The 72,089-nt window shown below is 43.7% G+C and overlaps 1 protein-coding gene across 1 annotated transcript; it reads left to right on the plus strand.

The window, feature by feature from the left end:
* Positions 1–70,431: 70,431 nt before the first annotated feature.
* LOC123127672 (zinc finger protein CONSTANS-LIKE 3) lies at positions 70,432–71,959 on the plus strand. The gene is made up of 2 exons (XM_044547453.1): positions 70,432–71,326; positions 71,414–71,959. Exons 1-2 carry the CDS (start codon positions 70,694–70,696, stop codon positions 71,744–71,746), a joined length of 966 nt encoding a protein of 321 aa, XP_044403388.1. The 5' UTR covers positions 70,432–70,693; the 3' UTR covers positions 71,747–71,959.
* The last annotated feature ends 130 nt before the right edge of the window (positions 71,960–72,089 follow it).

Here is a 72,089-nt window from a genome sequence, read left to right on the forward strand (position 1 = left end):
ACCACGTTAGCCCTCTGATGGTGTGCTGTGTTCTGTTCAATACGCTCCAACAAACGGTTTGTCTCCCGCTTGTTTCTCTCAGCTTCCATCATAACCTCGGCTAGTGAAGGAGGTTGAGGCAGATGTTCATTTCTGGCTTCACTGCCTACGGCCTGCTCTTGGGAAGCAGGGTTAGCGCGCGTGTTGACCATCCTAGGTAAACAAGACAATGATTTAGTCAGAATGATAAAATTCCGACATAGGATACATAATGTAAGGAATAATTCGGAATGCAAGATGATCATCCGTATGACATGGTAGATACAGAAACTGCTTCTTTATTCCATCGTCATACACACCATACAGGTTTAGTACAAGACCAAGCAAGTACTAATACGGTGAAAAGAGGATTACATCTCATCGGAGGCATCCCAAGCTCCTATACATTATTTTTCTACATCTCCGGAAAGAGTACAAACTAGGTCATATCCCACGAGACACGCAGGACAACAGACGACACAGCTAGTGCGAACTAGTGATACTACTACTAACTCAGACCGATCCGTAGTAGTCCTCGTAGAAGTCACCTCCATAGCCTGGAAGCTCAACATGTTCATCCGGAAACAGACGATCTCGCGGAGCTTGTGGACCATAGGGGCTAGGATGAGGCCTTGGACCAACAAACGGTGGCCTACGGGGACCGCGAGGTGGGGTGATGCCTCCTACATCACGCCAAACCATCACGTCCGGCAGAGCAGATCTCACTGGATAGAGATCGCGCATATCTGAATATCCAGCTTGCACCGCCGGTGCAAACCGAGTCAAAGTGGCCCAGTGGTCGGCACGGGTATTGAAGAGCTCTAACCTTAAGGCCCGATTTTCACGGTCCTTATCCTCGAGCATCTCAGCAGTGGTGCGAGTCCGTGAATCCTCCTGAGTGGAGTCAGCATAGATAGCCTGGAGATACCCTTGTGCTCCCGGAAGTGATCCTGGCATATACCGGAAGTCAGAGTCCCGAAATAACCCAGATCTGACTCGCATAATGGTCATCATAGAGTAGGCGGCATCCTGCACAGCCATCTCGATAGTAACCCCGAGTCCATAGGAGCAGTGAAGAGGTTCAGTGGATCCAGGATAAGATGGAAATATCCTGACAGTGCAGAGATACTGGCTTTGATTAAAGTCTCGGAATTGCTCTTCGACCGTGTACTCAGGATACCAGCGGTATCCAGCCTCAGTCATTACCCTGACCAACTTAGCAGTATGGCCGGGTACATCTAGGCATCGAGTCAGGCGAACCACTTGATTGAGGTCGCGAGTGGCCATCTGAAAGCATAATCATAATGCAAAGGCATTAGAATTTCTAGCAAAATTTCGGCAGCATAACAGCTGTAAATGCTCAAAAAGGATATTGAGACATTTGACAAAGGATTTCGTACACACTCAACATCATCATATCAAGTCTTGAAACCATTCCTACAACATAATGTGGTAGTAGAACTGAACTAGGCTGATAACCATCAAACTTATAAGGTACTACTGATTAGTAACACGTGATCCTGATAGAGAGAACAGATCCTAATTCCTTAACCCCCAGTGGAAGAATGGACTGACTCAGATCAGAAAGTCATAAGGTATAAGGAGTAAAAAGAGCCTTACGTTCCAACCCACAAACAATTCCCCTACATATAACTAAAGAATTTCTAGACTCAACATCGACCAGTTTGGCTTGGAGAACCTACAGGCAGTCCGGCTCTGATGCCAACGCTGTCAGAACCCCGACTCGATGTCACATCGATCTAGCTGGTAACACCTCATATCACTTTGCGGCCTCACGCACGGTATCCCCACGGGTGTCGTCTTACCTTTTTCCCGGGACCGTTTGCGCCTTTTGGCTCACGTATATGATAGTGTCGCTAGCATCCATATGATAAAGAGCCCGGGCTGACATGACTAGTCGTAAACCCAAAGTGGCACAGACTTACAGGGACAGGCATCCATGACCCAACTTCGAACGTGTCGGTCATCAGCAAGTGGGTCCGGGCTGTAGCACTGGGCTAGCAGGACTCCGGTAAACCGGGCTGTAGCGGGCTAACAGGACTCCGGTACTCAAAGCGTGACATTTCCCCGAAGGGACAGACACAGGAACGAAGAAGGACACATGCCGGCCAGCCTAAGTGTTCCAGAGCAGTAGCAAGCTACCATGGCTCAGCGGTAACACTAGGAGACATTTCCCGGTAAGAGAGGCTGCTAAAGATAAACAACTAGATGGTCAGATCCCACACATACCAAGCATTTCAATCATACACACAATATGCTCGATATGTGCAAATACAACGAAGCATCACAACATGACTCTATGACACAAGTACTTTATTTAAGGCTCAGGGAGCCATACATATCATACACACAGGTACGGGTCTCACGACCCAACATACAAGTCATACAGTCATACAAGCCAACAGCGGAAGTACTTTGTCTGGGTACAGACAACTAGTAAAATAAAAGAGGCTTGGAAGCCTAACTATACTATGTGGTCCATCACAAGCTCAGGGTCACCACCTGGGTCTTTAGCCTACTCGTTGATGTCAACGTCTACATAGAACCCATCAGAAGGGGTTGCAGCGTCTTCTGTAAAAATGTAGATTATAGCAACATGAGTACAAAGGTACTCAGCAAGACTTACATCAGACCCTACATACATGCATAGTATCAAGAAGGGTTGGTGGAGTTATTGCAGCAAGCCAGCTTTGACTCCTGGCTAGACTATCCTACGATACTCCATTTGAAATAGTTTTGCGCACTCGAGTCCACTATTCACCACTTCAATACACTACCGAGGATCCACCTCCGTCTTCCTACGGAAGAGCCATCCTCGGCACTCACACTTATCTTGAGGCTTTTAATAGTTTCCATTTACTTGTCTATGAACTGTATAGGCAACCAAGTAGTCCTTTACCGCGGACGCGGCTATTCGAATAGATCATGATAACCCTGCAGGGGTGTACTTCTTCATACACGCTCTCACCACTTATCGTCGTTTACACGACATGTACTCGGCAACCTTCAAGCGGAAGCCCAACGTGGGTGTCGGCCACGACCTACCTAATCACCTAAGCCTCCAGTCCAGGTTTATCGCCTATTCAGGTTCATTGAAGAATTATTTTAGTAACCCTAATTGGTTTCAGAGGGAACTGGGGGTTCTGTCATCCCCATTTCAAGTTTCTGATGAAAGAATAAACATGATGCAACACTCTAATGCATGACTAGCTAGGGTGTGACAACTCACCCCCACTCAAAAGAATCTCGTCCCGAGATTTGGGTTCCTCCGAGAAGAAGGCGGGGTACTCGAGTCGAAGACGATCCTCCCTTTCCCAAGTTGCTTCATCTTCAGAATGGTGCGACCATTGAACCTTGAGAAACTTGATATTATGACGTCGCGTGGTACGCTCGGCTTGATCGAGGATACGAATGGGGTACTCTCGATATGTAAGATTATCTTGGAGATCAAGCGTTTCGTGGTCCACTTCACGGATAGGATCCGAGAAGCAACGCCTGAGTTGAGAAACGTGGAAGACATCGTGAACTCTGGAGAGGTGCGGAGGTAGTTCCAATTGGTAGGCAACTTCTCCTCGTTTGGCAAGAATGCGAAAAGGTCCAATGTAACGAGGAGCCAATTTGCCTTTGATACCGAAGCGATGGGTTCCCTTCAGAGGGGTGACCTGAAGATAAGCCTTCTCGTCAACCTCGAAAGTCATAGCCTTATGTTTTCGGTCATATTGACTCTTTTGACGAGATTGGGCTGTTTTCAACTTTTCACGAACGATACGAACTTGTTCTTCTGCTTCCTGAATCATATCCGGGCCAAAGAATTGTCTTTCCCCGGTCTCTGACCAGTTAAGGGGTGTTCGACATTGTCGTCCATAGAGAACTTCAAAAGGGGCTTTACCCAAGCTAGATTGATAGCTGTTGTTGTAAGCGAATTCGGCAAATGGAAGGCACTTCTCCCAGTCCATTCCGAAAGAGATAACAAAGGCTCGAAGCATGTCTTCTAGAATTTGGTTGACGCGTTCCACTTGACCACTTGACTGAGGGTGGAAAGCGGTGCTAAAGGAGAGACGGGTTCCCATAGCATTTTGGAAACTTTCCCAAAATCGAGAGGTGAAAAGACTTCCTCGATCCGAATTGATTTCCAAAGGAACACCATGGAGGGACACTATTCGGGAGATGTATAAGTCTGCTAGCTGACTAGCGGTTATACTCTCACGAACAGGTAGGAAATGAGCTACTTTGGAAAGACGATCGACCACGACGAAGATAGCATTATTCCCTCTCTTGGTCCTGGGAAAACCGGTAATGAAATCCATACCAATTTTATCCCATTTCCATTCAGGAATAGCTAAGGGTTGAAGGGTGCCAGCAGGCCGTTGATGCTCTGCTTTTACACGACGACAGACGTCGCAATTGGCAATATACTGAGCAATTTCTCTCTTCATCCTAGTCCACCAGAACCTCTGGCGTAGGTCCTGATACATTTTTGTGCTACCGGGATGAATGGTGAGAGGAGATTCATGAGCTTCCTTAAGGATCAATCGCCTCAGGTTGCGCACCTTGGGAACCACTAGTCGATCCCCGAAGTATACGACTCCTTGATCATTAACGGAGAAGCAATTCGCAATTCCCTTCTGAATGTTTCTCTTGATGCGGGAGATTCCCGGATCTACCTTCTGTGCTTTGATAATTTGATCCGTAAGGGTAGGTTTTGCCACCAAGGTGGAGAGAAAACCTTGAGGAACAATGTGAAGGTTAAGCTTTCGAAATTCCTCATGGAGAAGCGGTTGACTTCGTTGTAACATCAGGTTGTTACAATAAGATTTACGACTTAGCGCATCAGCCATGACGTTGGCTTTCCCTGGGGTATAGGTTATCCCTAAGTCGAAGTCTGTGATCAATTCAACCCAACGTCTTTGCCTGAGATTAAGATCCGGTTGGGTGAAGATGTACTTCAGACTTTGGTGATCAGTAAATATTTCGCAACGATTACCGAGAAGGTAATGTCGCCAGGTCTTAAGTGCATAGACTACGGCTGCAAGTTCTAAATCATGAGTAGGATAATTCTCCTCATGTGGGTGCAATTGCCGTGAAGCGTAAGCAATTACGTGTCGATCTTGCATAAGAATGCAACCTAGTCCTTGTCGCGAGGCGTCGCAGTAGATAACAAAGTCCTTGGAGAAGTCTGGCGGTACCAGCACGGGAGCAGAGGTCAGGCGTCTTTTCAGTTCCTGAAAACTGTGCTCACATTGTGGAGTCCATTCGAACTTCTTATCTTTCTTGAGGAGTTCAGTTAGAGGTTTGGCAACCTTGGAGAAGTTCTCGACAAAGCGACGACAATAGCTCGCTAAGCCTAGAAAACTCCGAACTTGCTTGACCGATTCGGGTGGAGTCCAATCAAGGACGGCTTGAACTCGCTCAGGGTTAACAGCAATACCTTTACCAGATATTACATGACCCAGATAGGTCACTTCTGATAACCAGAATTCACATTTAGAAAATTTGGCATAAAGGCGATGCTCTCGAAGTTTCTTCAACACTAGCCTTAGATGTTCGGCATGTTCTTCCTCGTTCTTGGAGTAGATGAGTATATCATCGAGATAAACTACGACGAATTTATCCAAATACTCCATGAAGATTGAGTTCATTAACCGAGAAAAAGTGGCTGGAGCGTTGGTTAATCCGAAGGACATGACGGTGTACTCGTATTGGCCATAACGAGTAACAAAGGCCGTTTTAGGAATGTCCCCGTTTCTGATTTTGATTTGATGGTAGCCCAACCTCAAATCCATCTTAGAGAAGACTGAGGATCCAGCGAGCTGATCATACAGGTCGTTGATCCTGGGAAGTGGATATTTGTTTTTGATTGTGACCAAATTGACAGGTCGGTAATCTACAACCATCCGGTCCGTACCATCTTTCTTCTTGACGAATAGGACGGGGCAAGCCCACGGAGATGAGCTAGGTCGGATGAAACCCTTTTTCAAGGATTCATCGAGTTGTTTCTTAAGCTCGGCTAGTTCTAGAGGTGCCATTTTATAAGGTCTTCTAGCAATCGGAACGGTTCCTGGAATGAGGTCTATTACGAACTCAACATCCCTGTCAGGTGGAACACCTGGCAATTCCTCTGGAAAGACATCCGGGAAGTCACAGACTACCGGAACGTCTTCAAGGTCTGGCAAAGGGCTGGCGTTAAGAGAATATAGTTGTCGCTTGGCTATTTACGCTGTCAGGACCCCGACTCGATGTCACATCGATCTAGCTGGTAACACCTCATATCACTTTGCGGCCTCACGCACGGTATCCCCACGGGTGTCGTCTTACCTTTTCCCGGGACCGTTTGCGCCTTTTGGCTCACGTATATGATAGTGTCGCTAGCATCCATATGATAAAGAGCCTGGGCTGACATGACTAGTCGTAAACCCAAAGTGGCACAGACTTACAGGGACAGGCATCCATGACCCAGCTTCGAACGTGTCGGTCATCAGCAAGTGGGTCCGGGCTGTAGCACTGGGCTAGCAGGACTCCGGTAAACCGGGCTGTAGCGGGCTAACAGGACTCCGGTACTCAATGCGTGACATTTCCCCGAAGGGACAGACACAGGAACGAAGAAGGACACATGCCGGCCAGCCTAAGTGTTCCAGAGCAGTAGCAAGCTACCATGGCTCAGCGGTAACACTAGGAGACATTTCCCGGTAAGAGAGGCTACTAAAGATAAACAACTAGATAGTCAGATCCCACACATACCAAGCATTTCAATCATACACACAATATGCTCGATATGTGCAAATACAACGAAGCATCACAACATGACTCTACGACTCCAGTACTTTATTTAAGGCTCAGGGAGCCATACATAACATACACAAAGGTACGGGTCTCACGACCCAACATACAAGTCATACAGTCATACAAACCAGCAGCGGAAGTAACTTGTCTGAGTACAGACAACTAGTAAAATAAAAGAGGCTTGGAAAGCCTAGCTATACTACGTGGTCCTTCACAAGCTCAGGGTCACCACCTGGGCCTTTAGCCTACTCGTTGATGTCAACGTCTACATAGAACCCATCAGAAGGGGTTGCAGCGTCTTCTGTAAAAATGTAAATTATAGCAACATGAGTACAAAGGTACTCAGCAAGACTTACATCAGATCCTACATACATGCATATTATCAAGAAGGGTTGGTGGAGTTATTGCAGCAAGCCAGCTTTGACTCTTGGCTAGACTATCCTACGATACTTCAACTTGAAATGGTTTTTTGCACACGAGTCCACTACTCACCACTTCAATACACTACCGAGGATCCACCTCCGTCTTCCTACGGAAGAGCCATCCTCGGCACTCACACTTATCTTGAGGCTTTTAACAGTTTCCATTTACTTGTCTATGAACTGTATAGGCAACCAAGTAGTCCTTTACCGCGGACGCGGCTATTCGAATAGATCATGTTAACCCTGCAGGGGTGTAGTCCTTCATACACGCTCTCACCACTTACCGTCGTTTACACGACATGTACTCGGCAACCTTCAAGCGGAAGCCCAACGTGGGTGTCGGCCACGACCTACCTAATCACCTAAGCCTCCAGTAGGCTACAAACACCAGAAACTACTTGCAACTCCTGGACGGAGAACTAGGGTGAATAAGAAGCCGAGAGGGTCCATTGGTTTCGGGCCCAATGCATGGTAGTAGCTGATTCTTAAATCACACATACAGATCTCAGTGCTTAAGGTCGGCTTCAATGAAACAACCCACCATGTACTCCTACATGGCCTCTCATCGATACCTTTACCAAATCGTGTTCACCACACCACTCTCATTACCGACATAAACATTTCACTCTAGCCCATCACCCAGATGAACCAGACCTGACACGACTCTAAGCATAGCAGGCATAGCAAGGTAGGAACAACACATACATAGGGCTCAATCAACTCCTACACATGCTAGTGGGTTTCATCTAGTTACTGTGGCAATGACAGGTCATGCAGAGGAAATGGGTTCAACTACCGTAGCACACAGCAGTTTGATTCGCGTTGTCTTAATGCAGTAAAAGAGAGCAGGAGCGAGAACATGGGATTGTATCGATATGATCAAATGGTTGGTTGCTTGCCTGATGGTTCGTTGCACGGATACGGTTCTTCGTTAGGGTAGTCACGGTACTCCTCGGGGACAGATCCTGTCGCAAAGGATAGCGATACACAGGCATCACCAAACAATGTGCAACAATATGATGCATGCATGAAACATGGCAATATGAGTGTGTTGGGCTAATGCAACTAAAGCCAGAAGTGTTTGAGCAAATTTGAATCAAAGATTCAAATTCCAAATTCAAATATGGCCTTTTAAAGTGCCTTTTCTTGTTCTGTTTAAAACATCAATTTAACTTGTTTGATCATGCATGAAAATAGTACAGATGGATAGATTGGATTTTTCTGATCATTTTTCATATATAATTTGTCCAATTTGGAGTTACAGAATAAAAGTTATGAATTTTTGAAGTTTAATTAATATTCTGGAATTTCCTGATTAAATTTAAATCCAGAAATATCATTTACTGCGTCAGCCTGACGTCACAGTGACATCAGCAGGTCAACAGGGCTGGCTCGGGTCAAACCTGACGTGTGGGGTCCACACGTCAGTGACACAGGGGCTAATCCCGTGTTGACCCGGGCTGGTTAGCTTTGACTAAGCCCTGGGGCCCACTTGTCAGCGTCAGTAGGTGGTGGGTTAGTGGCTAATTAACTAGGCCACGTCAGCTCGCCGGAGTTCTGGCCGGCGGCGACCATCAGTGCGGTGGCGATAGTGGTTTTGGTCGTTTCGGCCACCAAATGAACCGCGGAGGCCACCGGAGTGAAGCTGAGGACGACCCGCGGCTCTTGGCGGAGTCCGTTGGGGTCGGGGTGGCCGGAGTCGACGGCGGCGAGCTCGGTTGCGGCCGCCGGGGTTCGGTCGTGCACGGGAAGGGTGTTGCAGGGGGTTTGGGGTAGCGTTGGTGCGTGCTACGTGCTCCTAGTGAGATGTGGAGCACGATGGTGAGCTCAGTTGGGCGCTACGGCGACCGTGGCCACGACGGCGACATCGCCGGCGGCGTGAAGCTTTCGGCCGCGGTGGGGCTAGGGCCTAGGGGTCGGGAGAGAGCAGGGAAGAAGGGGGAAACGGTGGCGTAGCTCACCGCGGTTGCAGTGGGCGTCGAAACGGGCTCGGGGACGCGCTGGAGACGGCGAATTCGTCGGCGACGGTGATCGGAGCCCGAAGAGGGGAACGGCGACGTGGCGGCGATGCAGGGCTTCCGGGGACTCGTGGAGCGGTGGGGAGGAAGAGGGAGTCGAGGCGGAGCTCCTGAGCTGGTCGGGGGAGCGAGGGGTGGTCGGAGACAGTGGCTAAGGCGAACGGCGGCGACGGTCGTGTTCGGCCGAGCGAGAGAGAGAGCGAGAGAGAGGAAGGAGAGAGCCAGGGAGAGTGAGAGAGAGGAGGGGGAATCGGGACGGGCTGCGGGCGTCGTCCACGCGGCCAGGAGGGCGTCGGCAAGCAGGAGGTGGCCGCGCGGCCGCGCGCGCGCGAGCACGCAGCAGCTTCGGGGCGTGGGGAGGAAGACGACGGGGAGCTACAGTGCTGGGCTGGGTCGGTCGCTGGCTGGGCCGGCCGGCTGGCTGGGCCGCACAGGTAAGTCTTTCTCCCTCTCTTTTCTGTTTTCTGTTTTATTTAATACTTCTGCAACTTTGTTGAATTAAATAAAATACCTAGGCAACTCCAAAAATCACCAAACAACTCCTGGCTCATGGTTGGATTATTTCCAACATGAAACATTTTAGTTTGGAGATATTTGAGCATTTAAATATTTTATATAATTTTAAATGCCCAAATTCAAATAGCTATGATTTAATTCAAAACCCTAGGATGGCCTAGGAAAATGTGCACCACTTTTGGCAGAGGTTCTGAACCAAGGCAAAAATGATGGGCATTTTAGAAGGGCATTTCAGGTTCATTGAAAATTATTTTAGTAAACCCTAGTTGGTTTCAGAGGGGACTGGGGGTTCTGTCATCCCCATTTCAAGTTTCTGATGAAAGAGTAAACATGATGCAGCACTCTAATGCATGACTAGCTAGGGTGTGACACTCCGATTGTCGGAGAGGTATCTCTGGGCCCTCTCGGTAATGCACATCACTATAAGCCTTGCAAGCATTGTGACTAATGAGTTAGTTGTGGGATGATGCATTACGGAACGAGTAAAGAGACTTGCCAATAATGAGATTGAACTAGGTATAAGGATACCGACGATCGAATCTCGGGCAAGTAACATACCGATGACAAAGGGAACAACATATGTTGTTATGCGGTTTGGCTGATAAAGATCTTCGTAGAATATGTAGGAACCAATATGAGCATCCAGGTTCCGCTATTGGTTGTTGATCGGAGACGAGTCACGTTCATGTCTACATAGTTCTCGAACCCGTTGGGTCCGCATGCTTAAAGTTCGGTGACGATCGGTAATATAAGTTTATGTGTTTTGATGTACCGAAGGTAGTTCGGAGTCTCGGATATGATCACGGACATGAGGAGGAGTCTCGAAATGGTCGAGACATAAAGATCGATATATTGGAAGCCTATATTTGGACATCGGAATAGTTCCGGGTGAAATCGGGATTTTACGGGAGTACCGGGAGGTTACCGGAACCCCCCGGTAAATGTATGGGCCTTATTAGGCCATAGTGTAGAGAGAGAGGAGACTAGGGCAGGCCGTGCGCCCTCTCCCTCTGGTCTGAATTGGACTAGGAGGGGGGCGGTGCCCCCCTTTCCTTCCTCCCTCTCCCCCTTCCTTCTCTCCTAGTCCAACTAGGAAAAGGGGGGTCCTACTCCCGGTGGGAGTAGGACTCCTCCTGGTGTGCCCTGCTAGGGCCGGCCGGCCTCCCCCTTTGCTCCTTTATATACGGGGGCAGGGGGCACCCCAAGACACACAAGTTGATCAGTTAATATTTTAGCCGTGTGCGGTGCCCCCCTCCACCATAATCCACCTCGGTCATATCGTAGTGGTGCTTAGGCGAAGCCTTGCATCGGTAGCATCATCATCACCGTCATCACACCATCGTGCTGACGGAACTCTCCCTCGAAGCTCTGCTGGATCGAAGTTTGTGGAACGTCACCGAGATGAACGTGTGTTGAACTCAAAGGTGCCGTACGTTCGGTACTTGGATCAGTCGGATCGTGAAGACGTACGACTACATCAACCGCGTTCTCATAACGCTTCCGCTTACGGTCTACGAGGGTATGTGGACGACACTCTCCCCTCTTGTTACTATGCATCACCATGACCTTGCGTGTGTGTAGGAATTTTTTTGAAATTACTGCGTTCACCAACAATTGCTCACTAGTTGATTATGCCATTGATATGAGTAAACATGAGACCTAAATGTTATTGTGAATATGGTTAGTTCACAATCTTTGCTGAAAACTTGAATGTTGGCCTTACATATTTGCAACAACAAGATCAAACAGAGTTTGTAAAAGTTTTTCTTTATCACTTTCAGTTTGTCAACTGAATTGCTTGAGGGCAAGCAAATGTTTAAGCTTGGGGGAGTTGATACGTCTCCAACGTATCTACTTTTCCAAACACTTTTTCCCTTGTTTTGGACTCTAACTTGCATGATTTGAATGGAACTAACCCGGACTGACGCAGTTTTCAGCAGAACTGCCATGGAGTTATTTTTGTGCAAAAATAAAAGTTCTCGGAATGACCTGAAAAATCCACGGAGACACGTTTTGGAATTAATGAAAAATATTGGCGAAAGAATCAACATCAGGGGCCCCACACCCTGTCCACGAGGGTGCAGGGCGTGCCCCTACCTCGTGGGCCCCCTAGGACTCCATCGACCTCAACCCCAACTCCATATATTCACTTTCGGGGAGACAAAAATCAAAGAGAAGGATTCATCGCGTTTTACGATTTGGAGCCGCCGCCAAGCCCTAATCTTCCTCGGGAGGGCTGATGTGGATTCCGTTCGGGGCTCCAGAGAGGGGAATCCGTCTCCATCGTCATCATCAACCATCCTCCATCACCAATTTCATGATGCTCACCGCCGTGCGTGAGTAATCTCATCGTAGGCTTGCTAGACGGTGATGGGTTGGATGAGATTTACCATGTAATCGAGTTAGTTTTGTTAGGGTTTGATCCCTAGTATCCATTATGTTCTAAGATTGATGTTGCTATGACTTTGCTATGATTAATGCTTGTCACTAGGGCCCGAGTGCCATGAGGAATCGCCCTATGTTATAACTGTTGCATGAGGAATCACATCCGACATAATTATCCATCATTGATCCATTGCCTATGAGCTTTTCACATATTGATCTTTGCTTAGTTACTTTTCCATTGCCACTGTTACCATTTCTACAAAAACTACTACTTTTTACTTTTGCCACCATTACCGTTACTTCCATACTACTTTGCTACTAAATACTTTGCTGCAGATATTAAGTCTTTCACGTGTGGTTGAATTGACAACTCGACTGCTAATACTTGAGAATATTCTTTGGCCCCCCTTGTGTCGAATCAATAAATTTGGGTTGAATACTCTACCCTCGAAAACTGTTGTGATCCCCTATACTTGTGGGTTATCAAAAAGCCACAAAGGGCATCAAGCCCTCTGTGATGTGCTCAGGAAGTTGATTCTACATAAAAATCCTAGAAAAGAAGGATTGGGATTCGAAAGAAAACTCAATGCAAATGGAACATATTGGACCTCCGAACAATATCCTCGAACTAGTTGATTTCTTACGAAGAGCAAAACTCTCGAACCTACATTACTATCAGGATATGAGAGTTTTGGGAGACGTAGTAGAAAACAAAAAAATTGCCCTACGATCAACCAGGAAGAATATGAAGATGCATAAATGGTTTGGTTCACGATCGTTACCGACTCTAGAGTGCAATGAAAGTAGAAGAGTCGGTGTATATCATACTTGGAGTCCCTCAAACCATTCATGATGATCCCGTGAACCGCCCTCGAACTATCCTTTGAACGGAAGACCGAAAGCACGACTTGTCTACTTGGTTTGCAAGTGTACAGTCGATCCAACAACACTTCACCCTCCAAAGCTAATCATCGCTAGAAAATTAGAGGGAGGAGATTAGAACCACAATGGGATTCTAATTATGAGGGTTAGAGGAACTAGGTCTAGCTCTAATTGGATCAACTAGGATCAACTAGAACTAATAGACTAGAGGAGGTTCCAAAACTTATGTCTAAAAGTGCCAAAACCCTCTAGTATGTATAGGATGGAGGGGAGAGGAGAGGGGCGCCCAATGGGAAGGAAAGCCTCCACTTCCGCCGGCCAAGGAGGGGGAAATCCCCTCCAATTTGGCCTCCCCTTTCCTTCTACAAGTAGAAAGGGGGAGCCTCCACCTATTGGGCCCAAGTGTCCCAATTCTCCTTCCACCACTTGGCCTTTAAGGCCTGTTGGTATTAAATTAAATATAAAAGCCTCCTAACTATTATTACAGCCTTTTATTATTAATTTAACATCTCCGCAAAAATTTTGCACCTATATATTACTTATCGGTAATACCAGGTATTGCCCGATAAACCCCAAAACTCTTCTGGTGACCCCGGAACGCTTCTAGTTCCTTGTAAAACTATTTCAAATATTAACGAAACTATTTCAAATATAATGAAGCCATTTCACAAATATTAATGAAACTATTTCAAATATTAACGAAACTATTTCACAAATCTTGACGAAACTATTTCACAAATAAGAGTATATGAAAGCTTGAAAAGAAAACTAAGTGGTTGTGCATCCAACTTGCTTGCTCATGAAGAGCTCGGGCATTTGAGGAAGCTGATACGTCTCCAATGTATCTATAATTTATGAAGTATTCATGCCATGTTTACCACAATTTTATATGGTTTTGGTATGATTTGCATGGAACTAACCCGGACTGACACTGTTTTCAGTAGAACTACCATGGTGTTGTTTTTTGTGCAGAAATGAAAGTTCTCCAAATGAGCTGAAACTTTTTGATGATTCTTTTTGGAACAAAAGAGACCCTCGAAGCTTCGTGGGAGGGCTAGAAGAGCCACGAGGAGGGCACAACCCACTAGGGCACGCCTAGTGGGCCTGGCTTGCCCTGGTGGGTTGTGCTCACCCCGAGGCCCATCTTAGCGTGAAACCAAGGCCAAAAATTCCTATAAATAGAGAAACAATCAGGGGTTAACCTAGATCAGAAGTTCCACCGCCGCAAGGCTTTGTAGCCACCAAAAATGAATCTAGACCCTTTCCGGCACCCTGCCGGAGGGGGGAATCATCTCCAGTGGCCATCTTCATCATCCCGGCGGCCACCACGATAAGGAGGGAGTAGTCCACCCTCGGGGCTAAGGGTTTGCACCAGTAGCTATGTGTTTATCTCTCTCTCTCTCTCTCTCTCTCTTTCTCTCGTGTTCGTGAGATGTCATGATCTTGATGTATCGCGGGCTTTGTTAATATAGTCGGATCATATGATGTTTTCCCCTCTCTATCTTGTAGTGATGAATTGAGTTTTTCCCTTTGAGATTACGTTGTTATCGGATTGAATACTTTTATGGATTTGAGAGCACTTGATATATGTCTTGCATATGAATACTCATGGTGACAATGGGGTATCATATTGATTCACTTGGTATGTGTTTTGGCATTCAACTCACGGATTCCCGCGGTGACATTGGGGTAATCTATGCATAGGGGTTGATGCACGTTCTCGTCTTTTGTTTCTCCAGTAGAAATCTTGGGGCACTCTTTGAAGTTCTTTGTGTTGGATTGAATATTATGAATCTGAATTTGCTTTGGTGTTATTTTAGTACGAACTCTTGGTTAGATCGATCGGAAAGAATAACTTCATGTTATTTTAGTATGAAATCTAGGATAGATTGATCGGAAAGAATAACTTTGAGGTGGTTTCGTATCCTGCAAACAATTCCCTCTTATGTTCTCCGCTAGATAGGAACTTTGGAGTGATTCTTCGTTGCACGTTGAGGGACGGTTATATGATCCAATTATATTAGCATTTTTGAGAGATTGCACTAGTGAAAGTACGGACCCTAGGCCTCATTTTCAAGCATTGCAATACCGTTTTTGTGCCTGTTTACTATTTGCTACCTTGCTGTTTTTATTTATTCAGATTATAAAAATATATTTCTACCATCCATATTACACATTTATCACCATCTCTTCGCCGAACTAGTGCACCTATACATTTTTCCATTGCATTGGGTGTGTTGGGGACACAAGAGATATCTTGTATTTGGTTGCAGGGTCTTTTGAGAGAGGCCATCTTCATCCTACGCCTCCCACGGATTGATAAACCTTAGGTCATCCACTTGAGGGAAAATTGCTACTATCCTACAAAACTCTGCGCTTAGAGGCCCAACACGTGTCTACAAGAATAAAGTTGCGTAGTAGACATCAAGCTCTTTTCTGGCGCCGTTGCGGGGAGGTTAGGAAAGCAGCACTCACATCCCGTCAGTGAAGCTCTTGTCTGGCGTCGTTGCCGGGGAGGTTAGGTAAGCGACACTCACATCCCGTCAACGAAGCTCTCTTCTGGCACCGTTGCTGGGGAGGTGAGTGCTTGAAGGTATATCTTTAGATCTTGCAATTGAATCGTTTAGTTTCTTGTTTTATCACTAGTTTGGTTTACAAAAGAAAACTACATAAAAATGGAATTGAGGTTTCATCATATTGTTGATCATCTTTATAATATCTTTCTTGAAAATGATGGTTCGGAAAATTGTGCTCAATTGTTAGAAGAAGAAGTCAATAAAATGTTTGGCACAAAATATTTGAATGATGAGCATGATTTCAATATTGCTAGTATGAATTCTTTGAATATCCATGATGCTAATGATATGCAAAGCCATAAGCTTGGGGATGCTATATTTGATGCAACGTTGGGGATATCGCTTATCAGGAACTTATCGGTCGACCCATGACAAGGGGTAAATCGGCCAGTTTATCGGCATATCGGCTGATTTATCGCCATATCGGTTGATTTATTGGCCGATTTATCTTATCGACCAGACAACGGTAAGCGATAAATCGGCTGATTTATCGGAATATCAGAAGATATCTTGAATAGTGATTTGATGAAGATGATATTTTTACTCCCCCAAGTTTGGATGAGAAAATTTATTATGATGATTACAGACCTCCTATTTATGATGAGTATATTGATGAAAGTGGATTCGGAGAGGTTATGACTTTATTTAATGATGAATTCACTATTTTGGAAGAGGTTGCAATTGATTATGACAACAAAGTTGCTATCTATGATGATTATGGTGATGACATGTATGCTATATTGAATAATGATAACCATGAAACTTTTCATCATGATTTTAATTTTCAATCCCATGATAGTTATTTTGTTGAGTTTGCTCCCACTACTATTCATGAGAATAAATTTGCTTATGTGGAGAGTAATAAAATTTCTATGCTTGTGGACCATGAAAAGAATGCATTATGTGATAGTTATATTGTTTAATTCATTCATGATGATACTGAAAATTATTATGAGGGAGGAACATATGCTTGTTGGTATTGCGATAATATCAAGTTTCCTCTATATGTGTTGAAAGTTTTGAAGTTATTCTTGTTTTGCCTTCCTATGCTAGTTGATTCTTGTTCCCATGAGTTGTTTGCTCACAAAATCCCTATGCATAGGAAGTGGTTTAGACTTAAATGTGCTAGTCATATGCTTCATGATGCTCCCGTTATGTTTCAATTCTTATCTTTTATGTGAGCATCATCGAAATCATCATGCCTAGCTAAAAGGCATTAAAGAAAAGCGCTTGTTGGGAGACAACCCAACACTTTTACCTACTTTTTTTTGTGTGTTCACATGATTAGGCTACTATAGTAATCATGTTTTATTGCCTTTGTTTCAATAAAGTGCCAAGTAAGACCTTTGGGATGGCTTACGGTGATAGTTGATTTGATCTTGCTGAAAAACAAAAACTTTTGCGCTCAGGAAAATAATTCTCATTTTTAACAGAAGCGTGATAAAATTCTGATTATTTTTGAAGAATATTAGTAGACAAAATACCCAGGTTTTCCTATTTTTTCAGAATTTTTGGAGTAGCAGAAGTATGGTTGGAGTACAGATTACTCCAGACTATTCTATTTTTGACAGATTCTGTTTTCAATGCATAGTTTGCCTGTTTTCTAATTTCGATGGCTTATATTGCTCAATATAAATTGTTTAAATGATATGCTACAGTAGGAATTGTGTGAGAACAATTATGAATCTTGTCTTTGACAGTACCAAAAGTGAAATGGTTTGCTCTTTATCATACTAACCTATCACACAAAGTTCCGTTAAGTTTTGTGTGATTGAAGTTTTCAAGTTTTCGGTGAGATGTCGATATGAGGAGAATAAAGAGTGAAAATACCCTAAGATTGGGGATGCTCAAGGCAACCCAAGGTAATATTCAAGGAAGATCTAAGCAACTAAGCTTGGGGATGCCCCGGAAGGCATCCCCTCTTTCGTCTTCAACATTATCGGTAACCTCACTTGGAGATATGTCTTCATTCGTCACATGATATGAGTTTTACTTGGAGCGTCATTTTATTTTGTTAGGATTTTCTTGCTTTTATTTATAATAATGTTTTGCATCTTTTATTTCAATAAAAGTGGCAATGATAGCCTTTGCCATGCTTATTTTGCAGGTATACATGTTGCTGTTTGAAAACAGAAAGTTTACCGCTGTTGAAAAAAATCTCTAGAAAAGTTAGAATGTGATAAAATGTTGACTTTTTTTGAAAAATGAGCTATGATAAATTTTCAACAGTGTGCCAAATTTTCATAACTTGTAGAGTTAGGGAAGTACTGATACTCTTGCATTCTTTACAAACTGTACTATTTTGGCAGATTGCTGTTATGTTTGCGTATGTTTGCTTGTTTAATGATTCTATTTGAGGGTAGGAGTATTAAATATGTAGAGGCATTCAGTATGCAATGTTGAATAATAATTTTAATGATTTTCTACATTAGAGAATGATAAAGGTTTTTGCATTCGTTTATACTAACTTATCTCACGAGTTCTTGTGGAGTTTTGTGTGGATGAAGCTTTTGAGATTTAGGAAAACTCTGATATGAGAAGAATTAAGTAGACACGAAAGCTCAAGCTTGGGGATGCCCAAGGCATCCAAAGACAATATTTCAAGAAGTCTCAAGCATCTAAGCTTGGGGATGCCCCAGTAGGCATCCCACATTTCTTCTTCAACAATTATCGGTTAGTACCAGTTGAGCCTAAGTTTTTGCTTCTTCACATGATGTGTGATATTCTTAGAATGTCATTTTATTTTGTTTTTGCTTGCTGTTTTAATAAAATACTTAGATCTAAAAGTTTTCAAATAAGATAGAGTCCTCACATAGCTACCTATTTACTTAACTACTTGCTTGATCCTCACTTATATCTTTTTGGAGTAGCTTATCATAGGCTCATGATCTTCACTTATATCTGTTTGACCTTATCAAAAGCAACACATGAAAATTAGTCCCAGAGTGATAGATATCCACGAAGGATATAATAAAAACTTTCATGAAGATCATTGGACAAAATAAACTTGATTCCTCATAATAGTTTTGAGATATGATGATGTGATATGTGAGTCATGTTGATGAGTAATTATGCTTTGGTAAGAATATTGGTGTTAAGATTTGTGATTCCCTATGCAAGCACAAAATTAAATAGTTGTGCAATGAAATTACATCCTACTTGTGGTGCATTATTCGATGTTTAATTATGCTCAATGCTCGCTTATGAGATTATTCATTTCTTGGTTGGTCGCTTCTCAATCTTTTGCTAGCCTTCATTTTGCACTAAGTATGATCACTACTTGTGCATCCAAAATCCTTTAAACTAGTTTTGCCACATGAGTCCACTATACCTACCTATATGCGGTATTCTTTTGCCGTTCTAAGAAAATTTATATGTCCCACCTCTAATTTTCAAAATAAATTTCTCTTTTGTGTGCTCGTACCGCTCGCGAGGCGGTGTGTGGTGGCCAATATTTTCCATGCTAGATGTGTTATTCTCATGATGAGTGTTTATTCACTTGTCATTGCACGGGAGTAAGGCAAAAGGTATTAGGGATGCCCAGTCCCGAAATGAAAAATGAATTTACTTTATGTTGTCAAATAATAAATTCCTTGGAAAGTGTTGGTATGGAGGGCACCCGTGGATACGGTTAGCCATGGAAAGTGAAAGTATGGTGGAAAAAGGAATAAACTTTATTTTTTTCTTTGGGAACCGCCTATGATATATCTAGCATGGAAAGTGTTGGGAGCTCTAAGTCGCTTTCGTTGGTGGGAAAAGTATGCCTCTCAAAATGTTTTTATCTCTCAATTTTTGCTTTGAGCTCTGGCACCTCTACAAATCCCTACTTCCCTCCGCGAAGGGCCTTTATTTTACTTTATGCAATTTTTATTTTTAATTTGAGTTTCCATCTTCTCTTATAAAGCACCAACTAGGGGGCACTATGATCGTACTTGAGCATTGGGTGTAGTTAATATGCGAGTGAGTTTCATGAATGGATAAATGATTGAGCATGATGGGCTAGGGATAACTTATTTTAGCGTTGATATTTTGAAAGAAATGGTTTCTTGGTGGTATGATTGAGTATTGATGTCCTCATGTCAAATTATAGACTATTACTTTGAATCATTCAAGTCCAAATGCCCATGCTACAAAAGAAAAGAGTATATGATGAATATGATAGGTAGCATTCCACAACAAAAAATCTGTTTTAAATTGCTACTTTATCATGATAAGTTTTATGAGAAAGAGTTGTTGTTATGATGCTAGGAAAAGTGATTGAAATTATCATCGATCAAACTTATGCACTTTGCTAGCATTCGCACTTCATAAATTATTTCTTTTATCATTCACCTACTCGAGGACGAGTAGGATTTAAGCTTGGGGATGCTGATACGTCTCCAACGTATCTATAATTTATGAAGTATTCATGCCATGTTTACAACAATTTTATATGGTTTTGGTATGATTTGCATGGAACTAACCCGGACTGACGCTGTTTTCAGCAGAACTACCTTGGTGTTGTTTTTTGTGCAGAAATGAAAGTTCTCCAAATGAGTTGAAACTTTTTGATGATTTTTTTGGAACAAAAGAGACCCCCGAAGCTTCGTGGGAGGGCCAGAAGGGCTAAAAGGAGGGCACAACCCACCAGGGCGCGCCTGGTGGGCCTGGCTTGCCCCGGTGGGTTGTGCTCACCTTGAGGCCCATCTTAGCGTGAAACCAAGGCCAAAAATTCCTATAAATAGAGAAACCATCAGGGGTTAAACTAGATCAGAAGTTCCGCCACCACAAGTCTCTGTAGCCACCAAAAACCAATCTAGACCCTTTCCGGCAGCCTGCCGGAGGGGGGAATAATCTCCGGTGGCCATCTTCATCATCCCGGCGGCAAACCACGATGAGGAGGGAGTAGTCCACCCTCGGGGCTGAGGGTTTGTACCAGTAGATATGTTTTTAATCTCTCTCTCTCACGTGTTCTTGAGATGTCATGATCTTGATGTATCACGGGCTTTGTTAATATAGTCGGATCATATGGTGTTTTCCCCTCTCTATCTTGTTGTGATGAATTGAGTTTTTCCCTTTGAGATTTTGTTATTGTCGGATTGAATACTTTTATGGATTTGAGGGCACTTGATATATGTCTTGCATATGAATACTCATGGTGACAATGGGGTACATATTGATTCACTTGATATGTGTTTTGGCATTCAACTCGCGGATTCACGCGGTGACATTGGGGTAATCTATGCATAGGGGTTGATGCACGTTCTCGTATTCTGTTTCTCCGGTAGAAATCTTGGGGCACTCTTTCAAGTTCTTTGTGTTGGATTGAATATTATGAATCTGAATTTGCTTTGGTGTTATTTTAGTATGAACTCTTGGTTAGACCGATCAGAAAGAATAGCTTTGTGTTATTTTAGTATGAACTCTAGGATAGATTGATCGAAAATAATAGCTTTGAGGTGGTTTCGTACCCTACAAACAATTCCATCTTATGTTCTCCACTAGATAGGAACTTTGGAGTGATTCTTCGTTGCATGTTGAGGTACGGTTATATGATCCAATTATATTAACATCGTTGAGAGATTGCACTAGCGAAAGTACGGACCCTAGGCCTCATTTTCAAGCATTGCAATACCGTTTTTGTGCCCGTCTACTATTAGCTACCTTGCTGTTTTTATTTATTCAGATTATAAAAATATATTTCTACCATCCATATTACACATTTATCACCATCTCTTTGCTAAACTAGTGCATCAACACAATTTGCCATTATATTGGGTGTGTTGGGGACACAAGAGATTTCTTGTATTTGGTTGCAGGGTCATTTGATAAAGACCATCTTCATCCTATGCCTCCCATGGATTGATAAACCTTAGGTCATCCACTTGAGGGAAAATTGCTATTGTCCTACAAAACTTTCCGCTTGGAGGCCCAACACGTGTCTACAAGAATAAAGTTGCGTAGTAGACATCGGAAGCCCATCATTGGAATATACAAGACAAGTTATAGAATAAAAATTCCCACTAGTTATATGAAAGTGAAAGCATAGGAGACACTCTATATGAAAAACATGGTGCTACTTTGAAGCACAAGTGTGGAAAGGATAGTAGCATTGCCCCTTCTCTCATTTTTTCATTTTTTCTTTGGCTCTTTTTAAACTTTTTGTGCGGAGTCTCATCCCGACTTGTGGGGGAATCATAGCCTCCATCATCCTTTCCTCACTTGGGGTAATGCTCTAATAATGAATATGATGATCATCACACTTCTATTTACTTACAACTCAAAAAATTTCAACTCGATACGAGAAAAATATTGACTCTATATGATCTCTCTGGCGGTGTACCAACGTATGCAATATTCTGGCCTAACATGTATAAAAAATGATGAACAGTGGCTGATCCACAAATACTATGTTAGCTATATGATAATGATGATGTGTGTCATAAAAACGGAACGGTGGAAGTTGCATGGCAATATATCTCGGAATGGTTATGGAAATACCATAATAGGTAGGTATGGTGGTTGTTTTGAGGAAGATATAAGAAGGCTTATGTGTGATAGAGTGTATCAAATCATGGGGTTTGGATGCACTGGCAAAGTTTGCACCACATCTCAAGGTGAGAAAGGGCAATGTATGGTAACGAAGAGGCTAGCAAATTGCGGAATGGTGAGAGTCGGTATAATCCATGGACTCACATTAGTCACAAAGAACTCACATACTTATTGCAAAAGGTTATTAGCCCTCGAAGCAAAGTACTACTATGCATGCCCCTAGGGGGATAGATTGGTAGGAAAGGACCATCGCTCATCCTGGCCGCCACTCATAAGGAAGACAATTAATAATAAATCATGCTCCAACTTCATAGCATAACGAGAGAGTATACGTGCATGCTTTGGGAATCACAGACCTTAGCACCAATATTCTTACTAAACCGCAATTACTCACTAGCACATCCCACATATTACCATCTTTATATCGCAAAACTATTGCCAGGAATCAAACTTATCATATTCAGTGATCTACATGAAAGTTTTTATTATATTCCTCTTGAATACTTATCATATTACGACCAAATTGATAACTTGTACTGATTGCCATTACTATTATCAACTCTCAAATATATATAAGTGGAGTATGAGAGTGCAACTATTTAATTAAAATATAACCACTGTCGTGCTCTAAAAAATATAAGTGAAGCACTAGAGCAACTGCCTAGCTCAAAAGATATAAGTGAAGCACATAGAGTATTCTAACAAATCACGAATAACGTGTGTCTCTCTCAAAAAGGTTTGTTCAACAAAGAAGATTGTGGCAAAATAAAAATAAAAAAAAGCAAAGACTCATATAATACATGACACTCCAAGAAAAACTCATATCATGTGATGAATACAAATATAGCTCCAATTAATATTACCGATAGTTGGTAGAAGAAAGAGGGGATACCTTCTGGGGCATCCCCAAGCTTAGGTGCTTGGGAGTCCTTGAATATTATCTTGGGTTACCTCGGGCATCCCCAAGCTTAGACTCTTGCCACTCCTTACTCCTTCATCCATCATGATCTCACTCAAGACTTGAAAACTTTAGCACATAAAACTTAACAGAAAACTCATGAGATCCATTAGTATAAAAAGAAAATCACCACTTTAGGTACTTTTGTAAACCCATTCATATTTTATTATTGCATTATACCTAGTGTATTCTAACTTCACCATGTCTTATACCCCCCGATACAATCCATAGATGCATCAAAACAAGCAAACAACGCAACGAAAATAGAATTTGTCAAAAACATAACAGTCTGTAATAATTCGTACAATGATCATGCTTATGTAACTCCAAAAATTCTGAAAAATTAGGAAAATGTGGGATTTTTGTATATCAATCATTTTTTAAAAATTAATAATTTTATCAGGCTCCAGCAAATCTCAACAATTCTGCTACAGGACACAAAAGTTTATTTTTTCTCACAGAATCAAAGAAACTATCATCCAAATCATCCCAAAGGCTTTACTTGGCACAAATACTAATTTGAAAACAAAAACACAACCATAATAGTAGCATAATTGTGTGAACACCAAAAAGAGGAAACGATAACTATTGAGTTGTCTCCCAACAAGCTCTTTCTTTATAGCCATTAAGATAGGCTTGAGATTTTATTGATGCTCACATGAATGATAAAAAATGAAACACAAGGAGAGAATCATGTAGCATATGAAAAACACATTTAAATCTAACATACTTCCTATGCATAGGCATTTCATAAGCAAATAAATTACCAAGACAAGAAATTTCTAGCATATGCAAGGAAGAAGAATAAAACATTGACATTTCAACACAACTAGATGTAATTTAGTAACATGAAAATCTCTACAACCATATTTTCCTCTCTCATAATAATTACATGTAGGATCATAATAAAATTCAACAATATAGCTATCATATAAATTTTTCTCTTCGTGATGCAAATGCATAAAAGTTTTATAATCTTCCAAGATAGTGAGATTAACATCAACTAAAGTCATGACCTCTCCAAACCCACTTTTATCAACAATTTCATAAGATTGAACAATCTCCAAATATGTGGGATTCTTTTTACCAAAAGTTGACACTCTTCCAAACCCACTTTCAATATTATTGCAAACATTATTATCAATAGCATATTCATCATGAGGCATAAATATTTTTTCAAGATCATAAGAAGCATCATCACCCAATCATGATCATTGCAACAAGTAGTGGATATAACAGAATTATCATCCCCAAGCTCATAGTTTTGCATGTAGCATAATTGACATTAATAGAATTTATAATAACATCATTGCAATCATGCTTTTTATTGAATGATCTATCATGAACCAATTTATAAATTTTTTCGTTTAACGCTTCATCGCAATTTTCAGATTCATGATTTTCAAGAAAAACTTCAAAAGTATAATCAAGTGCACTCAATTCAGTAGCAATTGGTTAATCATAATTTCATTTTTTGAAAAGATTAGCAAGTGGATTAGGATCCATATGTCTTTACTTTTCTTGTTCCTTTCCTGTTTTTGAGTATTGACATGAAGGCAATAAAAGCAAGCAAGCAAGCAAAAAGACAAACGAAAAATATTGTTGTGTTTTTGTGAAAACATTTTAGAAGTGGGGGAGATGAAAACAAGAGGTAAATGAAAAATAATGTAAATCCAAGGAGATGTAAGTTTATGCGATGGTACTTGATAACTGTTGATCATGTCTCCCTGGAAACGGTGCCAGAAATTATTCTTGCTACTTGTGAGTTGTGTTGGGATTTCCTCGAAGAGGAGAGGATGATGCAATACAGTAGAGATAAATATTTCCCTCAGTAAAGAATCAAGGTTCACTGGTATGCATCGGTGCTACACAAACGGTTTTTAACCCCTTTCTGCGACGACATTTGGAACCGTCGCCTAGTGAGTGACGGCGATAGGGGGGTCCTTCCCACATGACCCAGAAACCGTCGGGGATATGCCCTCCTGGCACACACGCTTAGCAAAATGAGGTCGTGTGCGACCGGCGAGTGCTCAAATACGGTAATATGTACAGTAGAGCTAAAAAATACAATTATACAGGTGAAATTGTTTCCAGTCGCAAGTACATCCCACACAGTCAGTCCCCGCTAAATGTTTCCGTTCGTATGTACATCCCACACAATCGCTCCAAGGAAAACGTTTCCGTTCACAGGTACATCACACACAATTTTCCCCGTTAAATCGTTTGTGATAGCGTCGCCATTGCACACGATATTAACAATTTTATCATTTGCGTTATTGAATGCATCACACATGATGCTTAGAAGAAACTGTGTGGCAAAGGCTCTCCATTACACATAGTTTTTCTGTGGTAAATGTTTGTGCAAGGTGGCCTAACGCAAAAAGTTTTCAAGAGAAGGTCGTGTGTGATTGTTCATTGATCCAACATGGTTTATTCCTAGAAACTGTGTGCGTTTCCTGAGGTCATCGCCCACGATATTTTCTCAATAATCATTTGCAATAGCAAAACCCAATTAGCAGGCTAATTGCCCTATTATTAATAATCCATTTATTAATCTAATTGGCATTCATATTAAGCACATAATATATTTCATTTCCATATTAAGGAAGCAGGATTTCATAATTGAAATACATCAGAGTACAACATGATATAGCTTTAGCACTCAGCTACCCCATTACACAACTCCACCAGCACCAAGTTTCACATGCAACATGTAGAACCTTTCGAAATTAGCATCATAGACGGTATATAGACAGATTCATCTCATCTGGAAAACTTCTGAAGTGAAAGGCGAATATTGAGCGTTCATTCATGTTGACGGTCTTTGCAAATTTAAGCCAGTGCCTGTGGATGATTGCCGTCCGTCCTTTGTCCTCTTCAGGAACACTTCAATATTGAACTGTGGGTGTTGTATGAAAACCTTCCTCGCCTCCTGACCATAGAGGTGGTTAGAGAGGTAATCATTAGTGAACTGCTTTGGAAAGGCCTAAAAACAAGGATGTGCATAAATATCTTCTCTATATTAGAAATGGGGCAAAGGAATAAAAGAAGGCAAGGTATAATAGTTAGTACCATCTTGTAATGAACCGATGTCTTCTTCATTGTGCAGACAAAGATCTTGTTGTTTTTTGTCGCTAATTTCTTTAGCATAACAATCTTTCTGAGTTTCTTGACTTGATTCATGGACAACTCATTTTCCCCATATGCAAAAAGGGTCGAACAGTGGGTCAAAACCTCTGACAGCAGGACCTACATGTGCAAGACCAAATTGTTAAAAACCTAAATATTAGAATGGTTCCTACAATTGCACAATGATGTGCTATTAGACAACGGACCATGCACGTGCTAACCTCGATTGTAAACCTTAGTGCTTCCCATTGTTTCCCTGCAACACATATAAGGTTAGTCATCAGGTTAAGTAAGGGTTCGCATGCTATCAGTCAAATATGTTGATGAAAAATAAGCACATTGCAGATTCATCAGATTAATTCAAGACACATGGAAAACCCATTTATCCAAACCAAGAATGATTAAGAACTAGGAAATATAGCACTTGTATATGTTTCTCATGTATTAAGTGCAGCCAAATTCGATTTATTCCTCACATGCACAACAATACAATATTCTACCTGACGGTGTCCTGGACTAGTGGGTACTCACCACGTCGTCTCCCGGTCAGTTAGATTGGGCCGAGGACCCCCATGGCCGTATACTCATGGGCCAGTTCGGACAACTGACGCATACAAGGAAGATTCCACAAGACTTGGTGGTAAAGACAAGGACTCCTCCCCCCACCGGCGTATTCGGCTAGGACTCTTGTTATCCTAGGCCTCTGGTGCATTATATAAACCAGGGCAAGGCTAGTCGATAGAATAGATACATACAATCATACCATAGGCTAGCTTCTAGGGTTTAGCCTATATGATCTCGTGGTAGATCAACTCTTGTAATACTCATATCATCAAGATCAATCAAGCAGGAAGTAGGGTATTACCTCCATCGAGAGGGCTCGAACCTGGGTAAACATCGTGTCCCCCGCCTCCTGTTACCATCAATCCTAGACGCATAGTTCGGGACCCCCTACCCGAGATCCGCCGGTTTTGACACCGACACTACCCATGACAACTGGACATCGCATTGCAGAATTGAACCAAGCCGTTAACTAAACAACACAACAAATGAACCAAACATTAACTGAGAACCACATTGCACAATATAACATACTCCTAATATAAGATCAGACAGTTAACCAAACCAAGCCTGCTTAACAACTTGGAAATATAGCAATTGTATTTGTTTCTCATGTATTTACTATAGCCAAATTCAATTTATTCCTCACAAGGTATACAATAATAGAATGCACACACAACTACTAAACATCGCATTGAAGAATTGAACCAAACAGTTAACTAAACAACACAACACAAATGAACCAAATGTTAACTGAGCACCACATTGCACAATGTATAACCAAACCAAGCATGCTTGACAACTTGGAAGTATAGCAATTGTATTCGGGTGAACACAAATATGATATAAGTACTTCGGTACATACAATCATTATACATGAAATTCTTTTACCCAAGTCACTTGTGGGCTCTTAACATTTATATGAGCTATTTTATAGTAAATGTGTTTTCTTCTTGGTCATTGCAAAGTCTTTTTCTACCGCTCCTTTTTCAACTCGAGTTTATGGTCAATAGCCGGATAGAAGCCGTAGGCTGACCCGCGTGAAGTCTTGAGATCGGATGTGTCATGTTAAAGCACGACAGAAGCACAATTTTTTTTCCAATTTTCGGATTGGCACCGAGCACTTGATCTTGTTCGGACGTCAAGTTTTTACTGATGTTTTTTGGTTTTCCAAGCTTATGGCACTTTTAAACTATTTTTGTGTTTTCAGCACAAGTCTCGCAGTGCAGCGCCAAACACCTTTAGAGATTCGGCAAAAACATTCTCGGATATTGCTATATATGCATCGGTTTTGAATTGTGTCTTCGGTCAATAGTTGGGTTGCCCGGCTCCTGCGCTTGCCTCCTACGTTCCGCTTTGTTCGGCTAGGTGTGCAAAGGGAGAACCACTGCGATTGTGCTTCCAGCTCACATGGTTAAGCACCTCAGTGGAGAAAGCCGAAAACTGACTATCACAATAAGCGTAAACTGGTCAGCGATCCGATGACTATGTTAAATGATGGGCCACTCATAACATTGGCCAAAGTGTTTACGGCTTGACCTCAACTGTCGCCGAACACTACCGGGGGCTAGTAACTGGCCTCCCAAACTAAATCCTCAATATTTTGCTCTTACATTAGGGCTGATGTTTCATGATGATGCTTAGCATGACAACCCAAAGAAAGGATCCGATAGCGAGACAGAGGTTTCCGTCGCCGCCGATGAGGTGGAGAATGAGGCTGCCAACAAGCGGAGGTGGGTCGAGAGAGAACCGCAAGCGAGTCCAGTAGGCCTAGACTTCATTAGCAACCTCCCAAATGATATGTTGACAGTCATCATATCCCTCCCCCCAATCAAATATGGGGCAAGGACAACTGCCCTTTCCTGGCGGTGGCGCCCCCTATGGATCCTTACCCCTGTCGATCTCCTCGACGCCCACGAGCTGTTCCATGGCTATCGCAAAAGCTTGGATGCATCCTCCCAGATCCTCGGTAGTCACCATGGCCCAATCAGAGGCCTTATCACGGGCAAGTTTTGTTCCAATTGCAAGGACCGAGCCAAGCTTGACGAGTGGTTCCAATCCCCCGCCATAGATCAGCTCGAGGAGCTCAGTTTTAATGATGGGCATATGCGCTCGCTGCCAACGTTCCGCTCTGCTTCGTGCCCACGCTGCGCCTCGCCAAGTTCATGAACTGCCATCCCCCCTTAATGATGCGCCCCCTCCTTTTCTACCATCACTAAAGAACCTCGAGCTCGTTGCCATCTGCATCCCAAAGGATGACATGGAGCGCCTGTTCCGCGGTTGTACTGCACTCGCGTTTCTTTGTCTTCGGGCGATTAATTGGTCGAGTACCTTCCACATCACCTCCATGACTCTCTGGACTATTTATATGTGTTGATGGTGCTGCAATGAGAAATCACAAAAGGTGGACCACAATATGGTCATTGAGGACACACCTTCACTTGAGAGATTACTTGTAGTTGATCAATAAGGTCCAGAAAGAATCAATGTCATTTCTGCGCCGAAATTGATAGCGGTGCGCTACTCGTCTGTCAAATACTACTACTTTCAGTTACAACAGTCGCCTTATACCTGTCCTTCTTGATATCAACATTATTTCTAGTTTTGAAGATGTATGTTCGTCTGTCATCCAGCAAAGCTTCACCCAAATTCTGGGCACAGTGAAGGTCTTGGCACTAGAATCTGTCGGCCCCAACCTGAACCAAGTTTTCAGTTGCCTGAGATGCTTTCCGTGCCTGAAGAAGGTGTATATCGAGGTGATGTTAGTTTATTGTTAAATGTTAACCATAAGGTATTTCAATTTTTTGCACCTTTTCCAAGTTTACAATGACAATTTACTACGATTTCTGAAGGAATTTTGGAGGATTTCAGGACATACACCCCCACCCCATATTGGTTGCTTGATTCATATGGTTACAATCCATAAGAATTTGTCCTTTGGATTCATCTGTACTAGTTTTCTTAGGGAATTTTTCATCCAATCCAACCTCTTGTGAAGAAGGCTACATTTTTCTAGATTGTAATCAAATGCCCATGTTAATCATGTCAGATCAAAGATGGCACGTCGGTGCATTTTACAAATCGTACAAACCAAATAGGCATGTAGTAGTGTTCAAAACTGCATGTAGGCACTAACACGTTCTCTTCTTTTGCAGATAATAATAAGCCCGGAGGTGGATAATGTTTATAACGACAATCACATCGAATGCCTAGATCTGCATCTCTCGAATATTACTTTGAACTCCTACCGAGGGACCTTATCAGATATTACACTCTCCAGGTTCTTTCTTGCCAGAGTAAGGGTGCTAAGGGTACTGAGGTTGAACACGCATTTAATTAGGAAAGATGAATGGTATGTTGATCAGAGCCGGCAGGTACTGCAGAATGGAAGATGCTCCAGAAAAGTTGAACTTCGTATTGGAAGAGCATGTGACTTAGTAATTGGAAGTCATTGTGTCAAACCCATACATGACTTGTCAGCGGCTAATCCCTTTGCAGAAATGACAAGGTTTGCAATGTTTGAATTTGGGCATTGTAATCTTTGAATTTGAACCTTGCAATATTTATGGTATTTGTTATATAATGTAATTGGATGTTTAATTTGGTATTGCAATCATGTCATGTTACAAGTATATATATATATATATATATATATATATATATATATATATGTTGTTCTTCTGTACACAGAGCATAGATGTTCTGCAGACAGAGCATATCACATCGCAAACACACCGCACTAGGTAACCCGTCAGCATTGAATTCATCAATCGCAAATGGTTATATACCAGCAAGCCTTTGCCCACAACACACATGGCTTATTCCATCACAAACAACTCAGATGGATTAATTGTATGCCACGTATCACACATGCAACTCTAATCTGATTCATGCTTGATGTCTCCGACATCGTTCGCACAGTTCGTCTTATTTACCAAGTATCACTGTGCCGGCCTCTGCTCGCATCCCTCGGCAAGCTCTGCTTGCCGTTAGGCACCGCAGTGCGTTGTGCTCTGCATTAGGCGCCGTAGCACGCTCTACTCTGCTCGCGTCTGTCGGCGCGCTCGGCTTGGGGACAGCTTTTCCTTGCGTGTTCAACTGCTATATTCATATATATGGTTGCTTGTTGTTGAGGTGACCGCGGAGCGCTCTGATCGCGTCCCACCGCGCGTGCTCTGCCAGCGGTTGGGCCTGCACATGATCACGTCGGGGGGCCCATATGCATGCGGTTGCGCCGCGTGCGTTGCCACGTGATGCAGTTACGTGCGGCACGATGGAGATACGTGCTGCAAATTAGAACTGCCATCGGGGCGCACTGATATTCCAGGCCGTCCGGCTTCCCCTAGAATTCCCGTGGCCATTACAACCTTAGTCTCTTCAACCTTTCGATCGCGTCCCACAACACAACTAGTACATCCACGACGACACACAGAGAGGGGATGTCTAGCGGCACTCCAATGGAGTTCAGCAAGCATAAAGTGGAGACCCACGCGAGGGAGACGGATCTCTCAGTGGTGTACATCATCAACCCGGCCATGGTGGACGACAACATCAACACCGTTGAGCAGTTGCTTGCTCGAGACAAGTACAAGGTGGTCGGCATCAATCCCAACATAGATCAGAAGGTTCTCGTTGCCCAATTGTGTGTGTGTCATCATGTCCTCATCTACCACTACTGCATGGGCATAGAGCGTTTTGACCGTTTCACCAGGTTTGTCAACAATGCCGACTACAAGTTTGCTATGGTGGAAACCACCGATGATGTAAAAGCACTCAGGGTTATAGGCTTGGCCCATGAGAACCTTGTCTAAATCCGTGAGCACTACAGGGTCTGGGGCAGCACGAAGAAGGACTCCCTAGTTGAACTCGCCTCAGCCATCATCGACCCATACTACGAAAAGATGAAGCAGGATACCAATAGAACACGTCCTATATCCTGGCACGGGGCCTGGATGCGGCAACTTGATGAACCTCACCTCAAGTTCGCGGCCAAGAGCGTGTACACATGCTACGAGATGCACATGCGGATCGTTGACATGAGGAAGTGCCTCGTTACCCAAATGAACGAGGCCGGATTGAGCCACAAGTAGAGAAAGCGTCACAAGAAGTAGATGATGATCAGATGATTGTTTTATCCTAGTTAATCATGCATGTAATATATAGCTTACTTTGGTGTGTGGAAATGTCATGGTTATAGTAGCCACCTATGTAAGTGGATGTTTAATTTGGTTATGCAACCATGTCCTTATAAGTGTGTGTGTGTGTGTGTGTGTGTGTGTGTGTGTGTGTGTGTGTGTGTGTGTGTGTGTGTTGTTCTGTATGCAATCCCATCGCATAACACACATGTCTTATTAGCAGCAATCGTCCGTGTTATTATCGGTCTTCGCACACATTTCTGATTAGAGACATGTTTGCCATGTATCACACACATCTTGTTATATTGAACCGTTTCTGTTCTCTTGTCTCAACGCAAATAGTTCATCCGAGTGAACCGCATGTCGTATATCACACACACCATGATCTGGCTGACCGTTTCTTTTGTGTTGCCTAATCACAAGTAGTTCATCTGAGTGAACCGTATGTTGTATATCGCACACACCTTCATCTAGTTGCCCGTTTCTTTTGTTTCTCCTCATCGCAAATAGTTCATTGAACTGAATCGTATGTCCTGCATCACGCACACAACTAAAATCCGAACCGTGTTTGATGCATCCGTCATCGCAAATGTTTTGCACCTTTATTGACGGGTTTTTTACACCACCATTTGTGATTATTGCATTGCACACAGTTTCGTCAAAGGCTCTCTGATCGTAGTGTCGCGTTAGCAGCATCCTGCAGTAGTTTATGCTCATAATGCCTATGTTAAGGAATTTATTGAGAGAATGTCCGTTGCTTTGGAAGAGAATAATGATATGCATGAATCTATAGATAATTATGATTCTATTGATTTGATTGAAATATCCCCCTTGATGAGCATGATGCTAGCTATTCTTATGGCCATGATGCCAATATTAATTATGCTTATGGAGATGAACTTGCTATAGTTCCTTATGTTAAACATGAAATTATTGCTATTGCACCCACACTTGATAGTTCCTTCAATGAAAAGCATAATTGCAATGATGTTATTATAAATTTTATTAATGTAAATTATGCTAATAATATGCAAAACCCTAAGCTTGGGGATGCTAGTTTTGCTATGTCATGCAATGATCATGATTGGGGTGATAATGCTTTTTATGATCTCGAAAATTTATTTAAGCCTCATGATGAATATGTTTGCAATAATTTTGAAAATGGGTTTGGAAGAGTGTCAACTCTAGGTAAAAAATAATCCCACATATTTGGAGAGTGTTCAATCTTGTGAACTTTTTTGATAAAAGTGGGTTTGAAGAGGTCATGACTTTATTTGATGATAATCCCACTATTTTGGACGAGTGTCAACTTTGCATGCATGTGGATCATGTAGAGAATATGTTATGTGATAGCCATATTGTTGAATTTGAATATGATCCCGCATGCAATTATTAAGAGAGGGGTAAATATGGTTGTAGAAATTTTCATGTTATTAAATTACCTCTATTCATGTTGAGATTGTCAATGTTTTATTCTTCTTCCTTGCATATGCTAGTTTTTGCTTTCCTTGATAATTTGTTTGCCTATAAAATGCCTATGCATAGGAAGTATGTTAGACTTAAATTTGTTTGTCACATGTCTTATGATCTCTTTGTGTTTCAATTATTATCTTTCATGTGAGCATCATCGAAATCTCAATGCCTAGCTAAAAGGCTTTCAAGAAATGTGCTTGTTGGGAGACAACCCAATATTTTTATTTTATTTTTTATGTGCATACACATTATTACTTATGTAGTAATTGTGTTTTAGTGTTTCAATTGTTGTTTGATCCAAGTAAGACCTTTGTGATGGTCTATGGTGATAGTTGGTTTGATCTTGCTGAAAAACAAAAACTTTTGTGTCCAGTAGCAGAATTGTTTAAATTCACAGAAGTGCGATAAAATTCTGAATTTTTTACACAAGATTGATATGCAAATTTCCTAGGTTGTCCTAATGTTTCAGAATTTTTGGATTTACATAAGTATACGAAGTTTTTAGATACTATATACTGTTCTGTTTTTGACAGATTCTGTTTTCTATGCGTTGTTTGCTTATTTTGATGAATTTATGGGTAGTATCAGGGGGGTAATGTCTTAGGGAACGCGGTAACTTCAAAAACATTCCTACGCATATTCAAGATCTATCATGGTGATGCAAAACAATGAGAGGGGAAGAGTGTTGTCCACGTACCCTCGTAAACCGTAAGCGGAAGCGTTATGACAACGCGGTTGATGTAGTCGTACGTCTTCACGATCCGACCGATCCTAGTATCGAAAGTACGGCACCTCCGTGATCTGCACACGTTCAGTTCGGAGACGTCCCATGAACTCTTGATCCAGCTAAGTGTCGAGGGAGAGCTTCGTCAGCACGACGGCGTGATGACGGTGATGATGATGCTACCGGAACAGGGCTTCGCCTAAGCACTGGTACGATATGACCGAGGTGGATTATGGTGGAGGGGGCACCGCACACGGCTAAGGGATCAATGATCAACTTGTGTGTCTATGGGGTTCCCCCTGGCCACATATATAAAGGATGGAGGGAGGAGGAGGCTGGCCCTCATAGGGTGCACCCAAAGCGTGGAGTCCTACTAGGACTCCCTAGTCCTAGTAGGATTCCACCTCTCATATGGAATAGGAAAAAGGGAAGAGAGAAGGAGAAGGAAGGAAGGGGGGCCCCCTTTCCCTAGTCCAATTCGGACCAGTCCATGGGGAAGGGGCGCGGCCACCCTTGAGGCATTTCTCTCCTTTCCCGTATGGCCCATTAAGGCCCAACACGAATCCCCGTAACTCCCCCGTACTCCGAAAAATACCCGAATCACTCGGAATCTTTCCGATGTCCGAATATAGCCTTCAAATATATCGATCTTTATGTCTCGACCATTTCGAGACTCCTCGTCATGTCCCTGATCTCATCCTGGACTCTGAACAAACTTCGGTCATCAAATCACATAACTCATAATACAAATTGTCACGGAACGTTAAGCGTGCGGACCCTACGGGTTCGAGAACTATGTAGACATGACCGAGACTCATCTCCGGTCAATAACCAATAGCGGAACCTGGATGCTCATATTGGTTCCTACATATTCTACGAAGATCTTTATTGATCAAACCGCAAAACAACATAAGTTGTTCCCTTTGTCATCGGTATGTTACTTGCCCGAGATTCGATCGTTGGTATCGCAATACCTAGTTCAATCTCATTACCGGCAAGTCTCTTTACTCGTTTCGTAATGCATCATCCCGCAACTAACTCATTAGTCACATTGCTTGCAAGGCTTATAGTGATGTGCATTACTGAGAGGGCCTAGAGATACCTCCCGGATAGACAGAGTGACAAATCCTAATCTCGATCTATGCCAAATCAACAAACACCATTGGAGACACCTGTAGAGCATCTTTATAATCACCCAATTACGTTGTGCGTTTGATAGCACACAATATGTTCCTCCGATATTCGGAGTTGCATAATCTCATAGTCAGAGGAACATGTATAAGTCATGAAGAAAGTAGTAGCAAGAAAACTGAACTATCATTATGCTAAGCTAACGGATGGGTCTTGTCCATCACATCATTCTCTAATGATGTGATCCAGTTCATCAAATAACAACACATGTCCATGGCTAGGAAACGTAACCATCTTTGATTAACGAGCTAGTCAAGTAGAGGCATACTAGGGACACTCTATTTGTCTATGTATTCACACATGTACTAAGTTTCTGGTTAATACAATTCTAGCATGAACAATAAACATTTATCATGATATAAGGAAATATAAATAACAACTTTATTATTGCCTCTAGGGCATATTTCCTTCAGTCTCCCACTTGCACTAGAGTCAATAATCTAGTTCATATCGTCATGTGATTTAACACCAATAGTTCACATCTTTATGTGATTAGTTCACATCTCCATGTGACTAACACCCAAAGGGTTTACTAGAGTCAATAATCTAGTTCACATCGCTATGTGATTAACACCCATAGAGTGATCATATTTTGCTTGTGAGAGAAATTTAGTCAACGGGTCTGCCACATTCAGAGCCGTATGTATTTTGCAAATTTTCTATGTATACAATGCTTTGCACGGAGCTACTCTAGCTAATTGATCCCACTTTCAATATGTATCTAGATTGAGACTTAGAGTCATCCAGATCGGTGTCAAAGCTTGCATTGACGTAACTCTTTATGACAAACTCTTTGTCACCTCCATAACCAAGAAACATTTCCTTATTCCACTAAGGATATTTTTGACCGCTGTCCAGTGATATACTCCTAGATCATTATTGTACTATCTTGCCAAAATCATGCTAAGGTATACAATAGGTCTGGTACACAACATAGCATACTTTATAGAACCTATGGCTGAGGCATAGGGAATGCCTTTTTCATTCTCTTTCTATTTTCTGCCATGGTCGGGTTTTGAGTCTTTACTCAACTTCAAACCTTGCAACACAGGCAAGAACTCCTTCTTTGACTGTTCCATTTTGAACTACTTCAAAAATTTGTCAAGGTATGTACTCATTGAAAAATTTATCAAGCGTCTTTGATCTATCTCTATAGATCTTGATGCCCAATATGTAAGCATCTTTACCGAGGTCTTTCATTAAAAAAATTCTTATTCAAGTATCCTTTTATGCTATCCAGAAATTCAGTATCATTTCTGATCAACAATATGTGATCCACATATAATATCAGAAATGCTACAGAGCTCCCACTCACTTTCTTGTAAATACAGGCTTCTCCAAAAGTCTGTATAAAACTATATGCTTTGATCAACTCATCAAAGTGTATATTCCAACTCCGAGATGTTTGCACCAGTCCATAGATGGATCATTGGAGCTTGCACACTTTGTTAGCTCCTTTAGATTGAAGAAACCTTCTGGTTGCATCATATACAACTCTTCTTTAATAAATCCATTAAGGAATGTAGTTTTGATATCCATTTGCCAGATTTCATAAAATGTGGCAACTGCTAACATGATTCGGACAGACTTTTAAGATTGGATATGAGTGAGAAAATCTCATTGTAGTCAACACCTCGAACTTGTCGAAAACCTTTTGCGACAATTCGAGCTTTGTAGATAGTAACACTACTATCAGCGTCCGTCTTCCTCTTGAAGATCCATTTATTCTGAATGGCTCACCGATCATCGGGCAAGTCGATCAAAGTCCATACTTTGTGCTCATACATGGACCCCATCTCAGATTTCATGGCCTTAAGCCATTTCACGGAATCTGGGCTTATCATCGCTTCCTCATATTTCGTAGGTTCGTCATGGTCGAGTAACATGACTTCCAGAATAGGATTACTGTACCACTCTGGTGCGGAACATACTCTGGTTCACCTACGAGGTTCGGTAGTAACTTCATCTAAAGTTTCATGATCATCATCATTAACTTCCTCACTAATTGGTGTAAGCATAACTTGAACTAATTTTAGTGAATAAATACTTTCCAATTCGAGAGAAGGTACAATTACCTTATCAAGTTCTACCTTCCTCCCACTCACTTCTTTCGAGAGAAACTCCTTCTCTAGAAAGGATCCACTCTTAGCAATGAATGTCTTGCCTTCGGATCTATGATAGAAGGTGTACTCAACAGTCTCCTTTGGGTATCCTATGAAGACACATTTTTCCGATTTGGGTTCGAGCTTATCAGGTTGAAGCTTTTTTACATAAGCATCGCAACCCCAAATTTTAAGAAACGACAACTTGGGTTTCTTGCCAAACCACATTTCATAAGGTGTTGTCTCAATAGATCTAGATGGTGCCCTATTTAATGTGAATGCAGCTGTCTCTAATGCATAACCCCAAAACGACAGTGGTAAATCGTTAAGAGACATCATAGATCGCACCATATCTAATAAAGTGTGGTTACGGCAATCGGATACACCATTACATTGTGGTGTTCCAGGTGGCGTGAGTTGCGGAACTATTCCACATTGTTTCAAATGAAGACCAAACTCGTAACTCAAATATTTGTTTCCGTGATCAAATCGTAGAAACTTTATTTTTCTTGTTATGATGATTTTCCACTTTACTCTGAAATTCTTTGAACTTTTCAAATGTTTCAGACTTATGTTTCATCAAGTAGATATACCCATATCTGCTCAAATCATCTGTAAAGGTCAGAAAATAATGATACCCGCCGCGATCCTCAACACTCATTGTACCGCACACATCAGTATGTATTATTTTCAACAAGTCTCTTGCTCGCTCCATTGTTCCAAAGAACGGAGTCTTAGTCATCTTGCCCAGGAGGCATGGTTCGCAAGCATCAAGTGATTCCAAAAGTCCATCGGCATGGAGTTTCTTCATGCGCTTTACACCAATATGACCTAAACGACAGTACCACATATAAGTTGCACTATCATTATTAACTTTGCATCTTTTTGGCTTCAATATTATGAATATGTATATCACTACGATCGAGATTCAATGAACCATTTATATTGAGTGTATGACCATAGAAGGTTTTATTCATGTAAATAGAACAACAATTATTCTTTGACTTAATGAATAACTGTATTGCAATAAACATGATCCAATCATATTTATGCTCAACGCAAACACCAAATAACATTTATTTTAGGTTCAACACTAATCCCGAAGGTAAAGGGAGTGTGCAATGGTGATCTTATAAACCTTGGAATCACTTCCAACTTACATCATCACCTCGCCCTTAACTAGTCTTTGTTTATTTTGCAACTCCCGTTTTGAGTTACTACTCTTAGCAACTGAACCAGTATCAAATACTGAGGGGTTGCTATAAACACTAGTAAAGTACACATCAATAACATGTATATCAAATATACTTTTGTTCACTTTGCCATCCTTCTTATCCGCCAAGTATCTAGGGCAGTTCCACTTCCCATGACCATTTCCTTTGCAGTAGAAGCACTCAGTTTCAGGCTTGGGTCTAGCTTTGGGCTTCTTCATGGGAGTAGCAACTTGCTTGCTATTCTTCTTTGAAGTTCCTCTTTCTTTTCCTTGCCCTTTTACTTAAAACTAGTGCTCTTGTCAACCATCAACATTTCATGCTTTTCTTGATTTCTACCTTCGTTGATTTCAGCATCATGAAGAGCTCGGGAATCGTTTTCGTCATCCCTTGCATATTATAGTTCATCACAAAGTTCTAGTAACTTGGTGATAGTGACTAGAGAACTTTGTCAATTACTATCTTATCTGGAAGATTAACTCCCACTTGATTCAAGCAATTGTAGTACCCAGACAATCTGAGCACATGCTCACTGGTTGAGCTATTCTCCTCCATCTTGTAGGCAAAGTATTGTCAGAGGTCTCCTACCTCTTGACACGGGCATGAGTATGAAATACCAATTTCAACTCTTAGAACATCCTATATGCTTTGTGGCGTTCAAAAACATTTTTGAAGTCCCAGTTCTAAGCCGTAAAGTATGGTGCACTAAACTATTAAGTAGTCATCATACCGAGCTTTGTCAAACGTTCATAACGTTTGCATTTGCTCCTGCAATAGTTATGTCACCTAGCGGTGCATCAAGGACATAATTCTTCTATGCAGCAACGAGGATAATCCTTAGATTACAGATCCAATCCGCATCATTGCTACTATCATCTTTCAACATACTTTTCTCTAGGAACATATCATAAAAAACGGGGAAGCTATACGCGAGCAATTGATCTACAACATAGATATGCAAATACTATCAGGACTAAGTTCATGATAAATTTAAGTTCAATTAATCATATTACTTAAGAACTCCCACTTAGATGGACATCCTCTAATCATCTAAGTGATCACGTAATCCATATCAACTAAACCATGTTCGATCATCACATGAGATGGAGTAGTTTTTAATGGTGAACATCACTATGTTGATCATATCTACTATATGATTCATGCTCGACCTTTCGGCCTCAGTGTTCCGAGGCCATATCTGCATATGCTAGGCTCGTCAAGTTTAACCCAAGTATTCTGCATGTGCAAAACTGGCTTGCACCCATTGTATGTGAATGTAGAGCTTATCACACCCGATCATCACGTGGTGTCTCGTGATACGTCTCCAACGTATCTATAATTTTTGATTGCTCCATGCTATATTATCTACCGTTTTGAATGTTTATGGGCTTTATTATACACTTCTATATCATTTTTGGGACTAACCTATTAACCCAGAGCCCAGTGTTAGTTTCTGTTTTTTACCCTGTTTTAGGGTTTCGAAGAAAAGGAAAATCAAACGGAGTCCAATTGACCTGAAACTTCACGGAACTCATTTTTGAAAGGAAAGAAGCCCAGAAGACTTGGAGTGCACGTCGGGGGATCTATGAGGAGGTCACGAGGCAGGGGGGTGCACCCACCCCCCTGGGCGCGCCCTCCACCCTCGTGAGCCCCTCGTGGCCCCCCTGACGTACTTCTTCCGCCTATATATCTCCATATACCCTAAAAACATCGGGGAGCACAATAGATCGGGAGTTCCGCCGCCAGAAGCCTCCGTAGCCACCGAAAACCAATCTAGACCCGTTCCGGCACCCTGCCGGAGGGGGAATCCTTCTCCGGTGTCCATCTTCATCATCCCGGTGCTCTCCATGACGAGGAGGGAGTAGTTCTCCCTCGGGGCTGAGGGTATGTACCAGTAGCTATGTGTTTGATCTCTATCTCTCATGTTTTTGAGATGATACGATCTTGATGTATCGCGAGCTTCGCTATTATATTTGGATCCTATGATGTTTCTTCCCCCCTCTACTCTCTTGTAATGAAGTGAGTTTTCCCCTTGAAGTAATCTTATCAGATTGAGTCTTTAAAGATTTGAGAACACTTGATGTATGTCTTGCCGTGGATATCTGTGGTGACAATGGGATATCACGTGATTCACTTGATGTATGTTTTGGTGATCAACTCGCGGGTTCCGCCCATGAACCTATGAATAGGGGTTGGCACATGTTTTCGTCATGATTCTTCGGTAGAAACTTTGGGGCACTCTTTGAGGTCCTTTGTGTTGGTTGAATAGATGAATCTAAGATTGTTTGATGCATATCATATAATCATACCCACGGATACTTGAGGTGACATTGTAGTATCTAGGTGACATTAGGGTTTTGGTTGATTTGTGTCTTAAGGTGTTATTCAGGTACGAACTCTAGGGCTGTTTGTGACATTGTAACGCCCTCGATGCGGCTATATCTCCCACGTGTGGAAGCACGACTTAGAGGCATAACCGCATTGAAAGCAATGTCGCAAGTGAGGTAATCTTCACACAACCCATGTAATACATAAGGGAAAGAGATACATAGTTGGCTTACAATCGCCACTTCACACAATTACATGAATAAAGCATTACATCAACCAGATACAATAAAGGTCCGACTACGGAACCAAAATAAAAGAAGACTACCCCAAATGCTACACAGATCCCCGATCGACCCCAACTGTGCTCCACTACTGATCAACTAGAACGAAACAACACAAAGGACAAGATCTTCATCGAGCTCCTCCTTGAGCTTGGTTGCGTCACCTGCTCGGTTCAACGGCACCTGCAAACTGGTTTTGGAAGTATCTGTGAGTCACGGGGACTCAGCAATTTCACACCCTCGTGATCAAGACTATTTAAGCTTATGGGTAAAGGTAAAAGGTATGAGGTGGAGCTGCAGCAAGCGACTAGCATATATGGTGGCTAACATACGCAAATGAGAGCGAGAAGAGAAAGTGAAGCACGGTCGAGAATCTATGATCAAGAAGTGATCCTAGAACAACCTACGTCAAGCAAAACTCCAACACCGTGTTCACTTCCCGGACTCCGCCGGAAAAAGACCATCACGGTTACACACGCGGTTGATGTATTTTAATTAAGGTCATCTTCAGGTTTTCTACAACCGGACATTAACAAATTCCCATCTACCCATAACCGCGGGCACGGCTTTTGAAAGTTCATAACCCTGAAGGGGTGTCCCAACTTAGCCCATCACAAGCTCTCACGGTCAACGAAGGATATTCCTTCTAGCGGGAAACCCGATCAGACTCGGAATCCCGGTTGCAAGACATTTCGACAATGGCAAAACAAGACCAGCAAAGCCACCCAGATGTGCCGACAAATCCCGATAGGAGCTGCACATATCTCGTTCTCAGGGCACACCGGATGAGCCAGATAAGCATGGCATGATGCACAACCAAATATGATGCATGTCCGGTTTAAATATGCATGGCATGGCAAAGGGCACAAACAAAACTACAAGTTAAGTGGAGCTCAATATGCAATGAGTTGCATATTGACAGAACACCACATGCCTTATTTAGTTCTCTCTTGTTTATGTACTCAACAAAATTTAAATGTTGGTTAGCAAGGCAAGGGGTGAAGCACAACAAAACTACCTATCTAGGCAAGTTTAAATGAGGCCGGAAACAACGAACAACAATTCCGATAAAACCCTATATCCATATATTAGGTTTGGTACTGATCTTCCCTAAACACAATTTTAGAGTTATTAAGCATGCAAGAAAAGTGCACCATGTTAAACTATGCAAAATTCTACCCCATTTACATATGAAGTTTATTAAAATCCGAGTTACAGTTATTTAGTTATGAATAAAAGCATTTTAACATGGCATAGGAGCAAATTTAAACAAACAACATTTTAAACATGGATGAAAATGACATATTATGAAAGTAGACGAAAAACTACACATTTTACATATAAAGTTTGTTATAATCCGATGCACCGTTTGTGAGATATTAAATGCATGATGATGAAGGACTTTTCTGTAAAACTGGCACTCTCTGGGAAAAAGCTAAATCGTAGAACCTAAAAAAACCCTATATAGGTCGAAACTGAATAGTGCACTGGGCGGCTGGGCTTCTCACCTAGCTTGGCTTAGCCCAGATCGGTGGAGGTGGGAGCTGGGCCGCAGACAACGGCGAATGGGAGGTGGCCCAGGTCAACGCGAGCGGCCGAGGCGCGCTCGTCCTCGACTGAAACGAAGCAGAGGCGAGGCATCGATGGATCTGGGTGGTGAAGGCTGCTCCCGCCGGCGGACTTGACGGGTCGAGGTCGGGGAAGGCCCTGGCGACCACGGCGGGACTTGGCGGCCTCTTGAGACTCCGGCAGCTCCAGGTGAAGGGCGACGAGGAGGAGGAAGGGGCGCGTTGGTTGCTGCTGCTACTAGCCGGCGAAGGCGAGCTCCGGCGGACGAGGTCGCCGGCCGACAGCAGGGTCGACGGAGACGTCTGGGTACGAGGGCTCCGGTCTCGTGGAAAAGACACACTGGCACGAGGGGAAGGCAGCGGCGACGAGAGGCCGGTGGCGGCACTCCTGTTCTCATCGGGGTCGAGCGAGGAAAACAACACGGTGATGCAGATCGGGCGGAGTGGCGCTCGGGCCCTGGATGGGCTCGGGCGGGCCTTGCGCGAGCCTGAGCGGGCCATGGCGGCGCAGGGAGACAGGGGAAAAGCAAGGAGAGGCCACGTGGCCGCCTGCGAGTGGCCACGGGCGGCTGCGGTGGCTGAGCCAATCTGGGCGCACCAAGTGGCGGGTGTGAGGTGGAGGGCGCCGGAAAATGAGGAGGAGGTTGGATCTGGTTAGCGGCGCGGGCTTCGAGGTTGATGCGGCGGCTAGGTCTAGCAGGCCGTGAAGCAGAATGGGCCGGCCTGGCTAAAGGGCTTGCGGTAGCCTAGGCCTTGGGCCAAATTGGTCCGACTGGACACAAGTGGCGGCTGGGTTTCTCTCTTCCTCCTTTCTCTTTACATTAACAGAGAACTAGAAGGACAGAAGACAAGAGAAGGTTGGAAGAAGAATTAGGGCATGTGGTTAATTTTCTTGGACTCGCAAAAAAATGCTTGGTCCGAGAAATTTAGAAAATGCCAAATCGAACGATAAGAATTCAAACTCATTTGAATTTTATTCAAATGGGTTTGAACTAGGACGAGGTTTTAGGAGTTTCCAAAAAATGTTGAGAATTTTGGTAGAGCTCCGGAAAATGATGAAAGAATAAATGACAAGGTTAGAGAGTCAACAGTTGAAGAAGAAAAAGGCCAAGGGATTTAATATGCAAGTGTGTTAAGGTGAATTCCAAATTAAAGATTTACTATAGCTCCCTAATATCGGGAGGATATGTTATAAAGAGAAGTCACCCTTCCCTCGATTTAAATGGATCAAAGATCCATGCCATTTATTTAGTTGAGTTAAGAAAAGAAATGACATGATGGCATGATGACATGATGCAACGCAAAATATGCAATGATGCATGCAACAGACAAAACAAAACACCCGACGGAACTCGGAAAACATGGAAGGCATCTGAAACTCCGGTCTTGGGGTGTCACAACACTCCACCACTATAAGAGGATCTCGTCCCGAGATCTAGAATGGCACCGGAGGGAAAATGGAAGAGAAAGATAAGCGGTAAAACTAAGCTGCTTCTTTGACAAATGAGTGAAACCAAAGAACCTTGAGAGGTTGAACAAAATGAAAGAAAGAAAGCAACGGAGATGAACGAAGTTGAAAGCACTCCGTTAGGAAAAAGGAACAAGGAAGAACAAATTCGGGCAGCACTCCGGTTGAAAAGAGATGCGAGACTTGATAAAACAAAAGAACTTGAGCAGCGGGCACACACTCCGGTTAAATGGGTAAGCACGAAAAGAACACCATCCGAGATGATGAGAGAAAATAGCAACATCACAATGCCTCCGGAAGAAAAGAGAGGATGGAATGGAATGAACGGAGGGAAACAAGATCTTGAAAGAGCACGCTTATAACCAATGCTAGATTGGAGTTGTTGGATTAACAATAACGAAAGAATAAGCTTGATGTGGGCTTATAGACGACATCTCAAAATTATGAGGTGAAATTCTACCACTAACGGAAACGATAGATTGGATTGATATGAACAAGAAGACGAGGAACTTATTCACCAGGAGGATAATTGAAGAACTTGGGTCACCATGGATAGCAACAATTCTCAGGGAAGGCTTTAGGTGAAATATACCCCAAGATAACTCCAAAGAAGAGGTTGATTGGTTGGAAAGATGACTTGAGCGAAGAGAAAATGATGGATTTAAATACCTCACTCTTGAAAACATGTGAAACATGAAACACGAAGGGAAATTGTCAAGAGTGACATAACACCACCTCAAAATATAAGAAAGAAAGAAAGAATCACACTTTGGAAAGCAAGATGAAGAATGCTTGAGCTCCTCTAAAAAGAATCTCAATGAACATCTCGAGAAGGAATTACGTCCTTGATGAACCAACATGTAGAACCTCCATGAAGAACTCCGCTAAACAAAAGGATAACGAAAGGAAGGAGGAGTTGAAAACTCAAGGTGAAACCTTGTAAAGATTTAGACGGAGCTTCGCGACGAGATAATGCGGAAAAGCTAGGAACTCCAGAAAAGAAAGATGAAGCATCTCTAACTGAGAGTGAGATAAGATGAACCTCCGGAGTACGGTATTGAATTTACCTGATGAAACAAGAATAAGAATTACATTATGCGTATCCTTCATCAATAAAGTTGATGACAAACAATGGATTTGGCACACTACTTATTCTCGTAGAAAGGATTAAGATAGATATAGCACAAAGTTGAGAAGATCTTCAACGAAACACCGGTAGAATTTGGAAAACAACGAATGACTTGATACGATAACGAAAGGAAGCGATCTCTTGAACGAACCACCGTTTGAATTGAAACACGAGTGAATTGATATGATAAACGAAGGAAGAAGAAATCTTGAATGAACCACCGTAAGAATTAAAAAACGAACGAAGTAAAGGGATGAATCACCGGTAAGAATTAGCAGATGAATGAAGATACTACATGGAATTTAGATACAACTGAAATGAAGAGATCACGAGCTGATTAGATAATACTTGAATGATGCACCGGTAAGATTTGGAGAACGAGAGATGAAAGCTGAGAATGAGTAAATCTTCAGAAATGATGGGCTCTGGGGAATCAAACTGAAAAGACTTCTGAATATCTCCGGATGGGTGAAAAGAATTCTCACCATCGAAAACAATTATGAGAGTATGGAAACAAGCTAGAACCATGAATCTTTGAGAGAACAGATAAGATTTGGAGGAAAAACTCTTCTTCGGTCTTCAAAATTCTGAGAATGATGATGAGAAGCACCACCATGGATTATTTAGACACTCCGGAATGAAGAATGGAAAGGTTGAGCCAACAATGAAAAGAATTTGAAAGATCTTGGAGAAGTCATTTGACTGACGATAACTCATTCTTACGTCAAACTTTAAAGAATTTGAGGATAGCTCCAGGAAAATAAGAAGAGTCAGGTAAGATCCTAGGAAAAGACCTGCGGGTTAGGGCCCACTCAAGAGAAACACCATTGAAATGATTTAAAAGAGAGGTTGCACTGGTTGAATTAAATGGCTTGAATGAGGTGACATCCTCGAAAGATCTTGAACGAAAGCAGAGTGGAAACACGAATCTTCTGAGATATCTTGAACACTCTAGAACAATTGAATGGCAAGCGGGGAAGATTAAGAGGTGCACCGGCATAAGTAAGCATTGAAACGAGGAAAAGATATGATCAACAAAGCTTGACTTGAAACCACCGGAGAAAAAAACTTGAGGCCCCGTTAGAATGACCATGAGAATCACTGGATAAGAACATTGATTGAAAAGAAAGAAGAGACTTCGCAAGAATAAAATGGATATCTGATGAAGAAATCTGAGTCCTTGAAGAAACAAAGGGAGGGAGGGTGGGAAAACAAAGGCAACTTGAAGACGGATGAAGCAAACACCATAGAGAAAAAACTGATAATTGATCTTGTGAATGTTGACAAGATTGGATCCATTAGAAGAGAAACACACCGGTTGAAAAGGTTTCACATGACACTTTCGATTATCATGAAGTATTACTATCCACATAGGAATATGAGAACACCACTTAGGAAAAGGCATGGAATCAACATTTGACTTCGAAGCAACTCGAATACCACAACTCAAACAAAAACTAAGGATTGGCTTGCAAAATAAGCCGGAACAAACATATGATAGAGATTTCGTCCGAAGTTGTGTGGTGGGGCCTACACGGGCTCGATCGTATAGCACCATCATGTACAAGGCAGTGCACATGACATACGAAGCGTCCCCGAGTCGGCATAGCCAAGGACTCTTTAAGACACAATGAGACCACTGTAAAACCGATCGTGAATAAGCGGACCACTAGACATCGAACCCCAATTTCAAATCATACATCTGTCGGAAAGATATCCTAAGAGCTACTTGAATTCCCACTTATAAACTCCCGAATTTTTCCGTTTATGCAATCAGGTGTTGGGGATACAGGGGAAGCATAATATCTCACCCAAAACTAACAAATCCTACATCCAGCTGTATCCATCCTTCAACACATAACCAAGAAACCTTCGGAAATCATCTACCTCAACCTTCGAAAAGCATCTGTTATACGAGTTATGGCAATACTCCCGAACTCCCGCCCCAGTACTGGGTGGCATCGAGGTTATCTCACGAACAACTGCATAAAAGAGATTTTCGATGTCGGCGAAACTAAACTCAGGCATTCCAGAACTGCAACGATAAAATTGTGACGACAACACCTCGGAGCTCAACTCCCCGGGACACTGCCACAACCCCTAAATGACAGGAGGCACCAAGAACAATGTTCTCATCACAAATCTATCGGAACGATTCCAAGATACCCGCGTGATCCTAAATTTTTTTTTAGTGAAATTTGAGAAGAGAATAGTCAAAACTCTATGTCAGGATGCCTTACCTGAGCGATGAAGGGACTAGGGAGTAAAAAGAATTCCTAAACTCTCCGATATAAAATTCCTAAATGACTCAAAACATTTTTCTAGACTCAACAACGGCAGCTAATTCGATCAAGCAGTGGGGCTCCTAAGGTCGGGGAAGGCTCTGATACCAACTTGTAATGCCCTCGATGCGGCTATATCTCCCACGTGTGGAAGCATGACTTAGAGGCATAACCGCATTGAAAGCAATGTCGCAAGTGAGGTAATCTTCACACAACCCATGTAATACATAAGGGAAAGAGATACATAGTTGGCTTACAATCGCCACTTCACACAATTACATGAATAAAGCATTACATCAACCAGATACAATCAAGGTCCGACTATGGAACTAAAATAAAAGAAGACTACCCCAAATGCTACACAGATCCCCGATCGACCCCAACTGGGCTCCACTACTGATCAACTAGAACGCAACAACACAAAGGACAAGATCTTCCTTGAGCTTGGTTGCGTCACCTGCTCGGTTCAACGGCACCTGCAAACTGGTTTTGGAAGTATCTGTGAGTCACGGGGACTCAGCAATTTCACACCCTCACGATCAAGACTATTTAAGCTTATGGGTAAAGGTAAAAGGTATGAGGTGGAGCTGCAGCAAGCGACTAGCATATATGATGGCTAACATACGCAAATGAGAGCGAGAAGAGAAAGTGAAGCACGGTCAAGAATCTATGATCAAGAAGTGATCCTAGAACAACCTACGTCAAGCATAACTCCAACATCGTGTTCACTTCCCAGACTCCACCGGAAAGAGACCATCACGGTTACACACACGATTGATGTATTTTAATTAAGGTCATCTTCAGGTTTTCTACAACCGGACATTAACAAATTCCCATCTGCCCATAACCGCGGGCACGGCTTCTGAAAGTTCATAACCCTGTAGGGGTGTCCCAACCCAGCCCATCACAAGCTCTCACGGTCAATGAAGGATATTCCTTCTAGCGGGAAGACCCGATCAGACTCGGAATCCCGGTTACAAGACATTTCGACAATGGTAAAACAAGACCAGCAAAGCCACCCAGATGTGCCGACAAATCCCGATAGGAGCTGCACATATCTCGTTCTCAGGGAACACCGGATGAGCCAGACGTCGGGTGGGCCAACCCAGAGTTGCCCCTAGTAGCTCCGGACATCACTCAGTTTGGACCAACACTCAGAGGAGCACTGGCCCGAGGGTTTAATAAAGATGACCCTTGGGCAGGCCTACCCAAGGGAAAGAAAATGCTAGGTGGCGAATGGTAAAACCAATGTTGGGCCTTGCTGGAAGAGTTTTATTCAAGGCGAACTGTCAAGGGGTTCCCATTATAACCCAACCGCGTAAGGAACGCAAAATCTGGGAACATAACACCGATATGATAGAAACTAGGGCGGCAAGAGTGGAACAAAACACCAGGCATAAGACTGAGCCTTCCACCCTTTACCAAGTATATAGATGCATTAATTAAATAAGAGATATTATGATATCCCAACAAAATAACCATGTTCCAAACATGGAACAAGCTCCAATCTTCACCTGCAACTAACAATGCTATAAGAGGGGCTGAGCAAAGCGGTAACATAGCCAAACAACGGTTTGCTAGGATAAGGTGGGTTAGAGGCTTGGTTCAACAATATGGGAGGCATGATAAGCAAGTGGTAGGTATCGCAGCATAGGCATAGCAAAAGACCGAGCAACTAGCAAGCAAAGATAGAAGTGATTTCGAGGGTATGGTCATCTTGCCTGAAATCCTGCAAGGAAGAAGAACGATTCCATGAAGAAGACAAACGGACAAAGTCGAACGGATCCTCACAAACGCGACGTTATCGGAACTAACCCAAAGAAGCAACACCAGAAAGAAGCAAACAACATAGTGAACAAACATCACATAAGCATGGCATGATGCACAACCAAGTATGATGCATGTCCGGTTTAAATATGCATGGCATGGCAAAGGGCACAAAAAAACTACAAGTTAAGTGGAGCTCAATATGCAACGAGTTGCATATTGATGGAACACCACATGCCTTATTTAGTTCTCTCTCGTTTATGTACTCAACAAAATTTAAATGTTGGTTAGCATGGCAAGGGGTGAAGCACAACAAAACTACCTATCTAGACAAGTTTGAATGAGGCCGGAAACAACGAACAACAATTCCGGTAAAACCCCATATCCATATATTAGGTTTGGTACTGATCTGCCCTAAACACAATTTTAGAGTTATTAAGCATGCAAGAAAAGTGCACCATGTTAAACTATGCAAAATTCTACCCCATTTACATATAAAGTTTATTAAAATCCGAGTTACGGTTATTTAGTTATGAATAAAAGCATTTTAACATGGCATAGGAGCAAATTTAAACAAACAACATTTTAAACATTTTAAACATGGATGAAAATAACATATTATGAAACTAGACGAAAAACTACGCATTTTACATATAAAGTTTGTTATAATCCGATGCACCGTTCGTGAGATATTAAATGCATGATGATGAAGACTTTTTTGTAAAACTGGCACTCTCTGGGAAAAAGCTAAAATCGTAGAACCTAAAAAAACCCTATACAGGCCGAAACTGAATAGTGCACTGGGCGGCTGGGCTTCTCACCTAGCTGGGCTTAGCCCAGATCGGTGGAGGTGGGAGCTGGGCCGTAGACAACGGCGAATGGGAGGTGGCCCAGGTGCGTGCGGTCGATCTGGAGTCAGTCAACGCGAGCGGCCGAGGCGCGCTTGTCCTCGACTGAAATGAAGCAGAGGCGAGGCATCGATGGATCTGGGCGGTGAAGGCTGCTCCCGCTGGCAGACTTGATGGGTCGAGGTCGGGGAAGGCCCTGGCGACCACGGTGGGACTTGGCGGCCTCTTGAGACTCCGGCAGCTCCAGGTGAAGGGCGACGAGGAGGAGGAAGGGGCGTGCTGGTTGCTGGTTGCTGCTGCTACTGGCCGGCGAAGGCGAGCTCCAGCGGACGAGGTCGCCGGCCGACAGCAGGGTCGACGGAGACGTCTGGGTACGAGGGCTCTGGTATCGTGGAAAAGACACACTGGCACGAGGGGAAGGCAGCGGCGATGAGAGGCCGGTGGCGGCGCTCCTGTTCTCATTGGGGTCGAGCAAGGAAAACAACACGGTGATGCAGATCGGGTGGAGTAGCGCTCGGGCCCTGGATGGGCTCGAGTGGGCCTTGCGCGAGCCTGAGCGAGCCATGGCGGCGCGGGGAGACAGGGGAAAAGCAAGGAGAGGCCACGTGGCCGCCTGCGAGTGGTCACGGGCGGCTGCGGGCGGTGGCTGAGCCAATCTGGGCGCGCCAAGTGGCGGGTGTGAGGTGGAGGGCGCAGGAAAATGAGGAGGAGGAGGTTGGATCTGGTTAGCGGCACGGGCTTCGAGGTTGATGCGGCGACTGGATCTAGCAGGCCGTGAAGCAGAATGGGTCGGCCTGGCTAAAGGGCTTGCGGTAGCCTAGGCCTTGGGCCAAATTGGTCCAACTAGACACAAGTGGCGGCTGGGTTTCTCTCTTCCTCCTTTCTCTTTACATTAACAGAGAACTAGAAGGAAAGAAGACAAGAGAAGGTTGGAAGAAGAATTAGGGCATGTGGTTAATTTTCTTGGACTCACAAAAAAATGCTTGGTCCGAGAAATTTAGAAAATGCCAGATCGAACGATAAGAATTCAAACTCATTTGAATTTTATTCAAATGGGTTTGAACTAGGACGAGGTTTTAGGAGTTTCCAAAAAATGTTGAGAATTTTGGTAGAGCTCCGGAAAATGATGAAAGAATAAATGGCAAGGTTAGAGAGTCAACAGTTGAAGAAGAGAAAGGCCAAGGGATTTAATATGCAAGTGTGTTAAGGTGAATTCCAAATTAAAGAAATATTTACTATAGCTCCCTAATATCGGGAGGATATGTTATAAAGAGAAGTCACCCTTCCCTCGATTTAAATGGATCAAAGATCCATGCCATTTATTTAGTTGAGTTAAGAAAAGAAATGACATGATGGCATCATGACATGATGCAACGCAAAATATGCAAGATGCATGCAACAGACAAAACAAAACACCCGACGGAACTCGGAAAACATGGAAGGCATCTGAAACTCCGGTCTTGGGGCGTCACAGACACTTATAGGAATAGCCCAACGGATTGATTGGAAAGAATAACTTTGAGGTGGTTTCGTACCCTACCATAATCTCTTCGTTCGTTCTCCGCTATTAGTGACTTTGGAGTGACTCTTTGTTGCATGTTGAGGGATAGTTATGTGATCCAATTATGATATTATTGTTGAGGGAACTTACACTAGCAAAAGTATGAACCCTAGGCCTTATTTCCACGCATTGCAATACCGTTTACGCTCACTTTTATCATTAGTTACCTTGCTGTTTTTATAATTTCAGATTACAAATACCTTCATCTACTATCCATATACCACTTGTATCACCCTCTCTTCGCCGAACTAGTGCACCTATACAAATTACCATTGTATTGGGTGTGTTGGGGACACAAGAGACTCTTTGTTATTTGGTTGCAGGGTTGCCTGAGAGAGACCATCTTCATCCTACGCCTCCTACGGATTGATAAACCTTAGGTCATCCACTTGAGGGAAATTTGCTACTGTCCTACAAACCTCTACACTTGGAGGCCCAACAACGTCTACAAGAAGAAGGTTGTGTAGTAGACATCATCTCGGCATGACGAGTTGTCACAATTCTGCATACTCAGGGAGAACACTTATACCTTGAAATTTAGTGAGTGATCATCTTATAATGCTACCGTCGAACTAAGCAAAATAAGATGCATAAAGGATAAACATCACATGCAATTAAAAAATGTGACATGATATGGCCATGATCATCTTGCGCCTTTGATCTCCATCTCCAAAGTACCGTCATGATCTCTATCGTCACCGGCATGACACCATGATCTCCATCATCTTGATCTCTATCAACATGTCGTCACATGGTCGTCTCGCCAACTATTGCTATCACATAGCGATAAAGTAATGCAATTATTTGGCGCTTGCATCTTATGCAATAAAGAGACAACCATAAGGCTTCTGCCAGTTGCCGATAACTTCAAAAAAACATGATCATCTCATACAACAACTTATATCTCATCACGTCTTGACCATATCACATCACAACAAGCCCTGCAAAAACAAGTTAGACATCCTCTACTTTGTTGTTGCAAGTTTTACGTGGCTACTACGGGCTGAGCAAGAACTGTTCTTACCTACGCATCAAAAACCACAACGTAGTATAGTGATTGCTTTTCGATCTTCAGAAAGAACCCTGTTCATTGAAATCGATTCAACTAAAGTTGGAGAAACTAACACCCACTAGCCACCTGTGTGCGAAGTACGTCGGTAGAACCAGTCTCGCGTAAGCGAACGCGTACGCGTAATGTCGGCCTGAGCCGCTTCATCCAACAATACCGCCGAATCAAGAATCAACTAGTGATGGCAAGCAATATGTATATACCCACGCCCACAACTCCTTTGTGTTCTACTCATGCATATAACATCTACGCATAGACCTGGCTCGGATGCCAGTGTTAGGGAACGAGGTAATTTCAAAAAAAAATCCTACGCACACGCAAGATCTATCATGGTGATGCAAAGCAACGAGAGGGGAAGAGTGTTGTTCACGTACCCTCGTGGACTGTAAGCGGAAGCATTATGACAACGCGGTTGACGTAGTCGTACGTCTTCACGATCCTACCGATCCTAGTACCGAAAGTACGACACCTCCGTGATCTGCACACGTTCAGCTCGGTGACGTCCCACAAACTCTTGATCCAGCTGAGTGCGAAGGAGAGCTTCGTCAGCACGACGGCGTGATGACGGTGATGATGATGCTACCGGAACAGGGCTTCGCCTAAGCACTGCTACGATATGACCGAGGTGGATTATGGTGGAAGGGGGCACCGCGCACGGCTAAGGGATCAATGATCAACTTGTGTGTCTATGGGGTGCCCCCTGGCCACATATATAAAGGATGGAGGGAGGAGGAGGCCGAACCTCAGAGGGCGCGCCCAAAGTGTGGAGTCCTACTAGGACTCCCTAGTCCTAGTAGGATTCCACCTCCCATATGGAATAGGAAAAAGGGAAGGGAGAAGGAGAAGGAAGGAAGGGGGTGCCCCCTTTCCCTAGTCCAATTCGGACCAGTCCATGGGGAAGGGGCGCGGCCACCCTTGAGGCCTTTCTCTCCTTTCTCGTATGGCCCATTAAGGCCCAATAGGAATTCCCGTAACTCTCCGGTACTCCAAAAAATAGCCGAATCACTCGGAACCTTTTCGATGTCCGAATACAGCCTTCCAATATATCGATCTTTACGTCTCGACCATTTCAAGACTCCTCGTCATGTCCCCGATCTTATCCGGGACTCTGAACAAACTTCAGTCATCAAATCACATAACTCATAATACAAATCGTCACAGAACGTTAAGTGTAAGGACCCTACGGGTTCGAGAACTATGTAGACATGACCGAGACTCATCTCTGGTCAATAACCAATAGTGGAACCTGGATGCTCATATTGGTTCCTACATATTCTACGAAGATCTTTATCGGTCAAACCGCATAACAACATACGTTGTTCCCTTTGTCATCGGTATGTTACTTGCCCAAGATTCGATCACCGGTATCTCAATACCTAGTTCAATCTCATTTCCGGCACGTCTCTTTACTCGTTCCGTGATGCATCATCCCGCAACTAACTCATTAGTCACATTGCTTGCAAGGCTTATAGTGATGTGCATTACTGAGAGGGCCTAGAGATACCTCTCCGATAGACGGAGTGACAAATCCTAATCTCGATCTATGCCAACTCAACAAACACCATTGGAGACACCTGTAGAGCATCTTTATAATCACCCAGTTATGTTGTGAAGTTTGATAGCACACAAGGTGTTCCTCCGGTATTCGGGAGTTGCATAATCTCATAGTTAGAGGAACATGTATAAGTCATGAAGAAAGTAGTAGGAATAGAACTGAACGATCATTATGCTAAGCTAACTGATGGGTCTTGTCCATCACATCATTCTCTAATGATGTGATCCCGTTCATCAAATGACAACACATGTCCATGGCTAGGAAACTTAACCATCTTTGATTAACTAGCTAGTCAAGTAGAGGCATACTAGGGACACTCTATTTGTCTATGTATTCACACATGTACTAAGTTTCTGGTTAATACAATTATAGCATGAATAATAAACATTTATCATGACATAAGGAAATATAAGTAACAACTTTATTATTGCCTCTAGGGCATATTTCCTTCAGTATGAACCATGGATAAGTTGGAATACAGTAGATATTACACCAATATAAATTTATAATGAGTTCACAATAGTACCTAAAGTGGTGATTTGCTTTATTATACTAACAGATCTTACGAGTTTTTTGTTGAGTTTTGTGTTGTGAAGTTTTCAAATTTTGGGTAAAGTTTTGATGGACCACGGAATAAGTAGTGGCAAGAGCCTAAGCTTGGGGATGCCTAAGGCACCCCAAGGTAATATTCAAGGACAACCAAGCATCTAAGCTTGGGGATGCCCCGGATGGCATCCCCTCTTTCGTCTTCATTGCATCGGTAAATTTACTTAAGGCTATATTTTTTCACCACATGATATGTGTTTTGCCTGGAGCGTCTTGTATGATATGAGTATTTACTATTTAGTTTGCCACAGGCATACTTGTTGTACACAGTTTTTGAGAGGGACACGCTTTAATCGTCAATTTATTAGAATACTCTATGTGCTTCACTTATATCTTTTGAGCTAGGAAGTTTGCTCTAGTGCTTCACTTATATCCTGTTAGAGCACGGCGGTGGTTTTATTTTATAGAAATTGTTGAACTCTCATGCTTCACTTATATTATTTTGAGAGTCTTAAACATCATGGTAATTTGCTTAGGTTATGCATTTAGTCCTAATACGATGGGCATCCAAGAGGGATATGATAAAAACTTTCATATAAAGAGCATTGAATATATGAGAAGTTTGATTCCTTGCATTTGTTTTGAGATATAAAGATTTTGATATTAGATTCATGCTAGTGAGTGATCGTGGATTGGTAGAAATACTTGTGTTAAAGTTTGTCATTTTCGTAGCATGCATGTATGGTGAACCGTTATGTGATGAAGTTGGAGCATGATTTATTTTTTGATTGTCTTCCTTATGAATGGAGGTCGGGGACGAGCGATGGTCCTTTCCTACCATTCTATCCCACTAGGAGCATGCGTATTAGTACTTTGTTTCGATGGCAAATAAACTTTTGCAATAAGTATGTGAGTTCTTTATGACTAATGTTGAGTCCATGGATTATACGCACTCTCGCCCTTCCACCATTTCTAGCCTCTCTGGTACCGCGCAACTTACGCTGGTGCATTAAACTGCTACCTCTTGAGCATGTGTTGGTTTTCCCTTCAAGAGGAAAGGGTGATGTAGCAAAGTAGCGTAAGTATTTCCCTCAGTTTTTGAGAACCAATGTATCAGTCCAGTAGGAGACAATGCACAAGTCACCTAGTACCTACACAAACAATCAAGAACCTTGCAACCAATGCGATAAAGGGGTTGTCAATCCCTTCACGGTCACTCGCAAAAGTGAGATCTGATAAAGATAGTAAGATAAATATTTTTGGTATTTTTTGTATAGATTGAAAAGTAAAGATTGCAAAATAGTAAACAAGATGCGATGTAAATAAAAGAGATGCAATATAATAAGAAAGAGACCCGGGGGCCATAGGTTTAACTAGTGGCTTCTCTCAAGATAGCATGTATTACGGTGGGTGAACAAATTACTATCGAGCAATTGATAGAAAAGGGCATAGTTATGAGAATATCTAGGCAATGATCATGAATATAGGCATCACGTTCGTGTCAAGTAGATCGAAACGATTCTGCATCTACTACTACTACTCCACACATCGACCTCTATCCAGCATGCATCTAGAGTATTAAGTTCATAAGAGCAGAGTAACGCTTTAAGCAAGATGACATGATGTAGAGGGATAAACTCAAGCAATATGATATAAACCCCATCTTTTTATCCTCGATGGCAACAATACAATACGTGCCTTGCTGTAAGAATTTAGAGAAGAACCAAATAATATTCATAGATAATCTTGTTCATAAACCCACAGTTCATCAGATCTCGGCAAACACACCGCAAAAGAGTATTACATCAAATAGATCTCGAAGAACATCAAGGAGAAATTTCTATTGAGAATCAAAGAGAGAGAAGAAGCCATTTGGCTAATAACTATGGACCCGAAGGTCTGTGATAAACTACCCACGCTTCATCGGAGAGGTTATGGTGTTGATGTAGAAGCCCTCCGTCATTGATTCCCCCTCCGGCAGATCGCCGGAAAAGGCCCCAAGATGGGATCTCATGGGTACAGAAGGTTACGGCGGTGGAAAAGTGGTTTCTTGGCTCTCTGCGATCGATCTAGGGTATAAGAGTATATATAGGCGAAAGAAGTACATCGGTGGAGCTTCATGGGGCCCACGAGGGTGGGGGTGCGCCTACCCCCTGGGAGCGCCCTCCTGCCTCGTGGCCACCTCGCGGAGTTCCAGACTTCAACTCCAAGTCTTCTGGTTTTTGGTCCAAGAAAGATCATCATGAAGGTTTCATTCCGTTTGGTATTCCTTTTCTGCGAAACTCTAAAATAGGAAGAAAAAAACAGAAACTGGCACTGGGCCTCCGGTTAATAGGTTAGTCCCAAAAATAATATAAAAGAGCATATTAAAGCCCATTAAACATCCAAAACATATAATATAGTAGCATGGAACAATAAAAAATTATAGATACGTTGGACACATATCAAGCATCCCCAAGTTTAATTCCTGCTCGTCCTCGAGTAGGTAAATGATAAAAACAGAATTTTTGATGTGGAATGCTACCTAACATAATTATCAATGTAATTTTCTTTATTGTGGCATGAATGTTCAGATCCGAAAGATTCAAAATAAAAGTTTAATATTGACATAAAAATAATAATACTTCAAGCATACTAACAAAGTAATCATGTCTTCTCAAAATAACATGGCCAAAGAAAGCTATCCCTACAAAATCATATAGTCTGGCTATGCTCTATCTTCATCACACAAAATATTTAAATCATGCACAACCCCGATGACAAGCCAAGCAATTGTTTCATACTTTTGATGTTCTCAAACTTTTGTAATCTTCACGCAATACATGAGCGTGAGCCATGGACATAGCACTATAGGTGGAATAGAATGGTGGTTGTGGAGGAGACAAAAAGGAGTAGATAGTCTCACATCAACTAGGCATATCAACGGGCTATGGAGATGCCCATCAATAGATATCAATGTGAGTGAGTAGGGATTTCCATGCAACGGACGCACTAGAGCTATAAGTGTATGAAAGCTCAAAAGGAAACTAAGTGGGTGAGCATCCAACTCGCTTGCTCACGAAGACCTAGGGCATTTTGAGGAAGCCCGTCATTGGAATATACAAGCCAAGTTCTATAATGAAAGATTCCCACTAGTATATGAAAGTGACAAAATAGGAGACTCTATCATAAAGATCATGGTGCTACTTTGAAGCGCAAGTGTGGTAAAAGGATAGTAGCATTGCCCTCTCTCTTTTTCTCTGTTTTTTATTTGGGCCTTTTCTCCTTTTTTATGGCCTATTTTTTTCTTTTCTTTTTTCATCCGGTGTCTCATCCCGACTTGTGGGGGAATCATAGTCTCCATCATCCTTTCCTCACCGGGACAATGCTCTAATAATGATGATCATCAGACTTTTATTTACTTACAAGTCAAGAGTTACAACTCGATACTTGGAACAAAATATGACTCGATGTGAATGCCTCCGGCGGTGTACCAGGATGTGAAATGATTCAAGAGTGACATGTATGAAAAATTATGAACGGTGGCTTTGCCACAAATACGATGTAAACTACATGATCATGCAAAGCAATATGACAATGATGGAGCGTGTCATAATAAACGGAACAGTGGAAAGTTGCATGGCAATATATCTCGGAATGGCTATGGAAATGTCATAATAGGTAGGTATGGTGGCTGTTTTGGGAAAGGTAAATGGTGGGTTTATGGTACCGGCGAAAGTTGTGCGGTACTAGAGAGGCTAGCAACGGTGAAAGGGTGAGAGTGCGTATAATCCATGGACTCAACATTAGTCATGAAGAACTCACATACTTATTGCAAAAATCTATTAGTTATCGAAACGAAGTATTACATGCATGCTCCTAGGGGGATAGATTGGTAGGAAAATACCATCGCTCGTCCCCGTCCGCCACTCATAAGGAAGACAATCAAAAAATAAATCATGCTCCGACATCATCACATAACGGTTCACCATACGTGCATGCTACGGGAATCACAAACTTTAACACAAGTATATCTCAAATTCAAAACTACTCAACTAGCATGACTCTAATATCACCATCTTAATATCTCAAAACAATCATAAGGAATCAAACTTCTCATAGTATTCAATGCGCTTTATATGAAAGTTTTTATTATACTCATCTTGGATGCCTATCATATTAGGACTAATTTTATAGCCAAAGCAAAATACCATGCTGTTCTAAAGGACTCTCAAAATAATATAAGTGAAGCATGAGAGATCAATACTTACTATAAAATAAAACCACCACCATGCTCTAAAAAGATATAAGTGAAGCACTAGAGCAAAATTATCTAGCTCAAAAGATATAAGTGAAGCACATAGAGTATTATAATAAATTCCGATTCACGCGTGTCTCTCCCAAAAGATGTGTACAACAAGGATGATTGTGTTAAACTAAAAAGCAAAGACTCAAATCATACAAGACGCTCCAAGCAAAACACATATCATGTTGTGAATAAAAATATAGCCTCAAGTAAAGTTACCGATAGACGAAGACGAAAGAGGGGATGCCTTCCAGGGCATCCCCAAGCTTAGGCTTTTGGTTGTCCTTGAATTTTACCTTGGGGTTCCTTGGGCATCCCCAAGCTTAGCCACTTGCCACTCCTTATTCCAAAATCCATCAAATCTTTACCCAAAAACTTGAAAACTTCACGACACAAAACTTCAACAGAAAATCTCATGAGCTCCGTTAGTATAAGAAAATAAACCACCCCTTTAAAGTACTGTGATTAACTCATTATTTATTTATATTGGTGTTAAACCTAATGTATTCCAACTTATCTATGGTTCATACCCCCCGATACTACTCATAGATGCATCAAAATAAGCAAACAACACGCGAAAAACAGAAATTCTGAAAAACTAGGACGACCCCTTTATCAAAATAAGCAGGTTTCGAATACTTCTGTAACTCCAAAAATTCTGAAAAACTAGGACGACCAGGAAAATTTGTATATTGATCTATTGCAGTTGGAATTGGTATTTTATCGCTCTCTGGTAAAAAATGAAAATTATTTTCGTGAGTGCATACTTTTTGTTTTTATCAGCAAGATCAAACAACAATCACCCAAGAAGATCCTAAAGGCTTTACTTGGCACAAACACTAATTAAAACATAAAAAACACAATAATAACAGAGGCTAGATGAATTATTTGTTACTAAACAGGAACAAAAGGTAAAGAACAAAAAAAATTGCGTTGCCTCCCAACAAGCGCTATCATTTAACACCCCTAGCTAGGCATAATTTTTATTGATGCTCACAAGGATGATAATAATTGAAACAGAAAGAGAGCATCATAAAACATGTGACGAACACATTTAAGTCTAACATAATTTCTATGCATAGGAATTTTATAGGAAAACAAATTAGCAATACAAGCAGGATCTAGCATATGCATGGAAGAAAACAATAGCAATCTCAACATGAAGAGAGGTAATTTAGTAACATGAAAATTTCTACAAGCATATTTCCCCCTCTCATAATAATTATATGTAGGATCATAATCAAATTCAACAATATAACTTTCACATAAAATATTCTCTTCATGATCCACATGCATGCAAAGTTGACATTCATCCAAAATAGTGGGATCATCATCAAATAAAGTCATGACCTCTCCAAACCCACTTTTATCAACAAATTCATAAGATCGAACACTCTCCAAATATGTGAGATTATTATTACCTAAAGTTGATGCTCTTCCAAACCCACTTTCAATATTATTATTGCAAACATATTCATCATGATGCTTAAATAAACTTTCAAGATCATAAGAAACATTATCACCCCAATCATGATCATTGCAATAAGTAGCGGACATGACAAAACAAGCATCCCCAAGCTTGGGGTTTTGCATATTATTAGCACAATTGACATTAATAGAAATTATAGTAAAATTATTGCAATCATGCTTTTCATTTAAGGAGCTATCATGAATCACTTCATAAATTTCTTCATGACAATTGTCAAATTCACGATTCTCAAGCAAAATTTCGTAAAGATAATCAAGTGCACTCAACTCACTAGCAATTGGTTCAACATAATCAGATCTTTTGAAAAGATTAGCAAGTGGATGAGGATTGATATCAATAGATTTTTAGCAAGCAAATATGCAAGCAAATAGAAGGCACATGGTAACACAAGCAAAGGTAGCAAACAAGATTGCACACAAAAACAGATCTGCCAAAAAAACGACAAATGGAAAAAAGAGAGCGAATAAAACGGCAATTTCAAAAATCGTTTTAGAAGTGGGGGAGAGGAAAACGAGAGGCAAATGGCAAATAATGTAATGCGAGGGAGAATAGTTTATGATGGGTACTTGGTATGTCTTAACTTGGCGTAGATCTCCCCGGCAACGGCGCCAGAAATCCTTCTTGGTACCTCTTGAGCATGCGTTGGTTTTCCCTTGAAGAGGAAAGGGTGATGCAGCAAAGTAGCGTAAGTATTTCCCTTAGTTTTTGAGAACCAAGGTATCAATCTAAAAGGAGACAATGCACAAGTCACCTAGTATCTACACAAACAATCAAGAGCGGTGCAACCAAGGCGATAAAGAGGTTGTCAATCCCTTCACAGCCACTCGCAAAAGTGAGATCTGATAAAGATAGTAAGATAAATATTTTTGGTATTTTTGTTATATAGATAGAAAAGTAAAGGTTGAAAAATAGTAAACGAGATGCGATGTAAATAAAAGAGATGCAATATAATAAGAAAGAGACCCGGGGGCCATAGGTTTCACTAGTGGCTTCTCTCAAGATAGCATGTATTACAGTGGGTGAACAAATTACTGTCGAGCAATTGATAGAAAAGTGCATAGTTATGAGAATATCTAGGCAATGATCATGAATATAGGCATCACGTCCGTGTCAAGTAGATCAAAACGATTCTGCATCTACTACTATTACTCCACACATCGACCGCTATCCAGCATGCATCTAGAGTATTAAGTTCATAAGAACAAAGTAACGCTTTAAGCAAGATGACATGATGTAGAGGGATAAACTCAAGCAATATGATATAAACCCCATCTTTTTATACTCTATGGCAACAATACAATATGTGCCTTGCTGCCCTTACTTTCACTAGGAAAGGACACCGCAAGATTGAACCCAAAGATAAGCACTTCTCCCATTGCAAGAAAGATCAATCTAGTAGGCCAAACTAAACCGATAATTCGAAGAGACTTGCGAAGATATCAAATCATGCATATAAGAATTCAGAGAAGAACCAAATAATATTCATAGATAATCTTGTTCATAAACCCACAATTCATCGGATCTTGGCAAACACACCGCAAAAGAGTATTACATCGAATAGATCTCCAAGAACATCGAGGAGAACTTTGTATTGAGAATCAAAGAGAGAGAAGAAGCCATCTAGCTAATAACTATGGACCCGAAGGTCTATGGTAAACTACTCACGCTTCATTGGAGAGGCCATGGTGTTGATGTAGAAGCACTCCGTGATCGATTCCCCCTCCGGCAGATCGCCGGAAAAGGCCCCAAGATGGGATCTCACGGGTACAGAAGGTTACGGCGGTGGAAAAGTGGTTTCGTGGCTCTCTGCGATCGATCTAGGGTATAAGAGTATACATAGGTGAAAGAAGTATGTCGGTGGAGCTTCGTGGGGCCCACAAGGGTGGGGGCACGCCTACCCCCCTCGGCGCGCCCTCCTGCCTCGTGGCCGCCTCGCGGGGTTCCAGACTTCAACTCCAAATCTTTTGGTATTCCTTTTCTGCGAAACTCTAAAATAGGCAAAAAAACAGAAACTGGCACTGGGCCTCCGGTTAATAGGTTAGCCCCAAAAATAATATAAAAGAGCATATTAAAGCCCATTAAACATCCAAAACAGCTAATATAGTAGCATGGAACAATCAAAAATTATAGATACGTTGGAGACGTATCATAAACCCACCATATACCCTTCCTCAAAACAGCCACCATACCACTACCTATTATGGCATTTCCATAGCTATTCTGAGATATATTGCCATGCAAGTTCCACCGTTTTGTTTTATTATGACACATACCATCATTGTCATATTGTTCTCATATGCATGAGGCATTCATATAGAGTCATATCTTTGTTCTAGTATCGAGTTGTAATTCTTGAGTTGTAAGTAAATAAAAGTGTGATGATCATCATTATTAGAGCATTGTCCCATGTGAGGAAAGGATTATGGAAGCTATGATTCCCTCACAAGTTGGGATGAGTCTCCGGACTTTAAGAAATAAAAGAGGCCAAAGAAGCCCAAATAAAAAAAGAGGCCAAAGAAGCCTAGATAAAAAATGAGAGAAAAGGAGAGAATGGACATCGTTACTATCCTTTTTCCACACTTGTGCTTTGAAATAGCACTGTGTTCTTCATGATAGAGAGTCTCCTATTTTGTCACTTTCATATACTAATGGGAATTTTTCATTATAGAACTTGGCTTGTATATTCTAATGATGGGCCTCCTCAAACTTCCCTAGGTCTTCATGAGCAAGCAAGTTGGATGCACACCGACTTAGTTTCTTTTTGAGCTTTCATACTTATAGCTCTAGTGCATTTGTTGCATGGCAATCCCTACTCACTTGCATCGATATAAATTGATGGGCATCTTCATAGCCCATTAATTTTCCTAGTTGATGTGATACTTTCTCCTTCTTTTTGTCTTCTCCACAACCACCATATTCTATTCCACCTATAGTGCTATATCCATGGCTCATGCTCATGTATTGCATGAGAGTTGGAAAAGTTTGAGAACACTAAAAGTATGAAACAATTGCTTAGCTTGTCATCGGGATTGTGCATGATGAAATACTTTGTGTGATGAAGATGGAGCATAGCCAGACAATATGATTTTGTAGGGATAACTTTCTTTGGCCATGTTATTTTGAGAAGATATGATTGCTTTTATTAGTATGCTTGAAGTATTATTGTTTTTATGTCAATATTAAACTTTTGTAGGCCTTGGACTTTGTAGGAATTGCCTTCTTCTTCTCACTCCACTATGAGGACCGCGCTGATGACTTGGGCAGTGGACGCAATGTACAAAAGCAGAGGTTCTTTGCTGTTCGGGGCAGCAAGCACCGGCTAGGTGGAGAGCGGGGCTTTGAGCACAACAAATGTTGCTTCTGCTTCGGGGGTCCATTCGAACTTATCAGACTTATTCATCAGTCGGTATAAATGTAGTGCCTTTTCTCCGGTGATGAGAAATGAACCGACTCAGTGCTGCAAGGCAGCCTGTGAGTTTCTGGGCATCATGTAGATGCTCGGGGTATTTCATTCAGAAAATTGCGCTGATTTTCTTGGGATTGGCATCTATACCTCATTCGAAAATGAGAAAACCAAGTAGCTTGCCTCCCGGCAATCCAGAGGTACACTTGACGGACTTAGCTTGATGCCGTACCTTCTGACGTTGGCAAAGGTTTCAGCAAGGTCAGTCAGCAGGTCAGAACCTTTGCGTGACTTGACCACGATATCATCCATGTAGGCCTCGACATTCCGACCGATCTGAGTGAGCATGCACTTCTGAATCATGCGCATGAAGGTGGCACCCGTGTTTTTGAGACCGAATGGCATGGAAACATAGCGAAAACACCCAAAAGGGGTGATGAAGGCAGTTTTTATTTCATCTGGCCCATACAGTCGAATTTGATGGTACCCGGAGTACGCATCAAAGAAAGACAAGCCCTCGCATCCCGCAGTGGAGTCCACAATTTGGTCGATGCGGGGGAGCGAAAAATGATCTTTCAGGCAGGCCCGATTGTTATGTTTGAAATCAATACACATATGGAGTGACTTGTCCTTCTTGGGGACAATGAAGACGTTGGCGAGCCACTCGGAGTGGTATATTTCGCGTATAAACTCCACTGCCAGGAGCCAAGCTACTTCCTCACCAATCGCCTTCCTCTTCTCCGTAACAGAGCTACGGAGATGCTCCTTAATAGGTTTAGCCTTCGAGTCAACTCTCAAGCGATGCTCAGCCAGTCCCTTGGGTACAACTGGCATGTTAGATGGATTCCATGCGAAGATGTCCCAGTTCTCATGGAGGAACTAGATGAGAGCGGGTTCCTATTTGTTGTCAAGTGTCGTGGAGATGTTCGTTGGAGCAGCTGCAGGATCTTCCGGGTGAATGTGAACCAGTTTCATCTCTCCGCCGACTGGAAAGCAGAATCAAAGGTTGGCTTCTTGGAACAAAGCAAATTAGTCGGATCAACAATTTTCTTGTACTCTTCCAATTCCACCATTGCCATCTGCTCATCAGCAATTTTGGATCCTTGCCGAACACACTCCTCGACTCTCTGCCTATTTCCAGTGACCGTAATCATACCCTTGGGCCTGGGCATCTTCAGTTTGAGATACACGTAACATGGACGGGCCATGAAACGCGCATAAGCCGGTCAGCCAAGGATGGCATGATAGGCACTGTGAAAGTCCACCACTTCAAACGTCAGTTTCTCCTTTTGAAAATTCTTCGAGTCACCAAAAACCACACCCAGAGTGATTTTGCCTTCTTCCCTGGAATGACTCCATGGAATTGCATGCTACTCTCGCTGAGTAGGGACATCAAAATGCCCATGCCCTTTAGGGTCTCAGCATAGAGTATGTTCAAACCACTCCCACCATCCATGATAACCTTGCGTAACCGAGTGCCTCCCACAACTAGATCAACCACCAACGGCTGCCGCCCAGGGATAGCAACGCGAGCTGGGTGGTCCGACTAATCGAAAGTTATTGGAGTCTTCGACCGCTTGAAGTACGTCGTAGTTGCTGGAACAACCATATTCACCTCTCGAGTAATGACCTTCAGTCGGCTTTTGCTCTCGACGTCAGCGAAGATCACTAGAGTGGGATTGACCTTGGGGTAATCCTCAACCTTTTCTTCACCATCATATTCGGGGCTCTTTTCACTCGACTCACCGTCACGGAACTGCTAAATCAACGGTCTACACTGTCGACTGGTATGCTTGGGTAAAATCAGGTTACCCTCCTCATCTTTCTTGGTGTGAATGGCACATGACAGATCGAGGACATCTTGCCCCGACTGATCCTTCTTCTTCTTGGGTATCCATTGCTCTCTGGCTTTCCCTTTTAACTTGCCTTGTGCAGCTACGGCGGCTGCCTCTGCTTGACCAATAGCTTCAGCATTGCGCTTTTGTTTCTGACTGGGATTATTGCTGTTGGGGTCATGCTCATTAGCTTTTCCTTTGCCGCCGCGGAGACAATCTTCTTCCTCGCCATTCGCGTACTGAGTGGCAATCTCCATCAATCGATTCAGGGACAGGGCCCCATATCGTCCAAATGTTAGGATGAGTTCTCTGTACCTAACACCTTCTTTGAAGGCACAACCCGCCTGATGCTCTGTAATGTTCTCCACCACATGGTGAAGCATGGTCCAACGATGTATGTAATCCCTCAAAGTTTCATTTGGCTTCTGGACATAGTGCTGCAATTCAGTCAGCCCAGCAGGACGCTTGCAAGTACCTTCGAATGTTTTAATGAACACTCGGGCCAAGTCTTCCCAGCAGTATATACTGGCAGGAGCCAACTGGTTCAACCACACCCGGGCCGATCCTTCTAGCATCAAGGGCAAATGTTTCATGGCGACATAATCATTGCCTCAGCCAATCTGCACCGCCAGTCGGTAATCTTCCAACCATGTATCTGGCTTTGACTCGCTAGTGAACTTGTCCACCCCTGTGGCCAACCTGAAATTGGGTGGTATCTCAACAGCTCGTATGGCCCTGCTGAAGGACTCGGGCCCGGAGACAAACACGTCACTTCCACTCGGACGATCTCTATCCAAGACCTCCCGATGAGCTCTGCCTCTATCAACTAAATTTTGCACGAGGACTGACCTTGTGTTGAATCCAGGATCTCGGGGATTGATTGGCTCTCTCCGCTCGTCGTCGTAAGGGCGCCTATCGTCGTAACGCCGGGGTGCATATGAACCACCCCTAGGAAGGGGCGACGGAACTTGACGGCGGTCTTCTTGGTGAAGTCAAGGAGCAAACTGACTGTGGCCTTGATCCATGTACTGATCCTGGTGGTAACGGCGATCTTCATGCCGCGAAGGCGATCTTGGGCTGAGCTAACTGAACTGTGTCTACCCTCACGGATCGGCTGTGAATTCTATTGCGTGACTAGGAAACGACTGAATTCTGCTCACCAGCCGCTCTGAGCAACGCTCGCATCTGCCGGAGACCTTCTCCAGCTTCAGATCGAGATGGATGGATGGAATCTGCAATCCGCGCAGCAGCTGCAACATTTTGAATCGGAGTGCGGAATACCAGATACTCATTTTGTGATCCACTCGGAAACAATTGCCGCCCCCGTCGATTGAAGCTTGGGGGTTGTCTGTGAGCATGGTCGTCGAGCGACTTCTAGAGCTCCTCAAGACGTGTGCACTCAGCCGGAGTGGCTATGCGTGCAGCTTCCAAAGCCTGGGCCTCCGCGGTCGTGCCGACGATTAGAGTCTGCAGGACCTGCTTGTTCCTGCGATGCAGTTCCTCCCTTTGTTCCGCAGTGAGAGGTTGCGGGTAATACTCGTTGTTGACGTGCGACGGATCACGACTCCCATCTCCACCACGGGGAAATCCTAGTGGGCTACGCTGAGAGCCAATCACAAGAACTTCCGCCGCCAGGTCATTGCTTCCGCACTCGGAAGAAGCATCCGAGTGATCAAATCGTAGAGGGGGTTCTTCGGGCTCGATTGCCCCGATCTGCGGAGTGGATTACTGACGTGCCACCGCATACCTCACCCACCCCTGGAACTGCGAGCAACCAGATCGCTTGCGACGGCAAGCGGTAAGGAGGGAAAACGCCACCGGAGTCGATTGATACTGAGTCGACAGCTGCTGGAGGAGGACGTTGCACGAACTTGCACGAAAGTGCACCGCCCCGAGAATAGGGAGCGCCTTAACATCCAGAGGGGATTCCTGAAGCCATGCCGAATCGTCGGTGACAAAGCTGAGGGCGCCGAGACGGATCTCGCGACCCAGGGACAGTCCACCGCCGAAAACCATGATGAAGGAGTTCGAAGAACGCAACCACACCGGAAGTCGCTTAGAGACCTACCCCACGGTGGGCTCCAATTGTCATGGGAACAGATCTGGCAGTAGAGGATAGGGGTACGTAAGGAAGGGCAGAGCCTAGATACGGTGAGGTTGTACACTCGGATTTATGAGTTCAGGCCCCTCTCAGAAGAGGTAACGACACTACGTCTCGGTGCTGCGGGAGCTTATTCTCTGGACTGATAAGTTACAGGAGATGCAAACCCTTGTGTAGGAGCAGAGGGGCGGCTTATATAGAGTCCGCTGACCCCTCATTAATGCTCCATTACCCAAGGGTTGAATGGAAAATTAAAGGTGCACACGTTACTTGTAACGCCTACACTTGATGATCTTTACAGCGACGAACTGATCGCATGACCGTTGTCATCCCGAAGTGGCTCTAGGTCTTTCGTCTTTGAGTGAGGCCTGAAACTCTGAGTGAATAGGGATGGTCGAGTGGTGGAGAAGTAACCGAGTGGATTTCGCTGTCGAGTGACTTGCTCGCTGCGGTCATTTCAGTCGGTGTCTCTTTTCTAACTTTGTAGGCCTTGGATCCCTGTATGTAATGCCCTTTGGGTAGGGTATGTAGGTCAGGCCTGGGACCCTACCCTAGGTACATGTCCTTGTCAAGCACGACATGCCCCGACAAACGTTCTTTGTCGACCGTGCTCGTAGCTCGCCTCGCGCACCGAGCCCACCCAGAGCGCGCGACAGCACGCGGGTGCGCGACCTGACGCCGACGCCCTCTCCCTTCCCCTCTCTGTCACCACCGCCACCTCCAACCATGACAGTCGAGGAGGAGCGGCTGGTGCAAGCCGTGATGAAGGACTACGAGAGGGAGTTTAAGCGCAGACAAGAGGAGCAACGGGAGGAGCTGCACGAGATGATGGCGCTCTCGGTTGCCGGAGATGTCTACGTTCCGGAGCTGGATGTGAAGCAGGAGGTGAAGGAGGAGATGATGGAGGACCGACCGCCCACCCCGGTGTGGAACCCTACGCTGTATGGGCAGTCATGATCGTGGACGACCACGATGCCACACAACCCGCCCTCGCCGCCATCACCAGCACCGCAGGCCACGTGGGCGCCGTGGTCACCACCACCACCACCACCACCACAGCCTGCGCATGCCGCGCCCGCCCCAGTTTGGGGGCCTCCGCCTCACCTTTGGCCGCCACCTCCCTACATCGACCTAATCACAAACAAAGAGGACGAGGATGGTGGCGCTAGAAGACGGCCATGACATCGGCGACAGACAGATCTACCTTTTTTATGTCTTTTTCTAAAAATTTCAACTTAAGTTCTATGTGCGGCTATGACTATCGGGGACTTTTTAATTAAGTTATTGTAATATATTCCCGTTTCAAGCTATTTTACAAAGCATTTTTCTTTTTTCTTTACTTCAAATCGAACATAAAATTTGGGATGCGACCGCGCTCTTGAGTGCACGTACAGGCGAACAACCAAATCCGAACATGAAGGTCCGTTTTACCGACCCAAATAAATAGAATCCGGACAAACCGATGTCCGTTTGGGTCATATCGCCCACCAACCATCCCCGGTGCTACTTCTACCACCGGAAGGATCCAGATCTCACCGGGATCCGGCGTCCCCACCACGGGTTGGCTGACATGGCAGTACCGCATCCGCAAGAGATAAGGACGGGAGCCAAGAAGCCAACCAGATGGCGCCACCTGGCGCACAGCAAGCATCCACGGGTGAGCACGACAGTCGGACTTGGCCGGACCCCCACCTGCCACCCTCACGTCCGTCGCACCCCCACCTCGTGCCTGGCGTGGCAATGGCATCAGGACAAGTGACAACTGGACCCGCCTACCACTTTTCGGCAAGGGCATCGCAAACTTTCTCCAGCGCAAAGAAGGTGACGGGCGCCCAGTGACCAGTGCCAAGGGCATCCGCGCCTGCCTGCGTGCACGGTGCACTGCCGGGATGCATCCACCCAACGCAAAGCCGTCCCCATCCCGTCCCGGCGAGGCAAACCGAGCCGGTGATGGGCGAGCTCGCACCAAACGTCTCACTAATGGCTTCAGTTTATAGCCATGACTAACGGCCTCACGCCCGTGTGCTGTGTCATCACTGGCTGTGCAGCTGACGTGAACCAAAAAGGTTTTAGGCCGCCGACCTGAAACTGAAACTTTGGTGCCCAGAATCATATACGTCGCCGTCGGAGTAGCGTGCAAATGTAAACAGATCCGACTGAGGAATGGTCTGCAGCAAAGCAGGAGTGAAGCAGGCGACAGCAATGGCAAACATCGGCATGCTACCGGCTCAGCCGAGGCGAGCTCGTAAAATAAGCTTGTTTTTAACTCGACCTAGCCAAGTTTGGCAAACGAACAGGCCCCGTGGCCCCGCGCGACAGCGACCGGGCGCCCGAAGTGTCTCGCCTCTCGCGCCCGCCCGCGACACCCGAGCGGAGCCCCCGCCCCTACCATGTGCTGCCTGTCCCTGCCCGCAGACCCCTCAAAGCCCACCCGCGCCCGCGCCCACGCACCCAGCGAGCGAGCACTCAGCAGAAAGCAACGCACCAAATCTTCCAACCCACCCCCCAGTGCCGACCTGAGCGCCGGAGATCCGCGGCGAGCGAGATGAAAGTGGAGGACCAGACGGTTGTGGGAGGAGGAGGAGGAGGGGGGCTCTGGGGGCTGGCCGGCCGGCCGTGCGACACGTGCGCCGTGGACGCCGCGCGGCTCTACTGCCGGTCCGACGGCGCCTACCTCTGCGCCGGGTGCGACGCGCGTGCGCACGGGGCCGGCTCCCGCCACGCGCGCGTCTGGCTCTGCGAGGTCTGCGAGCACGCGCCCGCCGCCGTCACCTGCCGCGCCGACGCCGCCGCGCTCTGCGCAACGTGCGACGCCGACATCCACTCCGCCAACCCGCTCGCCAGCCGGCACGAGCGGCTCCCCGTCACGCCTTTCTTGGGCGGGCTCGCCGACCCGCCCCAGCCCGCCCCCTCCCCGTCCTCCGCCGCCGCGACGCAGGAGGACGCGGACGACGACGGGAGCAACGAGGCCGAGGCGGCCTCCTGGCTTCTTCCCGAGCCTGGCGATAGCCCCGAGGACAGCACCGCCACCTTCTTCGCCGACTCGGACGCGTACCTCGATCTGGACTTCGTCCGGTCCATGGACGGGATCAAGGCCATCGGGGTACCCGTCGCCCCTTCCAAGCTCGACCTCGCCGGCGGCGCTCTCTTCTACCCCGAACACTCCATGAACCAGAGCGTAAGCCTTTCTGACATACTGAAATGGTTTTCTTGACCTGGACGTACGTGGTCTGGTGATAAATAATAGTCTACTACGCCTTTGCAGATGTCAACGTCCGAGGTCGCGGTGGTGCCGGACGCGCTGTCAGCCGGCGGGGCCCCCGCGCCGGCGCCGTCGGTGGCGGTTGTGGCGAGCAAGGGGAAGGAGCGGGAGGCCCGGCTGATGCGGTACCGGGAGAAGCGCAAGAACCGGCGGTTCCAGAAGACCATCCGCTACGCGTCCCGCAAGGCGTACGCCGAGACGCGACCGCGCATCAAGGGCCGGTTCGCCAAGCGCACCGCCGAGGACGACGCGCTGGAGCAGGACGGGCCGTTCTCGCCCGCCTCGTCGGCGCACCTGGCGTCGGAGGGTGACTACGGCGTCGTGCCGTCGTTCTGAGGAGACCGGCGACGGCGACTCGGCTGTAGTTTTGGCGCGAGCATCCATCCGAGCGCGCGCGCGAGCGGTGGCTCCTGCGACGCGCGATCCGTGTAACATTGAATAATCTGTACAGTTTTGTTCCATGGGATTAGTGCTGTGACCGTGCCGACCTGATGTACACTCACTGTTTTCTTCTCCCGAATCCAGTCTTTGCACCCTGCCTTTGTTCCATCTTCCATGGGAGTAGTATTCAGCAACTGTGACCTTCATTCAATTGGGCGTTGAAGCATCGGTTCATCAGTGCAATGCCGTAGCGGCTAGGCTACGAGGATGAGAAGCATGCTGAAAAGGGCTTCCAAGA

The sequence above is a fragment of the Triticum aestivum genome, chromosome 6A (genome assembly GCF_018294505.1).
Source record: "Triticum aestivum cultivar Chinese Spring chromosome 6A, IWGSC CS RefSeq v2.1, whole genome shotgun sequence".
NCBI classification, from domain to species: Eukaryota; Viridiplantae; Streptophyta; class Magnoliopsida; order Poales; family Poaceae; genus Triticum; species Triticum aestivum.

Bases quoted from the DNA above. Each gene is read 5' to 3' on its own strand.
- LOC123127672 (XM_044547453.1), top strand. From the start codon at position 70,694: ATGAAAGTGGAGGACCAGACGGTTGTGGGAGGAGGAGGAGGAGGGGGG. The intron at 71,327-71,413 runs GTAAGCCTTTCT...ACGCCTTTGCAG, and splicing joins AACACTCCATGAACCAGAGC to ATGTCAACGTCCGAGGTCGC.